At 45.1% G+C, this 71267-nt stretch overlaps 1 protein-coding gene and 1 long non-coding RNA gene across 9 annotated transcripts; one reads left to right on the top strand and one right to left on the bottom strand.

Annotated features, from left to right (window-relative positions):
• Nucleotides 1-29437: 29437 nt before the first annotated feature.
• On the bottom strand, nt 29438-44742 carry LOC140510313 (uncharacterized). Of its 7 annotated transcripts, XR_011969184.1 has the most exons (6): nt 44241-44742; nt 41432-44100; nt 40260-40339; nt 38454-40135; nt 35993-36134; nt 29438-35712 (listed from the first exon to the last, which is right to left on the bottom strand). It is a non-coding gene; the product is annotated as an uncharacterized lncRNA (long non-coding RNA). The 7 variants fall into 7 exon arrangements; XR_011969183.1 differs by lacking the exon at nt 29438-35712 and having other exon boundaries at nt 35744-36134; XR_011969185.1 differs by lacking the exon at nt 29438-35712 and having other exon boundaries at nt 35744-36134; nt 38454-38611.
• Nucleotides 44743-44844: 102 nt separating this feature from the next.
• Nucleotides 44845-68230, top strand: BCL6 (BCL6 transcription repressor). Of its 2 annotated transcripts, XM_072618827.1 has the most exons (11): nt 53282-54764; nt 56199-56321; nt 56515-56553; nt 57231-57402; nt 58565-58786; nt 59487-60455; nt 61163-61347; nt 62345-62512; nt 63804-63934; nt 64057-64194; nt 67004-68230. In XM_072618827.1, exons 4-11 carry the CDS (start codon nt 57242-57244, stop codon nt 67145-67147), a joined length of 2118 nt encoding a protein of 705 aa, XP_072474928.1. In that variant the 5' UTR covers nt 53282-54764; nt 56199-56321; nt 56515-56553; nt 57231-57241; the 3' UTR covers nt 67148-68230. The 2 variants fall into 2 exon arrangements, with proteins under 2 accessions (XP_072474927.1, XP_072474928.1); XM_072618826.1 differs by lacking the exons at nt 53282-54764; nt 56199-56321 and adding an exon at nt 44845-44930.
• The last annotated feature ends 3037 nt before the right edge of the window (nt 68231-71267 follow it).

Here is a 71267-nt window from a genome sequence, read left to right as displayed (position 1 = left end):
GATCAGCGTAGGTGCTTACTTTGACCTACTCTGTTTCAAAGTTGGGTTCATTTGTCCTTCCTTGAGCAACATGGTAGACCCCCATTCTATTACTAGTGATAATCACTCTAAGCCAGCCACTAAGTGGAGCTTAGGCAGGGACCTATTGTTGTCCAGCCCATGGGCTTCAGAGTGCATACTGGTCCCTCACTCAAAACAAGGTCAAGTGCAAGTCATGTCATCATTTCTCTGATGTCATGGTCTTCTTCAAACATGAAGGACGAACACAGACAGAGACCCCCATTCACAGGGGCTCACCAAATAGATGCTGAACTTCCATTGATGGCATGAGATACTGCAGTTTAGAAATCCTGAGTTCAAGCCTTTGTGGTAGCAGTTAAAGGAGGGGCCACCAAGACCAGGAGGGATTGCATCTTCTCCTTCTCTTTCTCTTACAACATCACCCAGAACAGGGAATGCAAGATAGCTCTTCTCCAAATACTAGGTGCCTTCTTGTTTTCACTATTGTTTTCATCAGTTAGACTTGGAATCAGAGAATTTTAGGACTGGTAGGAACTTGGAGCTCATCCAAGCCCAACTTTTTTTTTTTTTAATTTGGACTAGAAACTTCATTTCCCCTTTGGTTTGTGATAACTGATCATCCTGGAGACTCTGGGCAGCAGGATATGCTCATGTAAGAAAATATGAGTGCCATGAGTGCCAAGCCATACTCCCCTCCCTTGAAACAAACCGTAAAGAGATATCAAAGAAGGGGGAGAGATGTAGGATGTCAACCTGTTTGGGGATGTGCTAGGCAAGACCTTTCCAATCCACTAATAAAACCAGATCTAATCCAACATGCCTATTTTAAAGCATTCAGCACAGTGCTAGATACACAGTCAATATTCACCGAATCCTTGCTGATTGATTGAGGAGATGTCTAAGGTCCAGAAATTTAATGTAACTCACCTGGGTTCACATCCCTGAAGGTAGCCTGGTTGGAGCCCAAGTTTCATAGGTCACAATGGGGCTTCATTCTCTTCTGAATTTCAAATGTCTGATTCATTCTCATTCTCTCACCTATGATTTGGAAATCACATTTTCATAAAGCTAAAGAAGCCTTGTGCAGATTCTTTCTCTTTGGCTCTGAAAATCACCTTTTTCTCTGTAAATCAGGAAAAATATATATGGATTGATACCATAATGTGAGCTCAAAGTCACCCATTTAAACCTCAAAGCCAGAAAAAAGTAGCATTTTCATTATTGTTGCAGTAACTTAGCACATGTGTGATTTATTATGCATACTTGGGGATCTATCTTTTAAGAAATGTATTTCACATATGCAGATGAGGATAAGTTAGTGCTGGTGTGAATATTTTCATTTCTTTAAAGTTCCAGCATCATTCCAATATTCCAACATCATGTTATCTGTGATAAACATCCTCAAATTTGCCATTAACATTTGTGGGATCGTCACTTTGCTTTTCTATTTTTAACATCTTGAGATTGTCTAAAATATTCAGCTCAGCATACATTTAATTATCCACGTCATATCAAAACCAAAAGAGACTTAGGCTATTACTTCACTTCCAGTAAGAGATGGGGAAAGGATAATCATAGAGCCATCAAATGTTAGAACTGAAAGGGAAAATAGAATATAGAATGTTAAAACATGGAATGTTAGAATGATGCAGGATGATTCTTTGAAAATAGAATGGTTATAATGTGGAATTTTAGAACTTGAAAAGAAGAATGGTTATACCCTAGAATATTAGATCTTGAAAATAAAATGGTTACAACCTAGAATATTGGAGTTTGAAAAGAAAATGGCTACAACATAGAATTTTACAGGTTGAAAACAGAATGATTACAACATAGAATATTAGAGATAAATGGGTCATTAGAGTTACAAGAGTTATTCAAACATAGTAGCTGTGTGGCCCTGGGCAAGTCACTTAACCCTGTTTGCCTCAAATTCTCATCTGTAAAAGTGAGATGGAGGAGGAAATGGCAAACTACTCTAGTATCTTTACCAACAAATCCCCAAATGGGATCATGAAGGGTCAGACATGACTGAAACAATTAAACAACAACAAAGAATTTCAGAACTAAAAGAGACTTTATACTTCATGTAATCCAGCTCTTTTATTTTACAGGAAGGAAACTGAGGCCATGAAAAGTAATTCTTGAGTTCTTTATACCCCTGTATAAATCTGCTGTCCTGCATTGCAGTGCGAGAGCAGACCTGCCAAACATCAGACCATTCCTGTCTACCGTTTCCATCTCTGTCTGAATAGAAAGACCATTGGCTCAAGCCACTGAGTTTTTGACCCTCCAGTTCATTATCTGTGTTCCTATGGGATATGACCTGTTAGCCCATCAGTCGACCTTCATCCTAACTTGCTTCACATCTCTTAACATAATAGGCAATCTATAAAATATATCATATTTCATTAAATTAGAAAATATAGAAAAAGATACATAACTTAAAATTTAAACTTTGTAAAAACTGTGTATTACCATTTCCTCCAAAGAATGATTTTAACTCTGGTTCCTTTAAACCATATTTACCTTAAGTTTGGCTCCACATTATTCTTTATTGAGGCCGCATGGTACAATAGAAAGAATGCTAGATTTGACATAAGAGGCCCTGCATTAGAGTCTGAGTTCTACTACTTACTGCTTAGATGACCTCTGTCTAATCATCCGAGTCCTCTGAACCTCAGTTTCATCATTTATGAAATGAAAGTGTGGTACTTGAATGCTCTGTTCCCTTCCAGTCCTAAATCCATGATTGCAATATTTATATTTTCATAATATAAGTCTTTCCATATATTCCATGTAAAATAGACCCTAAAGATGTTGTAGATCTTTGTTAATGAGGTAGGAATGTTGTCTTTGATGAATTGACTCAATTATGGCAAAACAGATTTTCCTCAAACTTAGAAAGGAGTTACTTTGAGAAAATTGCTTGGCATAGTACATTTCCAACCATAGATGCATGGCCTCCTCTCAATGGAAACAGATTACAAATTACTAAAAATTTTAGAAGCTTGAAAAATCCCAGTTCAACCTTGCGTGGCCTTCTAGTTATCCCAATGACCTTATGGGATTTAGATCAGCATTCTCACCTTGTGGTGGTAGACTCCACTGAGGTTCTATGATTTTTAAACAAAACCAAGAGTGAGATCTGTGAATTGGTAGGGCCACTAATATTGCCTAAAGGAGGCGTTCCTGTCAGAAATTATGCCCCCTCCTTGCTCCCTAGAATGAAACATTCTATAAACAAGAAATTAAGCCTTTCGTTCTACAATTACAGTGTGAGTTTCTTGAGAATAGAGACTCACTTTTTTTTCGCTTTATTTCCCTTGAGTTTACCACAGTATTTGGTAAATAGTAAGCACTTAAAAATGTATTTTCATTATTCATTCATTGTTTGCAATCACCTACTAGGTTGGGGTAATGCCTTATGCCTACAAAATATTTAAAATAAAAGTATCCTTAGAAGGGATAACACATTGAAGTAACTTCACACATACTAAGTTGTAAATGACAGATTACTCCTTTTCAGAGGGTAGGTTTTGATGAAAAGATGATATGAAAGCTGCTCCCCAAAGGCTCAAAGGAAAGATAATGGTGATTGCCTCAAGGAGAGAAAAGGATACACAGAAAGGCCACCACAGAATAGCAAGTTTGTCTCCTTCACTGGGCTCTGATTGATGATGATGATGGTGTTGATGGCGATGATCATGGGAGTGGTAGTGATTATAACAATGATGGTGATGGTGATGGTGATCATGATGGTGATGATGGTGGTGGTGGTGGTAATGGTGGTGATCATGATGGTGATGATGGTGGTAGTGGTGTGGTGATGGTTGTGATAACTAGCATTTTGAAGGTTCTTTAATGGTTGCAAGTGCTTTCTATATGTCGTTTCACTGATTCTCACAACAGCTCTGTGAGGCAGGGGTTATATTGCCATAAAACAGATGAGAAAACTAAGTCTGGGAAATGTTAAGCCACTTGCTCAGAGTCAGACAGCCAGTAAATGTCTGAAGCAGGATTCAAACTCAGGTTTTCCTGACTCCAAGTCTAGTATTTTATTCATGACACCACACTTACAGCCTAGACTGAAGTCTAAGGATTCTTTGTGTAGACTCTTGATTAATTCCTTGGTCTCATTTTAAGGGATCACTTGGGGCCTCAATATCTTCTTTTCTAGTCCACAATGCAATCCTTTAATTATGAATGAATTTGCCACTCCCAAAAGATATGGACAGCTAGAATAACATGAAATGAGGGCATAGCTTAACTTGCCCCCCCAAGCAACAGTTCTCCTTGGAGGCTTCATCATGGCATGGAGGGAACCAGTGTTCTCTGAGATCACAGAAGCAAAGCACAAACTCTGGGAAATCATACCAAGATGGACAGACTTCCCAGACTTGTCATCTGATCAGTTCAGAGAGAGACTCATCACCAAGGATAATAATGTACCTCATCTTATGTGGTTCTTGGGAGGATAAGAGGTGATCAAGTAGATAAAATTCACTAGATAAATGCCAACTATTGTGATTCTTTCAATCAACCAACTAGAAGGAGCTCAGACAACTAGGTGGATGACATTGGAAGAAATCAGGGGTCTTGGGTTCAAATTCTGATTTTGCCACTACTTGTGTGACATACAAATCATATGACCTATTTTGACCTCAATTTATTTTATTTATATACGTATGTATGCATGTATGCATGTATATACACACATACATGCATACATACATATTTCCTGATTAAGTGAAGCAATCTCTAGACTGAAACCAGGAGAGCTGATTCTCAGCTAAATATCCTTTCATCTGTAGTAGTTTCAGGAAAGAAAGGATTCATGAGGCATATGACAATTTTGGGCAGTAGCTCTTGGAGAAGAAAAATGTAAGTTGCTTAGATTGGTCAAGATATAGGAACAGGAGATCTCTTCTGGGGCATTCTGAGGTCCTTGTAAAAATCTATTGTTCTTAAAGCTAAATAAAGCCATTGGAGACTCTGGGTCCCCGAGGTTCTGGTTAAGAGCATGATTGTGCTCTGGAGGCTGAGAAGAGAGATAGGTCAGGTTTCTATTATAAATAACCTCAAAGCTCAGTCAATATCAATTTTTACTGAAACCCTTTATGAGATAGAGGAAACAGCCAGCAGTGAAGATGATAGTTCAGCAGGCCACGTTGGCAGAGAGAATCAATGCCTCATTCCATTTTCTTAGCACACTAAGCCCCTCAGATAACTTGAGTTGGGGATTTCTGTGGACATTAGCAGTTCGTATGAAAATGCAAAGGAAGAGTGGGTGACTGGATGGGGCCAGGCCAGGCAAGAGGGAGGTACATTGAGGTCTTATTGTTTTTCTATTGCCATTCACCAAATGGCCCTTTGCCTTCGCCTGTCCTTGCTTACTCTGCCTCTCTGCCTATCTCTAAGTAGCAAAGTTCCCATGAAGCCCTTTGGTTGACTACAGAGGCTGCTCCCCAAAACCCAAACAGGATCTGCCCTTCCCCATCCCTTAAACAAAATGTATAATAGGTCGGTGTAACTATGTCAGGAACAGGTCATCTGCCAGGTGACATCTCCCTAACTCTGATAAACTAACCCTGATCTCTGTTGATCCTGGGGCTTCCTGGAGACAATGCTTTATCTAAAAGTATAGCACCCAACAGACAGGTCATCAGAGGATCATTGGATTTAGAGCAGGAAGAGATATTAAGGGTCAAAAACATCACTAGGGCTCAGAGTTGACATTCAAATGAAATCCCGTGACTCCAAATCTGGTGGTAGAAACATAGAGCACCATGGAAGATCAGTGGGTGACACACTGGAAAACAATTTTGACTGTGTGATAGGAGTGAGCCCCTGACTCCCCTTACAATTGGGATTGGCTCTGTTGACCAATCATCCTTCCTTCTAGGTATGAAAAATAGATTATATCTCTGATCAAGTATATCATTGCTATTTCCAAATAAACCCTTGACTAATGCCTAGCATTCTGCCTTGTACAAAGTAGAAACTTGTGGTCATCTCCAGTCATCCTGATCTATACCTGGCCTCTGGATCCAGATGGCTCTGGAGGAAAAAGTGAGGCTGGCAACTTTGCACAGTCCTGCCTCAATTAAACCCAATCCACTTGCATGTCATGGCATCATCTTCCTGACGTTGTGGTTCTCTTCAAGAACAAAGGAGAAACATCAATAATTAGTAGGAACTTAATAGACAGTTGATGAATTAATTAATGAACTAAAGCTTCATCACATTAGTACAGATAATAATAACAAAGTACAATGGAAGGAATACATCCTACCATGGCTGGGTGTCACTTGGATAGAGAGAGTTTAGAACAGAGGCTCCCTTTCCTTCAGTTATCTCATTCTTAGGTGACACAAGTCAAATTGTGGTGCGTGTTTACAAGACGAAATAAGCAGAAGCACTCTTAAATACATGGGAGCACTCCCCATTCATTTATACTTGGAAAGAACTCCAGAGGCCACTGGCTCCAACTCCCTCATTTACAGATAACATTTTTTTTTTCTTTCAAGATCTATGACAGAGAACCACCCCAAACTGACGACCACTAACCACTGCCACTGAGTCACTGGAGGACAAAGAATAAGAGATGTACAGAATAGCATGAGAGATGAGGAAGTCCTGAGCAAGACCTCAGAGACCTCAAAGAAACAGCAGAAGCAGCAGGTACAAGCTAGGAAGGAAGGGAGCAGAGAAGAGAGTGAGGCATTCATAAGAGAGGAGACCGGGGAAGAGAAGAGAACGAAATCCAGACTGACCTCGGTGGCCTCCCATTCCAAAATATACATGAAAGAAGGCCCAACACATACTGAAAAGGTCCCTCAGCCTCTGAGTAAAGACCTCTGACAAGGAAGAAACCCAGCACCTCTCAGTGCAGCCCAACCCTTTTGGGGACATTCCTCAGTAAGAAATTTTTCTCAACATTGAGCCTAAATTTTTCTTTGGAAGTTCCATGTGATTCTGTCTTCATGGGGTCCACTATTAGTAGCTGATTGCCTTTTCCATGTAACAATCCATCTGGAATTCAGTTAGCAAGCTATCCCTACCAAGCTCCAGTCTGTCAGGAGTATTCTCTTCCATCTAGCATTCTAGTCCTCCTTTGAAGCTTGGGGTCATCGCCAATCTGATGAGCATAATCTCTGTTCTTTTATTTAAAGGACTAATAGAACGTTAAAGAGCATAGGGCCAAGCACAGACCCTTGGGGTCTTCCATTGGAAAACTCCAGCCACATAGACACAGTCCTTGGAGAGGGCATTTTGAAATTCCAGATTCTTTCCAGGACCCTTGTATCTTAGTCTCATTTCCTCATGGCCCATGGTGTATTGGGAAACCTCTCCCCTTCTGCCAGAACCATAGAATCTGAGATTCGGGAGGGACTATTGAGTCCAACACATACAGGAAAACCATATCCACAGGAATGTACCTGACACGTGGTCATCCCCTGTGAATGAGAGGCCAGGAGAAGCTTGCAAACTAGAGCTGTGCTCATCTGAGGAAATCTAGGAATGACAGCAGAGGAACGGCGCAGGGAACATTTGGATGAGGACCAACCACCCGAAAAACAGAAGCACTGTTGTTGTGAGGCATGTACAAAAGATGATGGCAGCAGAAGGAGGAAATAAACAAGGAATTTAGGAACTAGACCACAGCCCCATCGTGGAGGCCTGACCTGGTGGTGAGGGAAGACAGGCTGCTGGAGCTTTCTTGGCACGCTTGGAGCTGCGGAGGAAACTCCCCACTAGCCTTCGTGCTAATTTCATTCTTCAAAAGGTGGAGAAAGCAATGAGGAAACTTCGATCTTAGATTAAATTCTGAGCAGTAAGAAGGAACTGAAGCAAAAACGATGAGAATTGAGAGGGCATGTGACTACTCTGTCTTAGAAAGTCGGGTTGGAGAGAAGGGAGTCAGGCATAGTTGGACACATATGACAGATTTAGGGAGATATGATTTCACGAGAGTTCAGAAAGAGAAGCAAATAGAAGGTAATTTGTGAAGGAAGCAAGCATTCACTGGGGAGATCAAGGAAAGCTCCAAAGAGGTGGCACCTTGAGCTCAGCTGTGGAACAGGACTAAGTGGATAGAGTGTTGGACTCAGAGTCAGGAATAAGTGAATTCAAATCCAGCCTCAGACTCTTATTAGCTATGTGACCCTTGGCAATCACTAAATCTGTCTGTGCCTCAGTTTCCTCATCTGTAAAGTGGGCATAATAATAGCACCTATCTCTCAGGGTCTTATGCAGATAACATTAGATAATCATTGTAATGACTCTATAAACCCTAACATGCCACATAAATACTAGATATCATAGCTGTCATTGCTGTTTCTCTGGCGAAACTTATGGACCCTTCTCAGAATAATATAGTTAAACATATAAAATAAAAGACATATGATTACAGATACAAAACAATTATACTGTCATATATTATAATATTATATTATGCTATACTATATTACTCTAGTATAACAAACAATATCTTTGAAACAAGTACAACTGTCTGCTTTAGAGTGATGAGAGAAGAATTTTGAGAAGTTGAGGTGATGAGGTGTGGGGAGCTTTGGACTAATGAATGAGGCTGTGCTAATCAGTTCATCAATAAACATTTATTAAGCACCTACTACATGCCATAAGTGCTAGAGAGAAAAGGAAAGGCAAAAGATAATCCCTGCTGTCAATAGGCCCCCAATCTAATGGGGAAATAACTGCATACAAATAAGCTACATATAGAATAAATTGGAATTGGGTTAGTGAAGGATGGAATGTCAATTTCCAGGAACACACACCCAAATGTTTTCAGTAAAGAAGAAGAGAGAAAGTATTGGAAGAGACTGGTCTAGATACTCAGGAAGATCGCTGAACAATGAAGATCTTGATACAGGTCTAGATGGTGAGATCAAGGCCCTGTTAACCAGAGGCCTGGCACGATTCTTGCAGAATTCTTTCTGCAGCACAAAAGGTCTGAACCAGGAGAAGTTGGTGAGCAAGGCAAATGACTACAAAAATGACTTTTTAAAGCCATCTTGAGAGGAAAGGGAAGATCAACGTGGAGCTAAATGATAAATCACAACAGATAATGGAGAGAAAGCAGGACTGCTCTTTGTCTTGTCAATTCTAGTTGAGCTTTTGTTTCCTCTGTTCAGGATCTCTGGCCTGGGCAGGATGGAACAAAAATGTTCAAAGGGGAATTAGAAATGATGAGAAATAAGGAGGTGGTTAGAAAGTTTCTAGCTGCCCTCTGTGAGTTCAGGTCTTCAGTTGGGTATGAACTGCCCTGCAAAATATTGGAAGAGGTGTGATGTGATTGCTGAGGCATCAATAATCTTGGAAAAGCAAAGCCAATGTGAGAAGTTCTATAGGACTGGAGAAAGGCAAATGACCCTATTAAAGAAAGGAAAAAGAATCTTCAAACTATAAGCTGGTCATTTAAAAAATATTATTAAAAAAATAAATGTAACAAGTAAAGCCAATATAATAAAATAATGCTACTAGTGGCATGCCAATCAAACTATGGAAAGATCTCTTTGTAGAAAATTAAAAAATAATGAAAAATATCTGAAGACAGAAGAGGTCAGGAATCTTGAGGGAAAAAAGGAAATAAAAAAATAAAAATAAATAACAGGGCCAATCCATACCCGATCTCAGACTATTCTACAAAGCAATCATTCTCAAAAGAATTTGGCACTAGTTGCCAAAACAGAGAGATCAACCAATGGTACAGATTAGGAATGAAACATAAAAGAAAACAAACCTAGTGGTCCAGTGTTCAATAAACCCAAAGACCTCAGCTACTGGAGGAAGGACTCAATATTTAATCAAAACTGCTGGGAAAACTGGACATCAAGATGGCAGAAATTAGATTTAGACCAGCATCTCACACCTTATACAAAGACAAGCTCTACATAGACATAAAACTTGTGTCCTTGACAAAAAACAAATTAAAGGAAAAAGGAAGAAATTATCTTTCAGATGTACGAAGAGGGGAAAAGTTCATGACCAAGTGGGGAATAGAAAGGTTCACAGAAGATAGAATGAACAATTTTAATTATGTAAAATTAATCAGGTTTGTAGGAAAAATTCAATATTCCTAAGATTAGAAGGAAAATAGTTAGCCAGGGTAGAGAAGTGGGAGAGAGAAGTCTTGCAGCAAATTTATCCAATAAAGATCTCGTTTGTAATTTTTTTAATTGATTAAAATTTATAAGAATAAGAGGCATTTCTCATTTGTTAAATGATCTAAAGATGTGAACAGGCAGTTCTTAAAGAAAGAAATGCAAGCTATTTATAGTATATTTTAAAAAAAATATTTCAAATCACTAATGATTAGAGAAATGCAGATTAATGCAGTTCTGAGGTTCTACTTCATATATATCAGAAAAGTGAAGCCAAAGTAAAAAAAAAAAAGGAAAATAAATGTCGGAGGGGCTGCTGGAAAACATGCACATAGATGCATTTGTTGGTAAAGCTTTATATCCACTGTCCAACCATATGGAAAGCAATGTAAAATTGTGCCTCCAGAGTTACTAGTTGTGCATGCCCTTTGATTTAGTGATACTACTACTAAGATTATAATGGAAATACACCAAAGAAAGAGGAAAGGGGCCTATATCTATGAAAATATTTATAGTATGTCTTTTTGTAGTGGCAAAGAACTGGAAACTAAGGGGTACCCATCAGTTGGGAAATGACTCAACAAGTTATGGTATCTGAAAGTAGTGAAATACTACTGTGCTGTAAGACATAATCAGGGCGGTGATTTCATATAGAGACCTAGGAAGACTTGTGAACTTGGAAAGTGAGCAAGAACCAGGAAAACACTTTATACTGTAACATCAATATTATAAAAGTAAACAATTCCAAAAACTTATGAACTCTGATCAATGCAATTATCATCCATGATGATAATTGCTGTTGAAGAAAATTACCCACCTGATAACAAAGAGATGATGGATTAATATTCAGAATGAAAAAAAAAGTTTTGAACATGGCTATTGTGGGAATTTGTTTTGGTTAATTATGGTTATGTAATAGAAGGATTCTTTATTTATTTTTCTTTCTTTTTTTCAGTGAGTGGAGGAAGGGGGCAGAAAAAAGTAAATGCTTGTTGAATGAAATTTTATTTCAAATAAGTTATAAATTGATGAACTCAATATCTGCCAAAATTCTAGTATGTCATGAAAAGCTTAGTTTGTGAACAGTTTGAAAAAGAAGCTGTGATCATTTTGTAAGCAGCTTGAAAAAGAAGCAGTGATCAAAAATCAAAGATAGTATGTCTTGGAAAGTGCTGGATTTGGAAAAAAGATGGCCAAGGTTTGAGTATAGATCTGCCATTGGCTACCTGGAAAGAGAAAGAGAAATATATCAATTTTTTTTTTCTAGCTTGTTAATTTATTTGATTCCTCTTTGTTATATGCTAAAGGTTTTATAAATGATATGTGGCAGGTCAAAGATGAAACGCTTGAGGAAAGAAATGTTCAAGTTTCCAAGCATTTCAATTTTTTAAGTAATGCATGGCAATTGATTAACAAATTGGGATCAAGTTCCTTCCTCAGCTTAGAGCTGGACCTCAAATAGAGGAGGGAAACAAATTTGTATGTATATTTGTTTATTTGTTTGTGTCAAACATCTGTTATAATGCCTTTTAATTTTCCTTCAAATCAGACTTTCTTTCCTTTTTCAACAATATTGCCATATTGAAAGATTAAAGGAATATTCTAGATACCATTTCCTGAGATATTACTAAAGCATTCAGTAGCATTTCTCATGCTAGTCTTATGGAAAAGAGAGACATGTAGGCTAGCACAAATATAATTGGATGCTTCTGGAACAATTGGAGGGCTTGACCCAAAGACATCCAAGATGAAGGGAACCATATCAACTTGGAGAGTTGGTCCTCTAGTGCAGGGCCACTGGGAACTGTCTTTGGATCTGGGTTGTTCAACTATTTTTTTTAAATCAGTGGGTTTGAAGAAGGCATAGATGGCACGGATATTGAATTTTTCACCAGTTTATGAAGCTAGGCAACCTTAACCCTAAACTTAAATAAGCTAGAAGAATGGAGCCAAGCAAACAGGATGAAATTTAGTAAAGAGAACTGTTTTATCCTGGGGTTCAAAATCCAAGGTCACAAGAAAAAAGATGAGGAGGATAGCAGTTTTGTGAAAGACATTTAATAATAGTTTTAGAATCCTGACATCTATCAACCAACAAGCATATCTTAAGTACCTACTATGTGTAAGTCATTGTGCTAAGCACTGGGAGGATACTGACAGAAGTGAAACCATCCCTGCCTTCAGGGGTGCACATTAACCTGTATATATGTAGGTAGATATAAAGTAGTTTGGAGAGGGAACACCCTAGCAGATGGGAGTGCTCAAGAAAGCCTTCAGGTAAAAGGCTGTGCTCCAGCTGAGTCTTCAAGGAAACCAGTGATTCCAAGAGACAGAAGGATTGCCTCCTAGGTATGGAAGTGGGGGACAACCATTAAAAGGTACAGACATTGGCAATTTGCCTGGCAGAATGTCAAGTAGGGCTAGACTGTAGGTGTGGGGTTGGGAGGAAGGAGAATAATGTGTAAGAAGATTGGGAGCTTAATATGAGACAACAGTGTGGACTAGCAACCAAGAAAGCCAAAGCCATCTTATGCCTTGAGAGGAGCAAAGCAACCAGAAAGAAGTTGATCCTCATCCCACTGGGCTCTGCCTTGACTGGAGCACATATAGAATATAGTATTTAGTTCTGGACACCAAATTTTAGAAAGGATGTTGAAAAATGAGAACATTTGGACAATAATGACCTAGATGGTAAGGATTCTGGAGACTGTGTCTTCTAGAGATCAATTTTAGGAAACTGGAAATGTTTAACCTAGAGAAGAGAAGGCATGGGGAGCTATCTTGAAGATATTTGAAAGGCCATCCCATGAAGAATGGTTGGACTTTGCTCCTTCGTACTCAGAGTGGAAGTTACAGTGAGGGAAATATAGACTGAACAGAAAGAACATGTTTCTAATAACCTAATTCCAACTCTCTCTGGGAGTGTAAGTGGCAACCTCAGTGAGACCATGGCATCTTCATTTGGTAACTCCACTTCTCAGATATGCTTTTTTTTTTTTAAATGAAGCATTCTTTTAGCCTGTTAAGGTCCAAGTTGGTTAGACTCACTGGCCTTTGAGATCCCTTCCCACTATAAGATTACATGATTTTGTGAGTTTGTGACACATGATATTCCTCGTTGGAAATGAGGTTTGTCTGCTTGTGTCCAGAAAGATTTTAAGGGAAAGGGGAAAATTTGCCTGTCTTTTTCAGAACCAGAAGGGCCAGATTTTGGTGGCATGAAGGCGGGAAACTACTCCAGTGTAGAATATGACCAAATCAAAGATTTTGGATTGATAGAGCAGGAGGAGAATTAGGAGCTTTGGCTGGCTGAGCAGAGGTGACCAACAAGATAAACCTGAAAGTACAAGATACAGGAAGCCACCCCTGGGAAGAGGAAATGAAGCTGATGATAATTAAGAGTGATTGGCTGACTCACTATTCAAATCAGGAAGCTTTGCCTGTTGGGGGAGATACTGTCATTGAGCTGATAAGAGCTACACGGATATCTTTTTCTATGTGCACACCACATGAAATCAGGTATATTTATTGTTTAAGCATCAGGAGAGAGGAGACAACTGGCACCAACCAGGGTCTCATTTGTGAGTCTGTGGCTAGACTTGATCATTTGTATGTTTAAACTGAAGAGAGCTTCAGTTGATTATGTTCCTTCCCACAATAGTGCTGCAGCTTGGTGTGGTGCAATGACGTATAAGGAGCACTGAACTCTGAGTCAGATGACTTCCAGTCCAATACTGCCTCTGTTCCTGAGAGTTTGATGTTGGCCAGGTCATTTCACTTTTCTGGAACTCAGTCTACTTGTATGCAAAGTGGGGAGATAGAGTGGACAAGATGATTTGTATGGTCCCTTCCAGCTTGAAAATTCTGTGCTCAGGGACCTCATCATGTGACCCTATGTGGGGTGAAAGAGGCCATTAGTGGCTAAGGACAAGGGGTGACATGAATGGAAGGAAAAGGGACATGAGAATAGGTGAGTGACAGCATGGAAATGGTGCCTGCTTCTGACTTTATTCCGGAGAACTGCGTATTAAACTTAAGCCATTGGCTAGAAGACTTTTTGTCACTGTTGCTGCTGTGAGTGAGTGGAATGAGATGCAGTAAGAAGAACCTACATTCCAAAGATGTGGGTTCAAAACCTAGTACTTTCTAGTTGCGCATTTGTAGAAAAGTGCCAACACCTCGCTGAGCCTCGGTGTCCCCATCTTTAAAATGAAGAAAGTGCCTACCTTACAGGAATATTGTGAGGAAGGTACTTTACTTTCAAACACTATAAAAATGGGAAATGGCACATGTGATCCAAAAATGGTTTTCACAGGGTATAGAAAACCCTTGTGAGTGAGAAAGTATGAATGTTGCTTGGTTCATTGATCAAATGAAAATGAGACTATATGGCTAGCCTACTTCACAGAGGAAATAAGTATGCCAAGAGAAGTGGTCACAATCCACTAGTCAACAAGTATTTCTAAGTGCCTACTGTGATCCAGACATTGTGCATGGCACTAGGAATGAAACAAAGGCAAAAATGAGATAGCTTCACGTGGACCTTACATTCTATTGGAGGAAAATACTTATACATATATAGGAATGTGCCAAATGTAAAAAAGTAGATGCTTGGAGAGAGGGGAGAAAGACTTGAGGTCAGGAAAGGTTTCATGCAGAGGGTGACACGTACTGAAGTCTGGAAGGTAACCAGGGATTCTAAGAGGTAGACACGAGGACAGAGTGCTTTCCAGGCTTATGAAACAGTCAATACAAAGGCAAAGAGAAGGAAAATGGAGTGTCAGCTATAAGGTATGACAAGGCCAGTATGGCTGGATGGTAGAGAGGACTGAAGGGAGTAATATCATCAGAACAAGCTATGGCCCAGTTATGAAAGGCCAGACAGGCCAGAGAGATGACTTTTTATTTTATCCTGAAGGTAATAGTGAGCCACTCTAATGTACTGAGTCAAGGTAGGGGAAAACATGATTAGACCATCACTTTAGGGAAACCACTTTGTCTCCTGATTAGAGAGTGGATTGGGCTGGGGAAAGACTTGAAGAAGGAGACCAATTAGGAGGTTATTACTGTAGTCTAGAGCAGAGTTTGACAAACCACAGCTGGTGGACCAAATATACCACAAAGCTAAGAAAGGTTGGAAAATCCTTTGTCTGTTTGTTTACATTTTAAACTAAAATTTTACTGTTATTTTAAAATGTAAAGCCTTTCTTAGATCATTGGCCATACAAAATTAGGCAGCAGGTGGGATTTGGCCTGACTCCTGGTCTAGAGAGGAATTGGGGAGGGTCTAAATTATCATGGTATTTGTGTGAGTGAAGGAAAAGGGCCAGAGGCAACCAGTGTTGTAGACAGAGAGATGATCAGGTGTGACAATATGTAGCATCCTATTGGAAACGTGAGATGAGTGAGAGGATGTCCTGGGTGCCTGAAACCACAGTGGTGCTCTCAAAAGAAGCAGAGAAAGTAAGAAGACAGGTGAATGTGGAGAAAAAAAAATCAGTTCTCCTTGGGACATGTTGATTTGGAGATGTCTATGAGCTATCATCTGTGTCAAAATGTTGAATAGGCAGCTGTTTGTAAAGTAGGAATGCAAATGGATGGAAAGGAATTATTGCACTTAGTATGTGCAAAGAAGGCAGTATAAGTACTCCAGACACACAAGTGCAGCTGGAGCTCAGGAGGAAGATTAAAGGCTGTTTATAGAAGTGTAGGAGTCATCAGTGTAGACATGACCATTGAAGCCATAGAAATAAGGGTGGATAACTCAACATGGGCAAAGTTGTGGAAGTAAGAGATGAACTGTTGTTTGCAGGGAACCACAAATAAGCTAGTTTTGCTAAAATGTAGTTTGTGAAGGAGTTTAATGGATAATAAGGCTGTGAAGATGGGCTACAGCAGGCTTGGAAAGGGTTTTAAATGCCAAACAGAGCTGCTTCTACTTTATCCTGGAGGCAATAGGGAGATTTTTGAGTGGGAATTTGTGGGGCTCACTCAGACCACAGGAGAATAAGTCAAAAAAATTGAGGACATTTAGTCTAGAGAAAAGAACACTTCATGAGGACACACTAGCAATATTCAAGGGCTTGAAGAGTTGTCATGGGGAATAGTACTAATGATGATAATAATATTTATACAGCACTTTTAGATTTTAAGATCTTCAGTGTTCTGAGAAGGCTGTGGATTTGTGTGTGCGTGTGTGTATGGGGCCATCGATTTCTCTATGACTTAAAATAGAGCTGCTCTTCTTGGCCCATTGCCTGCTCCAACGGAGAAGTTAAAAGGTTGCACTTCCTTAAAATAAAGTATTTCCCAACAGAACCTGCATCAATCGGATTAGTGTAATTATGCATGCAATGCTCAGGGCTCCCACACTGGGTAATAATAGTCCATGCTAATTTGAAGCAAGGTTGGGCTTTCCTGGATCTGGCTGAGAACAAACAACTGGAAAGGTGGCCCAGGTGGATCATGGATCTGTTCAATGTGACAGGCAGGACATCAAGGCAAGTGAAGATGCTCCACCCATAAGGAAACATTCAGGTTATCTGTCCACTTCAGGTAATGAAACTGAATTTTGGTTTGATCTGGGGAATTGCAGCATGTATATGGTGACTAAAGAGTCATGGAAGGGGATGGAAGAGAGCCCGCCTAACAGGCTTCTTGTATTGCTTCTAGTTTCTCCATTAATTTCTCCATTAAGTTCCCTTCATTGCCACACTCTTGCTTATGGGACTGTGATGGTGGTAGCGATCTACGTTTGTTGGTAGTGTCCAAGGCATATGTGCATTTAACATGAACAGAACTGTGACTCCCACGTAGTTGAGTGGGGGCAAATTAGGGCTTTGTAGGGCCCTTTGAGCTCCGGAATGGGTAGCAAGGATGCCGAACCCTACCAGGCTTGAGCTGGAGAATCCCAATGAATGTCTACAATTCACTCCTAGATCTAAGCTTTTCCTGCAATGCCAGAAAATGCCTGGGAAGACTACATTACTGGGAACTTGGGCAGTCTTCCTAGGTCACTATGACCTTCCTTAATGGCAGAAAACAGAAATTTCCAACTTGGCTAAGTATTGAGATTTATATCTCATTAAAATTAATCAAAAAAATCACAAAATATAATCAAAAGATCCTAGGATTATGACTTTTGATTGTGTAATGTGTAGAAAGTGTTCTTGTTGAGTTGTAGGAGGAAGGAATTTAAGTCTTTCTTCCATCACTTGGGAAACCCAAATGTAAGTCTTTTGAGTCTGTGTGGGAGGAAAGGGAAGTGATACTGACCAATGCAGTCTGAGTGAGCACTTAAAATGAAAAGAAAGGATACTATGCCACCCCTTGTCTGTATGACCCTCTTGGTCATTCCAAGAATAACACCACCAGAGCTTTCCAGGAAAAGGCCAGTGGTTTGTACCTTCAAGTTCTTCAGGCTTTCTTTCCCTGATGGTCTGATAGGGACTTTTGATGATGAGTGAAGAAAGTAGAGAAAGTAAACCTCCACCACTTGCCTCCTGAGAACTAAACTCACTTCTAACACTGGAAAGAAAGGCTGGATCAGATCTTGGATGCTCACAAGTTGAGGAAATGGAAAACCTAAATAAGGAAGGCTTATTTTTTTAAAGTTGAAATTCTCCATATTTCTCATTTTATACTTTTTAGGTACACTTATAGCAAAGAAATCCTTTCTAAGACATCCTTCAAATAAGTACCCCCCAAATAAGTGTCTACCTATTAAAAAAAAAGAAAATCTAACCCAAGTAGTTAGTAAGCCAGATGTGCAACTCTCTGCACTCACTTGGCATACATTGGCAAAACTTTTCTTCAGTGCATGAAGGGGAATTTCCAGCCTACCCAATGCTCATCCTAGGATGAAGAGCTTTGGAGAGAAGTACTTAACAAGAATATAGAAGGGAATAGGTGGGCAGCACTGCATTAGACACAGTGATGGGAACAGAAAAGTTCTCACTATGTGCTAGGAGTTGGGAGAGATGCAAAGATCAGTAAGGCACAGGTACTGCTTTTAAGGAGCTGTATTCCACTTGTTCAGAGATAAGTCAGTGTATTTTATGGGCAAATAAATACAAAGTGATGGGGAGATAACTCCAACTGAAAGAATCAGGAAAGGCCTTTAAGGAGTTGGAAGTCAATTGGGAGGATATTCCAGGCATGAAGGACAACTAGTGCAAGTCATAGAAATGGGAGATAAGATATCATGTCCAGGGAGCAGCCAATCTGCTCATTTGGCTGGCAGAGGGGACATGTGATGACTAATAATGTGTAAATAGCCTGGAAAGATAGACTGAAGTTGCATTGACAAGGTCTTTGAATATTAAATAAACGCATTTGTATTTTATCCTAAAAGCTAGGAGAAACCACTGAAGGAATCTTGTTGTAGTACAGGGGAATGGCCAGGTCAGACTGTACTATAGGAATTGCAATGAGGCAGCTGTGTGGAGATGGACATTGAGAAGTAGAAAGAATGGATTCAGGGAAACCAATTAGGAAGAAACTATAGTCAGTGGTCTAGGTGATAGGTCCTGGTGTTGGATGGGTGTGCCACAAACAAATAGAAATGAGTGGATTTCAGAGATGTTGAAGAGGTGAAATGGGAGCACATGACAACTGATTGGACATGGAGGGGAGAAGGGAGTAAGAGGGAAAAATCCAAAATGACTTCCAGCTGCCAAGGTAGGAAGAATGATGGTGCCCTTGAAAGTAATAGAGAAGCTAGAAGGAGGGTAAATTTAGAGTGAAAAGGAGTGAGTTCTGTTTGGATATGTTGTTTGAGATATCTATAGGAGTTTCAGGTGGCAATATCCAATTGGCATTTAGAAATGTACACCTGGAGCTCAGAAGAAAGATGAGGAAATCTAGTTTTGGGAGTTGTCTGCACAAATGTGATGACTGAATCTATGGGGTCTCATGAGTTTACCAAGAGAGAGTATGTAGAGAGAGAAGAAAAGAGTGCCTAGGACTCAGGTACACCTTCACATGGGGTGGTGGGACACACATGATAAGCCCCTAAAGGAAACTGAGGAAAATGTCCATCATGTAGGAATGGAATTTTAACATAGCTGGGTCACAAAGAGAGAGAATTCAAAGAAGGGAGTGATCAGCAACGTCCAACACTCCAGATGGGTCAAGAAGGATAAGGACTGTGAAAAGACCATTGTACTTAGTTATAAATAAATCACTGGAGACAATGGAAAGAGCAGTAGCAGAGATGGAGACCAGATTGTAAGATTGACAAGGGAGTAGGAGGTGAGACGGGAAGCAAGAAAGGAAGATAATATTTTCCTGGAATTTGGTAGTGAAAGGGAGAAGAGATAAAGAACTATAGCTGGAGGTGATAGGGGAGTGTTCATCCAGGAATTTTTTTTTGACAAGATAATGGGGGTTAAATGAGTGGCCCAGAATGACACAGCTAGTAAGCATTAAGTGACTGAGACCAGATTTGAACTCACATTTACCTGACTTCACTGACAGTACTCTATCCACTGTGCTGATAGCTGCCCTAAGGAACTTTTTTTTATGTATGGACATATTTATTTTATTTTATTGTATTTATTTATTTATTTAAGTTATCAACATTCATTTCCACAAAATTTTGAGTTCCAAATTTTCTCCTCATTTCTCCACTCCCCCCATCCCAAAACGCTGAGCATTCTAATTATCCCTATCACCAATTTGCCCTCCCTTCTAACATCCCTCCCTTCCCTCATCCCCATCTTCTCTTTTGTCCTATAGGGCAAGATAAATGTCTGTATTCCATTATCTATATTTCTTATTTCCTAGTTATATGCAAGAATACTTAACAGTTGTTCCTAAAACTTTGAGTTCCAACTTTTCTTTCTCCCTCCCTCCGCACCCATCCCCTTTGGAAAGGCAAGCAATTCAATATAGGCCATATCTGTGTAGTTTTGCAAATGACTTCCATAATAGTCATGTTGTGTAAGACTAACTATATTTCCCTCCATCCTATCCTGCCCCCCATTTCTTCTATTTTCTCTTCTGACCCTGTCCTTCCCCAAGAGTGTTGAATTCTAATTGCTCCCTCCTCCCATTGCCCTCCCTTCCATCATCCCCCCACCCTACTTATCCCCTTCTCCCCCACTTTCCTGTATTGTAAGATAGGTTTTCATACCAATATGAGTGTGTATTTTATTCCTTCCTTTAGTTGAATGTGATGAGAGTAAGCTTCATGTTTTTTCTCTCACCTCCCCCTTTTTCCCTCCACTGAACAGTCTTTAACTTGCCTCTTTTATGAGAGATAATTTGCCCCATTCCATTTCTCCCTCTCTTCTCCCAATATATTTCTCTCTCTCCCCTTAATTTCATTTTTTTAAGATATGATCCCATCCTATTCACCTCACCCTGTGCTGTGTGTGTGTGTGTGTGTGTGTGTGTGTGTGTGTGTGTGTAATCCCACCAACTATCCAGATACTGATAAAAGTTTCAAGAATTACAAATATTGTCTTTCCATGTAGGAATGTAAACAGTTCAACTTTAGTAAGTCCCTTATGATTTCTCTTTGCTGTTTACCTTTTCATGCTTCTATTGATTCTTGGGTTTGACAGTCAAATTTTCTTTTCAGCTCTGGCCTTTTCATGAAGAATGCTTGAAAGGCCTCTATTTCATTGAAAAACCATTATTTCCCCTGAAGTATTATACTCAATTTTGCTGGGTAGGTGATTCTTGGTTTTAGTCCTAGTTTTTTTGACTTCTGGAATATCCTATTCCATGCCCTTAGATCCCTTAATGTAGAAGCTGCTAGATCTTGTGTTATACTGATTGTATTTCCACAATACTCAAATTGTTTCTATCTAGCTGCTTGCAATATTTTCTCCTTGACCTGGGAACTCTCGAATTTGGCCACAATGTTCCTAGGAGTTTCTTTTTTTGGATCTCTTTCAGGAGGTGATCAGTGGATTCTTTCAATATTTATTTTGCCCCCTGGTTCTAGAATATCAGGGCAGTTTTCCTTGATAATATCATGAAAGATGATGTCTAGGCTCTTTTTTGATCATGGCTTTCAGGCAGTCCCATAATTTTTAAATTGTCTCTCCTGGATCTATTTTCCAAGTCAGTTGTTTTTCCAATGAGATATTTCACATTATCTTCCATTTTTTCATTCTTTTGGTTTTGTTTTGTGATTTCTTGGTTTCTTATAAAGTCATTAGCCTCCATTCTAATTTTGAAAGAACTATTTTCTTCAGTGAGCTTTTGAACCTCCTTTTCCATTTGGTTAATTCTGCTTTTGAAAGCATTCTTCTCCTCATTGGCTTTTTGAACCTCTTTTGCCAATTGAGTTAGCCTATTTTTAAAGGTGTCATTTTCTTCAGCATTTTTTTGGGTCTCCTTTAGCAAGGTGTTGACCCACTTTTCATGCTTTTCTTGCATCTCTCTCATTCTCTTCCCAATTTTTCCTCTACCTCTCTTACTTGATTTTCAAAATCCTTTTTGAGCTCTTCCATGGCCTGAGACTATTGAATATTTATTTTGGATGTTTGGGATACAGAAGCCTTGACTTTTATGTCTTTCCTTGATGGTAAGCATTGTTCTTCCTCATCTGAAAGGATGGGAGAAGATATCTGTTCACCAAGAAAGTAACCTTCTATAGTCTTATTTTTTTTCCCTTTTTGGGGCATTTTCCCAACCAGTTACTGGACTTTTGGGTCCTTTGTCAAGAGTAGGGTATACTCTGGGAATCTGTAGGATTTCAGTTTCTCCAAGGTGGCACAATCAAGCGTGTACACTGGTCTGGGAACAGGAAGAGATTTTTGTGCCCAGATTCTTAAGAGTTTCCTCTCCACAGCCACCTGGCCTCCAGTTCTACCAAGCCAGAACTGGCGGCTGAGATTCAGATAAGCTGCATGGGCAGGGCCATCATTCAGTGTGAAATAAAGATCAGCTGCCTCAGGGCCTCTACACAGGGCTGAGATAAGAACTGGCTGCTCAGTGCCCCCAGGGGTTTTACGATCCAACAATGGATACAGGCTGCTTTAGGGGCTGCTGTGGGAACTGCTGCTGCCTGCTCAATGTGGCCTCTGCGGCTGCTGCCTAAGGCCAAAGCTATGGGAAGGGCCTTCTCCCTTCCCAGCCAGCTGAAAACACCCTGTCACTGGCCTTTGGTGCCTGTGGGTTGAGGGATCTGCAAACTGCTGCTACTGCGACTGCGGATTCACTGCTACTGTGACTGGAGATTCTGCCCCTGAGGTGTCCTCCTCCCAGAGCTGCACTGCACCTCACAGCCAAGGCTGGGTTAGACCTGCGTCAGGTGCAGCAGACGTTTCCCATGGGCCTTTCAGGTCACCCTGGGCTGGAAATCTCCTCCACTCTTTTGTTCTCCACTTCTGCTGTTGCAGAATTTGTTGAGAGTTGCTTTCTACAGGTATTTTATGGACTGTGTGGGGAGAGCCCGCACATGTGCATCTTTCTACTCTGCCATCTTGGCTCTGCTCCCCTCCAAGGAACTTTTTAAACATGAAAATGATCTGGACAAATCTGAAGAAACCTGGTCCTGGTTCTGGATGGGTGTGCCAGTGAAGGAACCAAATGAATAAAAAAAGGAAATTAGAGAGAGAACAAGAAGAGTGAATCCAGCTTTCCTGTAGCTTACAGAAGGTAATATATAATCTAAGGAAAGGTAAGACTGGTAGAGTAGTATCCAGTCAGGGAATTACCTGTAGCAGCAAGCATTTTAGACTTTATTCCGCAGATAATGAGAGCCTTTGAAGGACTGTGAATGATTGAGATCCAGTGATCATTTCTATACTGTTGACCTGCAAATCTGTATATCCAGATCCAAGCTATCTCCTGAGCTTGAGTTCCCTCTCTCTAACTGTCTACTAGGCATTCCCACCTAGATATCCCACTTATATATAACACTTAGCATGTTGCAGGGGAAGTTAGAGGGAGAGATTGTGGATCTAAAATTAAATTCAACTACAAAATAAAACTCATTTCTTCCACAAAATGATTAATATGGAAATGTTTTATGTGATCGTACACGTATAATCTTTATCAGATCTCTTACCCTCTCAGGGCAGGGGAAGGGGAGACAGGGAAAGGGAGAATTTGGAGCTCAATTTTTTAAAAATGAATGATAAAAATATTTTTACATGCAATTGGGGGAGGAATAAAATAGTATTAAAAATAAAATTAAACTCAGCATGTCTAAAACCAAACTCATCCTTTTGCCCCTAAGCCCCACCCTTCCTCTCAACTTCCCTGTCTCTGTTGATGGCAACATCTTAGTCCCAGTTACCTTGACACCAGAGTCTGACTCCTACCTGTCCATCAGTCCCCACATCTTCAGTTGCTAAGTCCTTTTGCTAACATACACAACATCTCTCTCATCTGTCTCCTTTCTGCTTATTGCCATCACCTTAGTTCAAGCCCTCCTCACCTCCTGCCTGAACTATTTTAACAGTCTTTGGAGCAAGGGAAGGGAGTATAGTACTGAACTGGGGGTCACAGAATCCCAGCTCAAATCCTGACTCTGATACCTGTGTGACCTTGGGCAAGTCACTGAAGTTCTCTGGGCCTCAGTTTCTTCCTCATTGCCTCTGAATTCCCATCTAGTTTCAAATCTATGATCCCTAATCCATTTCTAGTCAGTCTTTCATCACCTCAGAAATCTTTGATTTTCTTCGGTATAAGTACACTCTCTGCCATTGCAAGGTGCCACCCTTCTAAGCCTTAGAAGTTGACCTCTAGGAGTTGGTAAAAGTCATCTTCACAAAGCAGAAAAAAATAATTTTCTCAATGTTCTGATCATGGCCTTCCCTACTAAAAACCTGTCAGTGCCTCTGTTGTGAAATACAAATTCCTTCTGTTGGCATTTGAGGTTCTTCTAGCCTGGGCTCAGGCCTCTCTTTTCAATATTGTTACACATCAATCTCCTTCATAAATGGCAGTCTATGCTCTAGCCAGACTGGGCTAGCTGCTGCTCTCTGAACCAGAGCCATCAATGTGGATTTGGGCAGGCAGTTCCCATGATGGGGTATACTCCCTCCTCAGGTCCATTGTGTAAAATTACTCCTATCTATTAAGGTTCAGCTCCATGATTATTCCCTCCACAGAGCTTTCTCTTATGCCCCATTTTCCCTAAAGCACTTTGTCTGGGGCTCACCTTAGCCTCTGTCACCCAACCTCATCTGTGGCAAGCTGTATCTCCACTAGCAATCAACAACTATTTATTACCAACACTGGTAGGTAACAAACTCTTCAGGGATAGTGACTGTGTTGTTTTTTCATCTCTGTATCCCCAACAGTCCCTTGGATACAGTAGACATTTAATCAATGTTTGAGAATGATCAAGGTCATATGTATGCAAAGAAGGCTTCATCTAACAGGAATGTGTTGGATGGATTGCAGAGACTGAAAGCAAATAGACCAGTGAAAAGTTTTTGCAATAGTCCAAGGGAGAAGTGATGAATTTTAGTCATGGAAGAGGGAATGAAACAAGATGGAAAAGATCAGACATCATAGTTGCCTTCAAGGAACTTGCCATCTAATTTGAACCCATGAAACTGATCATCATGAGAAAGTGCATAAACCTCCAGAGAGGATAACAACAGAAAAGCAATTGAGCATTTGAGGGATGGAGGAGAGAACCATGGACAACAGACTTTGAGGGAGGCCTTCCTTGCAAAAGCTGAGGCATGCAAACATGACCTTGAAAGACTGATAGGATTTGGAGAGAGGGAGAAGAAAGGAAGAGGAGTCCAGTGATGGAGAACAGAATGATTAAAGTTCCCAGAGCCAAAATGAGTGTGTTGTGAGGGCAATAAGGCCTGGCTAATGAAGCTTACTCTAATTACCCCTGTTTTGAATTGACTCGAGGGTTTACTTTTCTTTTGTTGGAATGCTTATTTCCATTACTTTTCTTAAAATGTTTGTTGTCTTACTTTTATTTTATTATCTTTTTATTGTCTTAAACTCCTATGCATTAGCTTGGTGAAAAATACATTATGCCTCATAACCTCATAGAATCCAGTCCAACATCCAATCCATTTTTCAGGTTGGGGAACTGAGGACTCCTGGGGATGCTAAGTGACTTAGCCTAGGCCACAACATATTTATTACCTAAATTGTCACCAAGAGGCACATATCCATTATCCATAACAAATAAGGGAACTATGAACAATTCAAAAATCATTGATTTGTTGAATTTCAGAGAGGATTTCTTCATTCCACTCTTGTTTTGAGAGGTAGAGGTTGTGATAAGGGATGGAATACAATCTTAACCGGGTTTTCCATAGCTAATATTAAAATAAGATTGCTTCCTTTTCCTCATTTTTTTTGTAAAGAAATGATGGTAGATGAATATAAACGGTTATGTGTACTGTTAGATGTAGCCACCACTGGTTTTGTTTTTGGAGAGTTCTATGGTGAAGGCCTATTGAGGAATCTCTGACTATATGGGTCTTTGTGCATAACTAGGAACTGTAGATTTCAAAGAAGAGACAACTGTTCTGTTGCAGACACTGGCAACTCAACTAGCCTGATAGTGTGGAAAGAGCCTTGCATTGATTCTGTGTTGGATCTCCTCCATCCCAGTGGCTAACACCAGCTGTACCTTTAGTGAATACTCAGATCCTTGTTGCATTTCTCACCTGATGTATATTATCAGAGAGTCATTTAAAAGGGATGTTTTTATTGTTATGTCTTCCAGGCAACCTTGCCTCATTTTGATTGATGGATTGATATGAGGCACATTCTGGTAAGAGCCTATAAGACAGTCCTTTGTTTGACTGAATCAAATGCTTTTTTGTGATAAACAAAGGAGAAGCACAAAAGAATGTTATGTTCTCTAAGTTTTTTCAGTTAATTGTGAAATAGTAAAGATGTGACTCTTTTGGTTCATAATACGTGAAACTTTAAGACACTGTAAATTTATTACTGCAATTTTCTCTTCTCCAGCTAATTATGAAGTCAGTGAAAATGGGTAACAAATAGTAAGCATTCAGTGAAGTTTGTAGGATAAATAAATTAATGAAGGAAAGAATTAATGAATGCAGTACTTTCTTCCTTTCCCTAGTTAGACATGCAAACATGTTAATAATGATGATGATAATAATTGCTTATAGAGCTTTAGTGGTTCCATCCTTCATTTTTGTTTCTTCTTTTAAAATATGACCCTCCTGGCCCCAGGTTGTAATGCTCTGGTAGACAAAGGTTGACCCATGCCATCCTGAATGACTGAGCATAGTGGTGAGTTGACCTAGTTCCCAGATTGACAAGCACCAATAGAACCTGCTGTTTGGGAAGCCAGAGGTTGACTGCCAAGGGCTGGAGGGCGCAATGGGAAATCTGAACGGGTCTCTTCTCTACTCATCTGATCTTGTCGTTAGAATTGTTTGCTTCTGCCAGGGCAGCAGCGTTGCTCTGTGGGTTTGAGCTGCTGATTGATTGAACTGGACTGGAGAAGGACAATGGGACTAAGGGAGCAGTGGAGGGGCCAAGATGATGAGACAAGCCAGGGTCAGGAGAACAGAGTCACTCCCTACTCCCTAGGAATCAGCCCTTCCCAACAAGCTCTGGGGTAATGAACAGGTGCCAAATGGAGAATACGCCACTGAAGGGGAAAGGCTGGGGATGGAGAGGAGAGTTGGCCAAGCAATTGAGTGAGTTTTCTCTAATTGGGAAATAAGAAGAGAAAAATGGTAGAGAGCAGGGGTCATGCAGTACCTTGGGACCCACAAAACCGTAAAGAATATCCACACCAAGAAAGCAGGAAGACAGAAACTCCTGCTTCCTTTGAGATTCTGCTCCCTTGACACACTCCCCCTCCATGCTGGACTGTTCTGGGCCTTCACCTCTACTTCTTGGCTTCCCCGGCTTTTCTCAAGACTCAGACCAAATACAGTTTCTACAAGAAGCCTTTCTTTATCCCCTAACAAGACTAATGCCTTCCTCTGAAATTGCCTTCCTAGGGTGGGTCAGTGGATAGAATGCTAGATCTGGAGTCAGGAAGACCTGAGCCTCAAACACCTACTAGTTGTGTGACCCTAGGAAAGTCACTTAACCTCTGTTTGCCTCAGTTTCCTCATTTGTAAAATCAAGTAACAATAGCATTTACCGCTCAGAGCTGTTGTGAAGATCAAATGGGACATTTGTAAAAGTGCCTAGCACAGAGAAAGCACTAGATAAACATTCACCAATATTGTAAGAGCACGATACCCACAGTAAGCCCTGTGGAAATGCTCACTGTTGGTCCTGTTCTCTACGCTGTATATATTTTATATGTATAGCAGTGTTTGCACATTGACTCCCTCAATGAGAATGGGAGCCCCTCAGGGGCCCTGGAACTTGTTTCTGCCCTTTACAGCCTCCCTGGGACTTAGCAGAGTGCCTGCCTAACCTATAAGAAGCAGTTGATAAATTCAAGTTGACCGACTGACTGATTAGGGCTCTAACTCTAGCTTAATCCCTTTTCACTGTGTTAGGGGTGGGGCAGAGAGGGATTTCCCAGAGATATGACTGCTGGGGAGGCAGCCATGGAACAGGCCATGGTGGGGTAATACAAAGCCTCCCTGGTAGGTAGCCAGCAGAAGTGTGGGTGGGAAGACAGCATTTCCATTTCCATCCGGGAGTTTCATGTTTTAATTCATTTTTCTTCCTAAGAATAATGGAAGACAGTGCAGCTGGTGCATCAAATCAAGTAGCATTTCTCAAGCATGTGTCAGACCCTGTGCTAAGCCCTGGTGATACAAGTACAATCAGAGACAAAGCTGATACTTCAAGGAGTTCATATCCTAATGGGGGAAGACACCATAGAAAGGGAAACTGGAAGAGGGGAGAGAGAAAAGGTGCCCATGGATGAGTGGTAGAAAAGTCCAGAGAGTCAGGAGGAGACCCTGCAGAGGAAGATGTGACTAGTCTGGACATTATTGATTAAATGGAAATTCTGGGAACAGCCATCCAATCAGAGGAAGGGGCTATAGGGTGGTGCTACTTCTAGAGTGAGAAGACCAAGGGCAGAAGGAACTAGTGGGGTGAGGAGGCTTCTGTGGCATGGTAGAGAAAGTCCCAAGAGTCAGAAGAGGAGTCAGGAGAGGAAATAGAACTCTTACATTCTGGTGAGTCGAAAGCCAACCCAAGGTGACATGGCTTCCCACTTCTAATACATGCTGGCTAAGTGATCCTGGACAGCTCACTTAACCCCTCAATGTCTCAGATACTTCCTAATACTATAAGAAGTAGAAGTCATATATCAGCATGGATAACAGGATTCTTCACCAAGTAGCTCCATACACCAAAAAAGTTGCAGGCCCAGAGCCCCTCTTCTAAGCCCCACTCCAAAAAATCTTGTTGATTAGGTGCTAAATCCACTTGGCTGTATTTACGTTGAAAATTGCAAATTCAGTCAGCACCCTCTAAAACAAAGGCCTGATCAACCGACCCAAGTTACCATTCTGCATACTGCTAAAAGAGACCCCCTACTTATACTGTAAAATGATGTGCAGAGATGCAAGTTTACAGGTATTAGTTCACCAGAATATATTGGAGTCATTTATCAACAAATCCCCCCCACACACACACACACACAAAGACTCACTTTTTAATATGAAACTACTTTTCAAAGTCTGCCCTCAGCTATCACTTCTGCTGCATCTCTCCACTGCCCCCAGAAATCCATGCCAGAAAAAGCTGAGCGCATGCATGGTTGGCGCATCCTCTCCAGGCCCTGAGGAGGTACACTTTTTTCTTCAATTGGAAAGAAAGCAGGAAGGGGTGTCACAAGATTGCTCTATAGGAAGCGAGGGAGACATGAACCCAGTCACACCCAAGAGACAAACCACTGAATTCCAGGGTTTCAGAAAACCTAAGGAAGATTTCCTCAAGTGTATTTGTGTAGAAATAGCCACTGATGGGATCTAAGAAAAGTCATGGGAATGCTCTGGGCCTCAGTTTCCTCAACGATAAAATGTGGGACTTAGACTAAAGGACCTTCCAGGGCTCCTGCAAGTCCACAGCCATGACCCTATGAGTTGACCTGAGGGGTCCTTTCTCCCTCTAAATCTTATCATCTCCCAAGGCCAGATGACAACATTTATGCCAATCCACCTTTTCATAGGGTTCCCAAGCTGGCAGATCAGGGATACATTACAGCTACAGGTAGCCTGTCATTGAGCAAAGTTTTGTGATAAAGTCCCTTATACTGTTCTACGATGGAAAGGACATAGGCTGAGAGAGAACGCAATTAGGTAGATTCAGATGGAACAAATGAAACCCATGGCCACTGAGAGCCCCTTATCAACTTAGAAGGTGTCTCTAGGAATCGGTGCTGCTGCTGAGCATTCCTATTGAGGACCTGAACATAAGCAAAATAGAATTCTCTTTAAATTTGCCAGGGGTACAAAGGTGGAATGGAGAGCTGATGTGTCAGAAGACTAAGCAATGCTTCCAAAAGGCTAAAACCTTGGGTTGAATTTGGTAGAATCAAATTTGATAAAGCTAACATTGAAGTCTGACACTTCCACTCACACGATTAACTTCCCAAGTACAAAATTGGGGAGGCATGACTAGAAAGCAGTTTATCTGAAAATGGTCTGGGGATTTCAGTGGACCACAAACTCACTATGAGTCAACAATGTGGTAAGAAGGCTTTGGAAGACCAAGAGGATGATCTTGGATTCCATTAAGATGGGGGTAGGGCAGCCTTCAGTTTGCCTTCAAGAGGCCTTTTCCCAGTTGTTAGTCCAACCCCCCCAATCACCTTCTTATTCATTTTGTATCTAGCATTTACTTATCTGCAAGCATGTTGACCCCTCCCAGATAGAATGTAAACTCTTGAAGAAAGACTATTATACTTTTATATTTGTATTACTAGTATCTAGCCCAGTTCCTGAAGCCTATATGGTTGGCACTTAAGAGATGTTTGATGACTGATTGTCTGATTGAATAAGGAGGTGATGGTCTTACTGTACTCTGCTCTAGTTAAACTTTTTAGGAAAGGCATTGATAATCTAGAGGGTGACAGTTATCAATGCCTTCAGTGTCTATTGGAGAACAACCAGAAAGGTTAATTAAGGACATAGCAGAACTGAAGGAACTGGGAATGGAACTGTTTGGACCAAAGAAGAGTGGAAGGTGGGGAGAGAGCCTGACAGTTGGACCCCAAATAGTTGAACAATCAATAGTGAATTGTGGCTTGCTTCACTCAGTTCCAGAGTAGAAGCAATGAATGAATGGAAGTTGCAAAAAAAAAAAAACCAGCTTCCAGCCCAAGGTCAGAAAAACCTTCCCAACAATGAGAACTCTCTCTAGGTGGTACAGACTGCCTCTGGAGGTGGGGGACCCCTCTACTCTAGAGGAGGTCTTCAGGGAGAAGCTGGGGGACTCCTTGCTGGGATGCTGGAGAGAGATGCTTATCGAGGTCCAGATGGGACTCGATGGTCTCTTCCAACTCAGATAATTGGATCCTGCAAGGTGCTGAATTCTTGGCTTTGCATGCTCAGCTCCTTTTGGTTTATTTTCTAAGAGTTCAGGGAGCCCAAAGTAACATTTTTTCCCATTTGGCTGCTGCAGAGGGGACCTGGGTGGGGCCAAGGTGGGAGTACATGGAAGGAAAGAGGAAGGAGGAATCTAAAAGAAGGACCTAAAACTGAATTTCGGTTCCTCTTACCGGGAAATGGGCTGCTTCCAATTCTGCATTTCAAGAATCCCAAGGCTGGTTATTTGCTGGCATATTTTTTCTTCTTCTTTGATCACACTGAATCCACACAATGAGTTACATTTTCCTGGACTCACTTCAATGATTGGGAACATCTGTAATTCCTATTCTAGGGAGGTGCTCTCTCTCCCCACCTATCTCATCACCTCTTGCCCATGGTAGGAAAGAATCACACATGGCTGCAACCAATCTTGTGTCTTGCCCTTCCACACCCAGAAGGTCAAATGATCCCTAGCACAGAGTTGGTGCTTACTAGATGGTGGCTGAATGATCGAGCTCCTAGAGGGCAAAGATTGCTTTCATTTTGTCTTTCCATCCCCAGTGACTGGCACATAGTCAGCTCTTTACTAAATACTTGTGTGCTGATTGATTAGAATACAAGCACCTTGAGGACAAGAATGGTATCACTTTTGTCTTAGATTAGGGCCTGGCACATGCGGACACTTTATGATGGACTATTATCTGATCGATTGATTGCCGACTGGTCTTCAGATAAAAGAGAGCCCAACTCTTTCCAGTTTGGTCAGGCTTGCTTGGGCTTATGCTCCACTGGCCAAGGGTCTTAGGACCCAGGTTCACCTCCCTGCCATGAGGAGACACTGAAAGAGGATTGTAATAGATGTCTCCTCGCTTTAGGAAACCCCAACACTGGAGAAAGCTCTAAATGGTCAGGCTAAAGCTAGTGACCTAATAATGACTCATCCATCCTCCATGCTTCCAAATCCCACAGATGCTAGGAAAGTTCTTTCACTTTCTTGTGCCTCTGTTTATCCTTCTGAAAAATGATGAAATTGGACTCAATGACTTCTCAAATCTCTGCCGACTCTGGATCCTCTGACCTCTGACCGTGACTTGCCCAAATATCACCCATATTTACAGCATCATCAATAATCTCTTCTTTATCTTTTTGCTCCTGGATTCAGGTATTTTGCTGAGGTTATAACACAAACCCCCTCAAAGTAGTGCCTTTAAAAATAGTTCATTCAATGAAAGCCCCTGGGATTCCAGGTAATTGGAGACTGATAACATATTGACTAAGAGTACACATGATTTCATTCAGTGTGGGTACTCCCTCCCACTGAGGCAGATTCATCAACATACGCTTATTAAGTTCCTCCAGTGCAACAGGTACCATTCCAGGAGACAAAAAGGAAACAATCCCCTCCCCCACCTCGTTGTTGTTCACTTATGTCCAACTCTTCCTGACTCCATTTGGGGTTTTCTTGGCAAAGATACTGGGGTGGTTTGCCATTTCCTTCCCCAGTCCATTTTACAGATGAGGAAACTGAGGCAAACAAAATGAAGTGACTTGCTCAGGGTCACACAGCTAGGGAGTGTTTGAGTCTTCCTGACTCCAGGGCCTGCACTGACCCATTCTCAAAGCACATTCTATTAGAAAAAAATAACAGATACATTTACACACATTTATGGTTTACATTTTCTATTTACATATGTATGTAAATAGAAAATGTAAACTGAGTCAACATAAAGTAAGTTGGATGGAGAGAGAGAGTCTCAGGAAAGGCCTCAGGTAGAATGTGATGCTTCATTTTGAAAAACGCTAGGTATTGTAAGAAGAGGAGGGATGGCTTGCCAGGGTCAGGACCAGTTTGGGCAAAGGTGTGAAGGCTGGAGGTAAAATGTCAAAGGCAAGGCTGATTTGATGTGAATAAGCCTGAAAAGATACAATGTACCTATTTCATTTCTCAAGGTCTTAGAATGCTGATCAGGGGCATTTGGGTTTGAACTTAGAGGCCCTAGGGAGGCAGTGGGGCTTTGGGAGCAGGGCACAAAAGGGTCACAGTGGTGCCAGCCCTTTTCGTATCTTAGCTAAAAGTAGCTATCAGTTGCTATGAGAAAACAATAATGAAAATAATCAGGTGGTGGTCAAAATTTTGCAGACCAGCCTCTGGAAATTAGAATTCCTATGCCCCTAGATCCAGAGCCAGGAGCCTTCAGAGGCCCAAGGCCCCCATCTTCCATATGAAGGAACAGAAGCCCAGGGATCACAGTGACTTTTCCAAAGTCACCTGGACAGTGTTAGGTCCTTGGGATCCAGAGCGCATAGGCATACAGTCCGTGGCCAGGCTCACCCCTCTCCAGCTCCCAGCTGCCCAAACTTCTGCAATCCAGTAGAGCCCTGGAAAACCTAAAGATCCCCTCACCCCATTATGAGACAGTAAAGAAAGAGAGGAAAGTGATGCATGGAAGCTGGAAACCTAGGACCTGGATCCCCATCCTAACCCTGCTGCTAACTGCTGGGGTGACATTAGGCAAGTCTCTCTGACTCAGTTTCCTCACCTGTAAAATGAGGGGGCCAGAATAGATGACTTTTATGATCTTTTCCTACTTCAAGTTTCTGCCCCCACGACCAAGTCCCCTATCAAATTTTCATGTTCTTAAGGAAAAAAAGAAAACTCATTGAAAGGAATGGTTGAAATGGTTCACTTTGCTTCCTCTTTTTCTTGGTATCAGTCAAACCATTTTATCAACAGCCAATGACATCTAGTTTCAGCACCAGACCCCAAGGACCCCACACACACTCCTTCTAGTGGTCTCAAGTTCAGGCTCCCAAGTACAGCTCAGGAAGCAAGAAGCGCTTTGTGTTTGGCAGCCCTGTGCGAGCAACATGAAGGTGGGAGAGCACCAACATCAAACAAGAACTGCAACTAGAAACCTAAAAACAGAAAAGAAAAGAAACCAAAGAGGCTTCTTCTGGCCACTTGCTTCAGCTTAGTCAGGCTGCGATCCAGGAATCTGGCATCCAGAAGAGACAGGACGTGGTCCTAGCGAAGGGAGGGATTCCCCACATGAAAGCACTAAACTAGCAAGGGGCCAACAGACCTTTGTCCCAGGGTCCTGATATTCAGCAGAGCAGGTTTTCTCCCTTGGTGCCACCCTCCTGGAGCCCAGGATGCATGAACCCTCTAGAGAACCAGGTTACTCCCCTTCCCTGACATGACTGCTCTCTGACCTCATCCCCTCCAGCAACACATTTGCTCCATGGAAAAGAAGTCCTATTTAGCCTATAGTTCAGGAGAGTCAGTGTAGATGGAGAGAGAACACAGAGCCTGAGCAGATCAAAAGCTCACCAGATCATGCCATATGAGGGTGTTTTGAAGGAATTAAGGACCTTTGATCTGGACAACAGAGGGGCCCGAGTGGTAGCTGAGAATATGGAGCTACTGGTGTGGTCATCAATGGAGGAGGGTTTAGATTTGACCTCAGAGGAATGAACATAGCTTCCAAGGAGGCAGACTTGGGGTTGATGCCAGAAAAATGCTTCCTGAAATTAAAGTGATATGAGGGGAGAATGAGTAGCCTCTCCGGCTATATCTGAGCAAGCTCTAGATCTAGGACCAGCCCTACTTGCTGAGCCCTGGTTGGGCTGAGTGACCACTTAAGTCACCTTCAGCTAGGCTTCTGGAATGCTAACCCATTGTCTCAGTGAAAGATGGCCTTTTTATGGGCTCAGAGACTCACAGTAGGGCTGAGAGACCTTGAGGTCACCTACTGTAACATCTTCATTTTACGAAGGATGAACCCGAGACTCAAAGAGATTGTGATTTTTCCAAGGTCACCTAGGTTGTAAGAAGAGGTAGGATTTGTGGTCATATCCTTTGACCTCCAATCAAGTCCTCTTTTGTCTGTACAGAGGTTATCTATCTATCTATCTATCTATCTATCTATCTATCTATCTATCTATCTGTGTTTGAGTGTATTCAATCATTAAAAATCTACCTTCTCACCCTCCCAACCTAGCCTCATTCCCAATTGAGAATTTAACAAAACCTGCTACAAATGTGCAGCAAGGCAAGCAAAGTCATCATTGGCCATGGCCAAAGCACCATGTGTCTCATTGTGCTTCTGAGCTCTCACCTTCTCCATTAATCAGGAGATTGAGAGTAGGTTTCCTCATGAATTCTCTTACCATTCATTCTTTCAGTCGGATTGCACAACAGTCTGGTTTTTACCATGTGCAAAATTTTGAATCAACAAAACAGAGCTGTAATGGGAGGATTGTTTCCCTTATAATAAAATTTATTCTGGGTAATTGTTCATGTTAAGCTCTGGGAAACCTAAGTGTATGAACACATTTATTAAGATCTCCTTAACTCCCTTGACAGCAAGGTACTGTTGACCAAGATTGAAACCAGACTTTTGCTAAAGTAGCCCCTTCTCGTGCTGTCCTCCTAGATAATACAAAGACATGTGCGTTCAATGATAATGAGAGCTCGATTCAGATCTGGTTGGATGATGGGACTTAACGAGTTATGGTTCTGGTTCAATATCAAAATAGCAGGGAGTGCCCTAGGTCTCTGTGTTTGGTTCTGTACTGGGTCACTACTTTAGCAATGACTCGTACAAAGGCATAGATGGCATGCTCATCCAATTTGCAAGCTGACACAAAGCTGGGGATATAGGGACACCAGACATCCGAGTCAGAATCCAAAAGGATCTCAACAGGGTGGAGCACTGGACTGAATCTAACAAGATGCAGTTCAATAGGGCTGAATGTAATGTCTTTAATTTGGGTCCCAAAAACCAACATGGCAAATCCAAAATGTATTAGGGAGAGTTAGACAGTGAGTTTGGTTGAAAAAGATCTGAGGACTTTCAGAGAAATGCAAGCAAACACTAGTATGTTACAGCAGTCACAAAATCTGGTGCCATCTTGGCTTGCATCAATAGAGGCAGAGTTTCCAGGAGTAAGGGGATAAAAGTCCCTCTGTGTACTGTCCCTGTCAAATATTATCTAGAGTATGGTGTTTAGTTCTGGGCATGGTTTGGTTTTGATAAAGTGTATGTCTAATGGAGGACAACCAGGAAGAGCCCTGAATCCTCTCCATGTCCTCTGAAGAGCAATCCAAAGGACACGGACTGTTCAGCCTGGAGAAGGAAAGACAAAGGAGGCATATGATAATTTTGTTCAAGTATTTTAAAGGTTGTCACATGGTGATAGAATTACATTTCTTCTGTTTGGCCCTAGAAGGCAGAACCAAGAGTGGTAGATGGAAGTTGGAAAGAAGTTAGTCTACAATACGGAAAAAGGAACAAAACAACTCCCTATTAATTGGAGCTACCCCTAAATAATAGAATGGGCTGCCTTGATAGGGAGTGGTTTCCCCTTCCTTGGAGGTTTTCAAGAAGAGGGGTGATGACCACTTGCCTGGCATTTGGTGGAGGCAGGGATTCCTCTTGTGTGGGCATTGATTGGTGGATCTGGTGCTTCCTTGAGTATAGATCTGAGGGGAGATGTGTTAGTTTCCCCTGACTAATGATGAACGATCAGAAAGGAATCGAGAACACCTCTGGAATGAGAAGCAGAATTGGGGTAGTGAGAGCAGGTCTTATGGAAATGTAAGTTATTATTACTGCGTAATTCAATGAAAAATTAGGACTCAGTTTTTAGAGTACTTTGTTTCCCATATTTCTCTTTCCTACCCATCTTGCTTAGTGTTATGGATTTACTTATGGTTCTCCCAATTAAGTGATTTGTTAACTTGTTGGGAGAAAAAACCCAGCATCCTGATTGTGGGGTTGGCTGTCAGTCTAAATGAACTGTGCCAGGCCCATAGGGCAAGAGAGCCTGTACTATTTGACATCATCAGTGCCTTGGATGAAAGCATAGATGACAGGCTTATTGACCTTGCAAAGCTAGTTGGGATGGCTATCTTACTGGCTGACAGAGCAGGACTCAAAAAGATCTAGACAAGTTAGAATAATAGTAGGCCAAATGTAACACAAAAATGATGAGGACAAAATGTCAAGTCTGCACTCAACAGAAACAACTTTCTAAGGACATGATGGAGGAAGTTTGTTTGCCTGAAGAAGGGCATTTGGGGGGTGAGGAGGTAGGGAGGACAAGCTCAAAATGAGCCAGCAACTGAAAGACTTAATGGGATCTTCAGCAACGTCAAGAAGCCAAGCAGCTAGGACTAGGGAGATGGGGGCGCCATGGATTCCTAACCAGTCAGATGACATTCAGAGCATCATGCTTCTCTATGGCTCAGGGGGTCACATTTTAGGAAGGACATTGATAAACTGGACAATGTCCAGAGGAGGACAACCAATCAACACCTATCCATCCCTGGGCATTCATTAAGTACCTACTGTGTTTGAGGTCCTGCTGGCGATACAGAAAACAAAAATAGTGGTCCGTAGCCTCAAGGAACTTGAGTTCTGGCCATCGCTACATCACGCTACCCATACTCTATCATCACTCTTGGTCCCTACCAAAAGCAGCACTTCACATAGTGCCCTGCACAAAGCAGGACCTTAATAAAACTGTCTCACTGTTGACTCTCTGTGGGCCCTGGGCTTTGGTAAATGCATCTTCTGCCCCTCTCTTGCCCAAATCAGATCTCTGTACTACTTCTGAGCTCTCTTCACATGCACCCCAAACAGGCTTCCACTCTTTCTCTCTCCTTTGAAGTTTTCTTTTACGTACTATGTTTCTCTAAGCAGAATTTAAGAGCCCGGAGGGCAAGGCCTCTGGCTTGTTTGTATTTCCAGCACTGAAGACAGTACCTGGAACACAATAAATGGGTAGTAAATGCACTATGCACCATCTATCTATTAATTACATGGTGAAGGCTTTTGGTTGATGCCACGTGAGGAAGAGCTGAAGGAACTAGGTATGTTTATCCTGGAGAGAAGATTTGAGAAAGCGTCCTCATGTGAAAATGATCAGACCAATTTCATTTGGTTCCAGAAGACAGAATTAGGACCAATGGGTGAGTGTTGTCTGGATAGATTAAGGCCCTATGAGAGAGACAGAGAGAGAGAGAGAGAGAGAGAGAGAGAGAGAGAGAGAGAGAGAGAGAGAGAGAGAGAGAGAGTGTGTGTGTGTGTGTGTGTGTGTGTGTGTGTGTGTGTGTGTGTGTGTGTGATGTGGACGTCTTTAAGCCAAAACTGGATAAGCTTTTGTTGAAATGGAGGACAGATGATTCTTATTCAGGTGTGTGACTCTGTGGTAATGGGAGGTGATGATCACTGTAACCTACCTACTCATGGGATCCACAGCTACAAAGGATGTTAGACTCCTATAATCCCCTTTTACAGATGAGAAAATTGAGGCCCAAGAGGCTGGGTTATTTGGCTCCTCTGAGTCCCTAACCCCTCAGAAGGGGCCTCTTACTTGCTATGTGAAGGGCTCAGGAAAGACATCTTGGGGCTTTGTCAGACTCTCAATTAAAAAGAATGAATGCCTAAATGAATGAACATTTTGGAACCCGTGCCAATTACATGAGCTTGACAGGGGTTTGGCCTCATCTTGCCCTAGTCCTGTGCTTCTCAAAGCAATGCCAAGCCAATCAGAAAAAAACAATGCTTTTACTATGCCTCCAGAGCCCAAGAGAGAAAATGCAGCTTCTACCAACCTTCTCTTTAACTTTAATGCAAGGGGGCAGTTTAAAAACCTGAGGAGTCAGGCTCTGTCTCCTCTTCCTTATGCAGTTTTTATAGGAGCCATATTTTTCACAGGGTTGCAAAGAAACTGTTGGAAAAATTGGAAGGGACTCCTTCTGTTTTACATGTAACACACCCAGATGAAACTGGGGCAGGGGATGCAACTAGGGTATGGTGACTAGAACTTTGGCCCGGGGCTGCGAAATGTGGAGGACTCATACCTCTAGCATTCCTTCTTCCCTCAGAGACCTCTGAGATTTGTTCTTGGCTTTGTTGTTGTTTTGGGTCAGACAATGATTTCATTGGTGCAGCATCTTTCAGTGCCTTCTGCCCAGTTCAGGTTGGTACTTGCTGGACAACTTATAGCCTTATGGACTGCCTAGGGCAATAAGAGTCACTCAGTGACTTGACTAAGGTCATCTAGTCAGTATGTGTCAGAAGCAGGTCTAGGTCCCAAGGCTTCCTGACTCAGAGGCTGCCTTTTTATCCACTCCAAGAAGAATCAGTGAAAACAGAGAAAACTATCAGATGGAGCTTTCTCTCTCTGTCTCTTTCTCTCTCTGTCTCTCTCAATACTCCCTCACTCCATGCCAGATGAGGCCCTTTTTCCCTGGCCAGGTACCTGCTTCCCTATCAGGAGTCTTTCAGTCTCTCTGGGTGCTCTTCACTCCCACCCTAGCAGAATTTTCCCTAAATTTTGATTCAAGGGCACAGGTTTTTGTATTTCCTTTCTGGTTTTCCTCCCCACCCCCTCCCATATTCTATCTCTGCTATGGGATTGGGTCAGTTTGGATGAGACAATTAAGTGAGAGTTTCAGCCTTTGTTTTTAGAAAGAAGTTTAAGAAGCAGTATAGGAAACACTGACATGAATTTCTTTGCTCTCGGAGTTGGCGCTGGCAGATGAAGGCATTTTTTTTTTCTTTTGAGGGAAGGAAGGTATGCTCCTGATCTGCTGTTTCCTCTGACATCGAATAATCACCCTGAATGCAGCCAGGCTGAGCCATCTCTAAGTTTCTTACTAGGAATTTCTCTCTAGGTTTTTTTTTTTTTCAAATAAGCCACGTGACAGTTGTGACTTGCTCCCAATGCCCACACCCAGGGCCTGGGAGCTCCTGCTGAGGCTGCTGCCCTTACCCCTCTTCTGTATCCTCAATCCTTTCCTGGGCTGTTTGCAAAGACCAGGCTCTGGGGCAGGAAAACCAATCCAACTGTCACTTTTGTTTGAGGCAGCTGCAGGAGATCAAAGGTACAAGGTCTCCCGACCTGCCTCTGCCACCCTGGGGTTCATTTTATCTTCCAGCAGCTTTTTGACCCCCTCAGCACAATCCCAGACTTTGGTCTGCAATTGGTTAAAAATTGATAGAGGGGAGGCCAGCTTTGACTTGACTTTGCCTGATTAAATTTTAACACCCTCCCCTCCAGCCCCAATGACCCCCCTCTCCTTCCCCCTTTTCAGGTCCTAGGTCTGGAGTTCTTTACCCAGGCCCCAAGAACGTGGGTCCCAGCCTGGGGAAAAGCAGAGCTGCGTCCATCTCCTGGTGTCTGGGCAACCCCACAACTAGGGTTTCAGGCCCCTGAACAGCTCCTTACAGGAGGGCGAAATAAACAAGTCACTGTGGGTTTGAGTGGAAAAATACCAACGCCGTCCCTGGGCACATTCTTCAGCCCTCCGCGCAATCGGCTTCTCCTTCCCATAGGCTTCTGCACGGTCAGGTGTACAGAAGGCGTGTGCGAGGAGGAAAGCAGAGGAAAGGAAAAAAAAAAAGAGGCAGGCCCGACACGCAAATCCAGTTTTTCCACTCCCAGTCTCTGCGTAGAGAGCCGGGCAGGCCAGGCCCCAGCCCAGCGTGCTTGGTTTGCAAACAGCCGAGGTGCGTCCCTGCGCTGTGGCCTGGTCTCATACTAGGGTTTCATGGGAAGCGAAAGATAACCCTGTTGTTATCCAAAGAGGCAGAGCCCCAACGCCATAAACAAGAGATCCCCTCTCCCTCCCTTTCCTAATTATTTCTCTATTTTAAGCACTCACCATGCATTTCCTTTTCATAAATAAGTCCTGGGAAGTTTTGGAAAATGAATGCACTGGGGAAAACTGGGTTGGGAGGGTTTCTGAAAAACAAAACCACGTACACATGCTCACAAGGGACACACCACTAGTTCCAAGAAATCTAGCTCAAGGCCGCAGGCGAAATGTGTGAAATGAAATCAAGTCCAATCCTCTTTTCAGGAGGTCAGAAATAGTCCCTCCAGCCCCACTGTGTCCTGGTGTCCGCCGAGCTCTGTCTAAAGCCTATTTTAAACAAACCATTGACTTCCAAGGGGCTGCAGGGCAATGCTCAAGTTTGCTTATGATAATGGAAAAGAGGGGTGGGGGGAAGGGGAAGGAAATGTGATTTCATGCAAATCGAGGGGATGAATGGGCAAAACCTGAAGCCAGGAACGTGACAGCTTGTCCACATCTTAAGCAGTGGTACAGCCCCCAAGTCCTAACTCCCATCAGAAGGCAGATACCAGCTGCAGCCCTCGTCCCCAAATAAGTACACAACACAAAACATGGAAACCCAGATGATCTAGTGGCAGACTGACTTATTGCTATAAGAATATGGGTCTTCTTCCTCGAAAATTCTGCCCACGCATATAGTCTTACTTTAATGCCTACCGGAGGGTGCAATTCACCATGAGAAGGGAGCCCGAAAGATGAAAAGACAAGGCCTGACTATTGGCAGGCAGGAGGAGAGAAAGTCTGAAGTGGCAGTGTTATGAGAGAACTGCACTTCTATCTGCTGGGAATTCCCACTTGTATTTGTTTTGGTGAAGGGGTGGAGGTGGAGGGGACTGCAGTTAGGACAGGGGTGGATTTCTTTTACAAAGGTGACTATCTCCAGTAGCTGAGCTGGAAAAAAGAAACTGAATGTGAAAATCTGTCCTTTTCTTTAAATAGATGTAATATTAGGAGTAGTCCATTGGCATTTGTATTAAAGTTTATATTTACCCGGCAGCTGTGAGCAGGACCCAGTAGAACTCTCTTTCCTCCCTTCTCCTCCCCTCCCCACCCTCCCCAGGAACTGCTCTCTGCCGTTCTATTTTGAGTGGCAGTGCTAAGCAACTATTAATTCATGACACTGGAGCCCACATTCCTCCCTGCTCCCAATCTGAGCAGGTGACCCCCACCCATTGATGTCCAGATACTTTCTGTCTCACCTCTAGCCTTTCCTCAAGTGTTATGGCCTGACCACTCCTCAGGTGTCAGGGGTAGCCCTGGTCTGCTACTGATGGTATCCCCTTTCTGGTTTCTAGTAGGGAGAAAATGGAGGAAATTCCGGAAAGAATTTGCACAGAACAGAATGGCCAATGTCTGCATTTAAGCCTGGCAAGGGCTGGGAGGCAGATCACCTTGGTCAAAGGCCTTTAACAGGATTCAGGAGAATCTGTGTTAGTGTGGGTGTTTAAAATGGGAGTGTTTACTCCAGAGCCCACAGGGCTCTTGATCCAGTTCCTAGGGTAAAGAGAAGTCAGCTCACTTCATAAGCTGGGCAGGTACCTTGAATTATTTTCTAAATTTTAAAAGGTCTTTTTCTTTCTTCTCCTTTTTAAAAAAATAACCCACCTTCCCTGCCAATCCTCACATGCCCCCCAACAAGAGATTTAATAAATGGAAACAAAAAGCAGCCCCTTGGATCCTGCAGATGTTGGCATTGACCAGTCTAACCTGACCACTGCTGTCACTCCAAGGGCCCAGACCTATGACTAACACAGGGGATGGAATCGGGAATTTTATTCTCCCCAACCTCCCCCCCTCCCTGTCTCCCTCAGCTTGAGGAGGTGGGAGCTGCAGTAGAAGAACATGCATCCAGGCTCTCACTCTGCTCTGCAGTGCCCCCATGGGGCTGAGCCCAGAGTGGCAAGAGGAAAAAGGTCCGTATGAGGCCTGCAGGGAGTTTTAGGAGGGATTTCCCAGCAAAATCAGTACAACGGTGGGAAAATGCTGAGGACTGACCAGGTACAGCTACAGCCAAAGGCCTGTCTTCACCTGCTTAGTAAAGAATCTCCAAATATATACACTGCAGATAAAAGATGCAAGGGAAAAAATGCAAAAAAAAAATTAAACTACTGAAAAGCAGAAAAGAAAAATGTCCTGTTTCTGGCATAGAAAAAAATGCTGGAGGACCAACTAGGAAAAGCTGATTAGGGCTGGGGGGGGGCCAAGACAGGGGGAGATGGCCTGAATTTTTTGTCTAACACGGGTGGGTGGATTAGGCCTGTGCATTTCCCAAAGAACACTCTACAAAGCATTGCTTTCTGCAGAGATCCATCTGTCAATAAGTATTACTCTTCGGATTTCACATGGTCACACCCCAGGCGATGTATTTGTTTGTCTTTGGCCCTTGTGGAAAACACCACAGTCTTCCCAGAAGTGGTTCTGGTCCCTTCTAAAACCCAGGCCTGGCACACTCTGCAGCGTGTTGGGGTGCAGTATCCAGAGAATGTCCTATGCCTTCTCTGAAGCCTAACTTCTAGTGGGAGGGAGGGAAGGAGAGGGAGACAGGGAGGGAGGGAAAGAGGGAGGGAAAGAGGGAGAGAGAGAGAGAGAGAGAGAGAGAGAGAGAGAGAGAGAGAGAGAGAGAGAGAGAGAGAGAGAGAGAGAGAGAGAGAGAGAGAGAGAGAGATACAGATACATGCCAGGAAAAAAAAAAGTCCGGAGCTTTCACTTTCGTAGCCCTGCCCCCTCTTACAAAGCGAATATAAAGGGATTTTTTTTCCCCTAACTTATCGGGGGTGGAAAAGCTAAATGGGCATAACTTTGCCTTTTACAACCCTTCAGAGATTTCTGTCTTTCAATGAGCTGTCTGAAGGAACAGGACTTGGGATCAGCTGAAGGGGAGCACACCTCGGCCTCCTATGGGGACTTCTGGTCTGAACATTTGGAATTAAGTGTTGAGGAATGTGAAATATTACATTAGTTGCCATATGTAGAAAGAAACAGAGACAGAAATCAAGGAAGAATCTCCTTCATCTAGGGATGAGTAGGTGGGGAAAAACCCCAACCACATTTAAATAGAGAAACTGTCAGCTCAGAACAAAAACAAGGCAGGCCCCACAGTGCACTTGGGCAGCGAGTTGGCTTAAAAAAAAAACCTGGTAGCCGAAAGCCCCCCTCCCAGAAATCCTGCGGGGCTGAGCTGGGCCAGCCAGGGCTAGGCCAGCCTGGGCTAGGCCAGCCAGGGCTAGGCCAGCCTGGGCTAGGCCAGCCTGGGCTGGGCGGCCCACGAGCACGGTCTGTTCCCAGTCCAGGCTCAGCCTTCTTGATCCCGGCCAAGCAGGCTTGGAGAATTCCCTCTCACTGTTCTCTGTTCTCTCCCAAGTGATTTTTTCCTTTTCCTTTTTTTTTTTTTTTTTTACAATGCCCTTGATTCACAGGAAAACCAAGAGAAACCAAAAATAGAGATGAATTTATTTGTTCCCGTGATTTGTCGTCCCCCTCCCCCTTCATTACAACATGAAATCTATTTCACAAGAGTCAACACAAACAGTCTAGGAGCAAACCTACCACTTACAGTCCCGAAAAGGAACCAGAGAACAGGACCCTAATCCTCAGTCTGGGATCCTAGAGCAGAACGTCCCCCCCCTTTGAAAGAGAGCCGGGGGAGCGGCGGGAACCTACCCTGCGTCTGCCCGCGGGAGGGGGCCACGGGCACAGGGAGGGGGCAGAAGGATCGCCATCTACGAGCCCAAGGGACGCCCGGCAGAAGCGGGGAGCAGTCTATCTCTAAAATAACAGATAAAGAACACCCACCCACAGCGCCGCCAAGAATCCAGAGGCCCCCGGGGCTCACGGGCTTTTTCATAGAAGAGCAGAAACTTGCAAGGGGCTGTTAAAAGCCAAAAAAATAAAATGAACCCCCCCAAACAAACAAAACCCACCAGCGCGAACAGCCCCAAGCTCCCCCCACGCCTCCGACCCAAGAAGCCCAGCCCGGCACCCCCCTCGGACCAGACCACGGAGACCCACCAGCTCGGCTTGGCCAGTGTGCTGAGAGTCTAGCTGGAAAGCTCCCCTCTCTGCTGTGTCCTCTCTCTCCCCGTGCCCTGGCGTGTGTTATTGTTGGGCTGGAGCTGCCTAACCTACATCTGGGCAGGCGGGCTTCGTCCGGGGGCCCGGGGCCCCTGCCCCCCGTGGGTGCCCTGAGCTCGTGGACGTGGTGGTGGTGTTTATGGGCGCGAGACAGGGAAGGAGCCCCGGACCCCGGGCAGGCGGCGCACGCTCCCCCCTCTTATGTCACCGAATAGCAAATTAGTTCTCAGAATTCCAGAGGCCGAGCTTTGCTACATTGAAGCAACCGACGTCACAGAGGAGGCGCCCACGTGACCGCGGCCGAGCGGGACGCACCATCCTGCCCTTCACGGGGGGGGGAGCGCCTCCCGAGCCCCTCGGAGATCCGGCCGGACCCTCGGAGTGGGGGGCTCCTGGGCCCCCGAGACCCCGAGGCGCGCCTTCGGCTGGCAGAATGCGGGGGCCCGAGGGGCGTGCGGCGGCGAGACGGGGCCCCCGGGCTGCGGCGGTGACAAGGGGTCCTCCCCTGCCGCGCGGCGGTGGTAGAGTCGGCAGCTCAAATTCCGAGAATTGAGCTCTGTTGATTCTTAGAACTGGGGTTCTTAGAAGTGGTGATGCAAGGAGTTTCTAGGAAAGCCCGGAGACCAGGTGATTATTGCTGCCGCTGCCGCTGCTACTTCTGCTGCTGCCGCCGCCGCCGCCGCCGCTGCCGCTGCCGCTGCCGGTGCCGCCGCCGGTGCCGCCGCTGCCGCCGCCGCCGCCGCCGCTGCCGCTCATGACCGTTCTGATTTCCCCTTAACGAATGCCTTTGTTTTTTGTTTTGTTTTGTTTTCTCCGTTGTTTTTTGCTTTGGCCAAATGCTTTGGCTCCAAGTTTCCGATGTATATTTATTGGTATATAAATATATATTGATTGATTTTTCTTTGTCAGGTGTTAAAATAAATGCAGAAGATTTAGTCCCATTTCTCTCCCGCTCTAGGGCGCAGATTATCGGTTTATCTATTATATCTATTTATATATCTATTTATATATTTAATATTTCTGTTTTCTCTCGCTCTTGGAGTGGATCGGGTGGCTTTTCCTCTCCCCCCTCCCCCTGTTGTTTTGGTCTTCGCAGAAGCGGCGGGGGATAGGCCAGGACAGGCGAGAGGGGAGGGGGGCTGGCGGGGAGGTGAGAGGAGAGAGGACGAGGTGTTGTTTTGGGGGTGACTTGTGAATGTCTGTCTGTAGGGTGTCTGCCACGAGCCGGGCAGAGAGTACACGCTGGGCTGCCGCTGCCGCCGCCGCCGCTGCTTGCTGCCGCTGCTTGGGGTGTTACTGGATTTGTGTGGCTCTCTGCACGGGGCTGGGATCTCCCCTTCATTCCTCCCTTTCCCCCTTTGATTCTGGTCTGCCGCAAACTGCCCCCTTTCTCCCTGGCTCCCTCTCCCTAACGCAGGCTCCCGGGCCGCCTTCCTCGCCTCTCTGGCCCGCGCGGCTCCCTGCCCCCTTTCCTGGTCCCTCCTTCCCTCCTCTCTTTCTCTCTCTCTCTCTCCTCTTCCTGCCTTCTCTGTCTTCTCCTCCGTAACTCAGGAAGGAGAGCTGCTGGCTGGGTCTGCCTGCCTGCCTGCTCCCTCCTCCCTCACTGCCTGCCCAGGCTGCCTGGCTCTGGGCCACCAGCCTCAGCCGTGGCGATTAGATTAAGTGACACCGGGCAGAACAGAGATTTGGGGGAAAAATTTGGTTTTGTCATGCACCCAGATGAAGTGTCGTGTCGATTTCCTTTCATGGCCGGGTTCTTTTTAAAGAGAAACGAATGTGTGTGTGTGTGTGTCTGTGTGTGTGTGTGTGTGTGTGTGTGTGTCTGTGTGTGTGTGTGTGTGTGCGCGCGCGTGTGTGTGTTTGTTTTTGTTTTTTTAACTTGGGTGTTTTCCCCATTTCTATTGGGGCTTTTCTTGCATAAAAAAAAATGTATTCCAGACATTTTAAAAGTTTTTGTTCGGCTGCATTCAGAGAGACCCGACGACCTCCCCCCAGCTCCTTTTTCCTGTACCCTAACCTTCGGGAGAGGGCTGGATGAGGGACTGACGCTTGGGGGGTAGGGAGAAGAAAGGGGGGTGAGCCTTTGCACCTGCGGTGGAATTGACTTGTGTGTGTGTGTATGGGGGGGGGGGGTGTCCTGGAGCCTTGGCAGCACCTCTGCGGGCGTTGGGGCTCCAGAGAGGACTTATCCCTCCCGCAGCCCGTGGTGCGGGGTCTGGGGCTCTGCGAGACTCGAACTTGGCTACTCCATGGCTGTTTTTTTGGGGGAGGGAGCCATTGCACTTTTTTATTTTTTTGTACGATGCAAAATCCCACTGGAAAAACCTCGGCGCAGCCGAGCCCATCCTCAGAATGTCCAGACCAACTGTTCTGAGCTGTAGGGGGAGGGAGGGGAAACTGTTTCTAGCACCCCTGGACAGAGGGAAGGCAAAGCTGCTCGGAGGTCTTCTGGGGGACCGGAGCGATTGGTGTCTGACAATGCAAGGGATTTTGTCAAAACTAGCGACAAGGCTGGTGGTAGTTGCAACCTGTGGATAGACATATAGATACCCCGGGGTACTCAACGTCTGGAGAGGCAGCGACGAGGAGGGATTTGCAGACAACAGTCTAGAAATCGAGGTGTCTTCTCTCGCCGCGTTTGGTCTCCTTTTTTTTGGATCCCCGACCCCCCCCCCCCCCGCCCGCCCTTCTCTATGGTCTCTCCGTCTTTGCCTTTTTCTAAATGTGTCTCACTTGTCTCTTTCTCGTCACTCTTCCTCTTCCTCGGTCCCTGTCCCTACTATCTGTCTATTTTCTCTCTGTCCCTGTCTGTGTCTCTCTCTGTCTCTGTCTGTGTGTCTCTGTCTGTGTGTCTCTCTCTGTCTGTCTCTGTCTCTGTCTATCTCTCTGTGTCTCTGTGTCTCTCTCTTCTCTCTGTCTCTCTGTCTCTCTCTCTCTCTCTCTCCCTCTCTCTCCCTCTCCCCCCCCCCCCCCCATTTCCCTCTCTCCCTACCTCCTCTATGTCTGCTTGTCGGTCTTTCTGGACCTGAATAAGGCTAACTCTCCCAGTCTCTAGTCTGAGAAATGTGGGGGAAGCTGGCTTGTGGTGTGCAGGATTCACGCGTCGTTATCCAAGCAGCTGCTGGAAAATGGAATTAGGATTTCGAAAAGTAGATTGTCGGTAGTGCCTCTGTACTCTCTTAAGCACTTAAGAAAATCTCGGGGCTCTTCCCCTCCTGTTGAAAAGAAGGGAGGGATTGGGGGAGAGGCTCGGAGCTGGGGCCGACCCCCTCCGTCCCCCCCATGGCGCTCGCTGTCTGTGTTTGGGCGGCGGCGGCGCGTGTGAGAGCGAGCAGCTCTCAGCCTTCTCCCATCAGTTTCTCTCACCCTCCTCCTCCTCCACCCCCCCCCCCCCATCCCGAGGAAACAGATTTAATCTTTTATGGATTTTTCAATTAGTTTATGGTCCCGGGTAGGGAAACTCCCTGCAGATTCCTAATAATGAGGAGAGAGAGAGAGAGAGAGAGAGAGAGAGAAAACCTTTTGCTTTTATTTGGGGTGCGGGGGGGGGGAGAATGTAAACAAGCTCTCTAGGCCGCCTGAAAAGTGGGGCTGGCAGGCCGGCGAGAGGCAGGGAGAGGGAAGGAGGAAAAGGCCAGCTCAGACGTAGGTTTCAGAGCGGCGAAGGAGAGACATCCCTGGCTCCCCCTAACTTCCCATAACCAAGCGGGTTGGAAGAAAGCCCTTTTCCCAGATGTGAAGCGGGAGGCTGAGCGCAGGACGGGCTCGCGGTCCGGGTCTGGCCTGCACCAGCCTGGCCGCCTTCTTTGCGTTACTCGGGGTTTCGGAGCAGGGCCCCGGGAACCGAGAGCTATGCTCGTGTGGATCCGCAGCCACACTTGCGGCGCTCCTGGCGGCGGCCCCGGGCTTTGGGGAGGGGCGACCCCAGCCTGCCAGCTCCCCGAAGGGATTGGAGGAGGAGGAAAGGGAGAGGGGCGGAGAAATGCTAGGGATCGACCCCCTTAACCAAAGGCCCCCGCCTCTGAGGCCTCGGGCCAAAATAGCCAGAGGCTCTGTGCAGACGTGAAAGGTTCGCTCCCCTCCCCTACCCTCCCGAGCCACTTATAAATAGAAGTTTCCGACATCCCATTTGGAAGACTTTGGCCTTTGCAAAGCGAGGCTGGCAGATCTGCCTCGGCTCACACCCGAGCCGCCGCGAGGGGTGGTAGGAATGTGAGATCCGAGTGCGTAAAACTGCCCCAGCCTGCGAACTGGGCCATCGAGGGCTCTCCTTCGCCTTCAGCAGCCACTCCCCCTCCACGTGCAGGTTACCCCATTCCCCAAAGCGGACTAGAGAGCGCCTCAAGAGGGCTCTGAAAATCCCCGGGGGCGCTAGTGGCCAGGTCAAGCTTGTGACCCCCAGGCTGATCCCCCTTGGACAGTTCCAGTTACATAGTTGAGTAAGTGATTGCCGAGACTCGATGTCAAAATCCTTCCTTCCTTCTCTCGCTTTCCACCTCATCTGACACACACACACACACACACACACACACACACACACACACACACACACACACACACACGCACGCACAACTTTGTTGTGAAAACTTAGCGGTTTGGGTCCGGGTAACTGGGGCAGCGGCGCCCTCCTCTGGTTAGATTATGCAACTTTGCCCTCAGTCCTGGGAACTCGAGTAAAGAAAGTTTTTTTTGGAGCAACTGTGAAATAAATAAGCCTTGTGAGTTGTTTTAAAGGGGAATGAGGAGTAATACTGATTTAAAAAAAACAAAAAACAACTTCCTGCCATGGATCTGCCGAGATGGAAGCCCAAGGCTGTAGGAGGAGAGGAGGAGATGGTAGGAAAGCTCCAGGGGGGAGGGGATCGAGTGTGTGAGCTTGGCAGGGCTCCCCTTTTCCCTTCCCCCAATGGATCTCCTCGTTTGTAGTCTGTCTCTTGGACCGAGATACTGCTGTAGGTTTTCTGGTTGAACTGTAATTACGTTTGGTGGGAAAAGGAGTGGCTACACACACACACACACGCACACACACACCCCTACACACACACAACACACCCCTACACACACACACACCCCTATACACACACACACACACACACACACACACCCCTATACACACACACACACACACACACACACACACACACACACACACCCCTACCCTTTTTTCTCTCTTAAATAGCTGGCAGGACTGGACAGGTAGAGTGGTTGGTTGCTCTGTTGGGGCCATGCTTTTGTGAAAGGAACCGGGACCAAAGTTGTTGTTGGTGTGTCTGTTTTCTGGTTTTGAGTAACAGGTGGGAATGAAGGTGCAGGAGCCGGGAGGATATTGCCTTGGAGATCTTGTGAAAGGAAGGTCGGTCTAGATGAAGCAGCCCCACTGCCCACACCCTGAACACCTTGCTCCTTGAGTCTGGGGACTCTCGAATCCCCTACCCAGCTCCTTACCAATGAGCTGCCTCCTTCTGATGGGCAGCCTGCCCTTCTCTTTCTGGGGGCCAGGACAGAATGTGAAGAAAGACAGTGGGGGGTGGAGGTGCTGTGTTTGGATTCTCTGTTTTTATCCAGGACGTCAGCCGTCTAGCCTTGCTTTTAAAATAAAACATCCTCTCCACCTCCCACCTCACCCCCAATACACCCAGCTAACTAGACAGAGATGTTATAGAGACAGCCCACCTCTCCTCCAGTCTTTAAACCTCAGTATGGTTCAAGTCCTTTAAAGGAGGATTCGGTGTAGTATCTGGACCTGGATTTCCCCTCACCCACCCTGCCTCCCTCGAGACACTTTAGGCTTGTCTCCGCCTGCCATCTAGTGGTTACTAAGAGTTGATGTCCCACTAACTCATCTCTGGGAACTCGGGAATCGGATTCAGCGAGATATTGAGCTGAAAGGAGAAAAAGCCCTTGAGAATTAGGGGATCCTAATTAATAAAATCTTACACTTCCATTAGAGGTCCAAAAGTAGAGGAGTAACCTAAACCAGAAAATATGATAGGATCATGGTTAAAATAATCAGTTACACACTGCCCAATGAGACACATGGCCCCCTCCTTCCTCAGCTCCATGGAGCTGCCAAAAGACTTGAGATGACCATCACTTTATTGCCAGCGGCATTCTAAATTTTAGAGTTGAAAGAGGCCTGGTATAGTTTCCCTCTGTTTTGCAGAGGAAGAAACTGAGGCCCAGAGAGGAAATTATCTTGTCCAAGGTCACACAAATAGGGATAGGGTTAGTATTTATGGCCTCGAATGTAGTGCACTTTATTACTATTGAAGCTCTCCGTTACCCCTAAAAGGGGCAGTGGAGGTGTGGGGGCGTTGTCAAGGGTTTCAATACTCTTTTTAAAATGAGATTGGTAATGTGGGGAAACTGTGTCAGGGAGGTGGCAGTAATGAAATAAGTGAACACTTTGAGGACTTGACCAACCCCTCCACTTGTATGGGAGAGGGAGGATAAAGGAATAGTATTTATATAGCACCTACTGTATGCTAGACACAGAGCTTAGCTTGATGAGTATTATCCCTTTTGACCCCTGCTTTTAGGAGCAAAATCCTGCCTTTCATCTAAGGGAAGAAATTTTTCCCTTTTAATTTTGGGGGAAAGGAAGATCACTTCTCTAAGATGTCTGATCATCTCTTGTTTTGTTTAATTATTTGTTCTGGGCACCTGGTCCACTGTCTGGGTTCTGAACTAACACACATACATTGTACTTCGATGGAGTGTGTGTGTTTAGGGCCTACTAAGGGGGGAAGGTTTATGTGTCTTTATGGAAACTGCTTCTAGCTTTAGCTAAATGTCTCATCAACAGTCTTTCCAACCTTGTTGACTATTTTAGATGTTGCATGCTAGGTATCAGCTATGTCTAGATGGGGAGTGTCTCATCCTAGGAGCTAGAGACCAGTCCATTCAGCATGACTCTCTGGCCTGGCCTGAGTGCCCAGACAACTAGAGTTCCAGTTCATCTCCAAAGCCACTGGGCTGGGAGAGCACCGGATTGATGTCACAGGCGAATCCAGTGAGCAGCTATCTTGTTGGAGGAGAAATACTCATGTATTCTATTTGGAAATTCATCCATGGACACTTTTAAAATCCTGGCAAGGTCGACTCATCACTTTCCTAGCACAGTTACTGATTTCCATCTTCATTCATATGAATAATAAAAAACGTTGGCAAGCTTCTGTTCAAACAGAATTTAAAAGGCACTCTAATGGGGCGGGGGTTACAATTCGTGCGCCTCACCTTTTTATACTGTAGGCAGAACGACTGGAGAGAAGCTTGCCCTGCCGGCGCCGGCCAAGTCCAAGCCTGCCTGGGCAGGGTTGCCTAAAAAGGGTTACCTCCTTCGGGCGTCTGAGAGTGGGATTGCGGCTACTCCACTTACTAAGCTCCGGAGGCTGCTTCTGAAACCCATTTCTCTTTTATTATATTTTCTAGAAGCTCCCTGTAAGCGCTCAGAGCCCCACTAAGACGGCAGGGAATGTGAGTTCAAAGCCGAGAGGCAGGCCGTGGGTGCGAGGAGCCTTTCAGAGTGGCTGGCATTCCGCGATTTTCTCCCCATTTCTTGGAACTCCCGGCTCCTGATGGCACCGAGAGCGCTCGTCACCTCCCTCTCCCCAACCAAAGCAGGAGGGCGATTTAACAGTCCCTGGGAATATCTGAGCCTGCTAGGAAAGCGAGAAGCTGCCCTGGGGACGAGTCAGGGTCTGCAGACTCTCCCCTCCTGCAGGTGGGATCTCGGCTCCTGACGGAGCTGGCCTGTGCGCAGCCCGGTCCCCCATCTCCAGTCTGGTTCGGCCAATGCGGGATTCTTTCCAGAAAATGCCCAAGCTATTTCGGGACAAAAGATGCCCGATTTGAGGCTGGCGGTGCCCGTCCCCTCTCCAAACTAGGGTGATAAGAAAAGTAGAAAGGGGTCAATGCCTGGTGAAGAGCGGCCCTTTGTGGACAGCAAGGGAAGCTACCCTTAAACTCCTCCTCCTCTGCCCCCCACTCCCCGAGCCCTCGAACCCTCGGCTTCTACTCTTTGCCCACCCCAGTTTTATCTTAGAAATTTCCCAGCTCCCTTAATCCTACTCCATCCCAAGGCACTCCGCATTTCTAGCTCTCACTCCTGGCCTGCGGCAGAGGAGATCCCATGGAGGAAAAGCCCCGCGCAGACCCTCTTCCCGGATTGGCCTTGACAGCTGAATGGCTCCCTGGGCCGACTCCGGGTCCCAGGTGGGGAGTCTGGGGCAATCGGTTAAGGCGTTGTCGCCGCGTTCCGCACCTCGAAGTCCTGGCTCAGTCCCGAAAACACCGGGTGGCCAGCTGGTTGGCCATGGCTTTGCAAGACTTGCAGTGGACAGGCTGCAGTCTGTTGTGTGTTGGTGCAAGCCGGAGGTGGGGTAGGGGTGTGGAGAAGGGGAGAGGAGGTGGGGAGAGTGTGTAGACCGCAGGTGAAAGGTCAGTGCCAGAGTAGAGAGGAAAGATCTGAGATAGTCGGACGCCTGAAGGCGGCGCTGGAAAGAGCCTTGGGTTTAGTGACTTCGAATCCCGGCCCTGCGGTTTTCTAACGGCGCTGAAGGGTCAACCCAGCCAGGAAGCCTTTCTGGGCCTCAGTTGCCTGTCTGTAAAATGGGGGTGATGATCTCATTCGCTCCACACTCTGTAACCCTGAAAGCTATGGAGACGTGAATGCCTCTGGCCCTGAGCACGGCAGGACGCCAGCCCCTCCGCTGGCCCGCTGTAGATTGAGGGGGAGGGCCAGGATTTCGGGGAAATCAGCCTCGGAGATCCCGAAGTCCCTCCGGGGTAGGCCGTGGTAATTCTTGGTTTAGGCGATCTCCAGTCTTCTTGCAAACGTAGGCGGGAGGGGACTTTGGCACAGGTTCCCTCCAGGCTGCCATTAGCAGGTCCCGCCAGCCTTGGTTCGCGTTGCCTTTTGCAACTCAATCCCATGGGGGCTATGGGGCCGCCAGATCCGCCCCTGCTCCCGACTCTCTCCCAATACATTGTCCTCCCCTTATCCCCAACCCCCACACACTCCCAGACCGAATATGGGGAAGCCTTAGGTCTGATCCCAGCTCTGGCTAGGAGCAAAACCGTTAGGAAGCTCTTGCATTTCCTTTGGGAAAGATCGTCCATCCTCTGCAGTCGGCGGGGCCCGCCTCGTCCTCCCTGGGGGCTAGTCTGGGAGGCGAGAGAAAGAGACAGACAGAAAGAGAGACGGAGACAGAGAGAGACACAGAATCAGACAGAGACAGAGAGACGAAGAGAGACAGAGACACAGAGAGAGACAGAGACACAGAATCAGACAGAGAGACACAAAGACGCACAGAGACAGACAGACACAGGCACACACACACACACACACACACACACACACACACACACACACACACAGAGAGAGAGAGAGAGAGAGAGAGAGAGAGAGAGAGAGAGAGAGAGAGACAGACAGAGAGACAGAGAGAGACAGAGAGACAGAGAGAGACAGAGAGAGACAGAGAGACAGAGACTGAGAGAGCAGGGAATCACAAGGCCAGTAGTGGGGGCAGCAGCTTTACCACGCTGCTCCCGGGCTCGCGTTATCTGCTGCCCGCTGCCGAGAGGCTTAGCCTGCTTAACGACTTAACCTCTACTACTTCCTGGAAAGTTACTTCTGGTTGGAGCTAGAGATAGGCGGGGAGGGTTCCCTGAAATCCGCCTAGTTTCAATCAACTCCATTCCGGGAATGGGACGGCTGTGACATTCCCCTCGCTGCCCCCCACCACTCCCGGCTTGACGCGGTAAAATAGGGAGGAAAAAAATGCAAGAAAAGTTTGATTTGAGGCTGAGCGAATTATGTCACACTAGCCCTGCTCCTTCCGCGGATCTGCTGCCGCTGCCAAGCCAGCGGCTGCGGGACCGAGCCGGCAGAGCCCCGGGGGTGGGAGGTGACTGGCAGCCAGGTACTGTGGCGTGGGAAGGATACGGAGGGGAGAGCTAGGGAAGTGTTGACATCCTCCATTTGCTTAGAAAAGGGGTTGTACGGGGAATTTGGGGTCCAAGGCTCTGAGATTTGGACCTTGGTTTCGTGCTGCAGGGTGCAGCTTACCTTACCGAAAAATAAGGGGGTGGAGATACTCTGTGGGACTGAAGTTCAGGGAGAGGCTTTGAGTACCAAAGGGAATTGACGAAAGAGAATCCCTAAAAACCCCTTATTTGGTGCCCTGGAAAAGCTGGAGAGCAAGAAGGAGGTGCTGAGGGGGGAGGGGGACAGGGAGAGGATGGAATAGATGTGTTGGACTCTTTGTCTATGACCTTCTCCCTCTTTGCCCTATTGTTGGGGAAGTCATTTCTGTCAGGCAGCGCCCCCCACCCCCACCCCACCTGCTTTGGAAGCTCTGGCTCAGGAAAGCTGAACCTCTAAGCAAAACCCACCAATTCCTGAACTGTCTGACCTCTAAAGCCTGAGCTGCCCTGAGACTGGCAACCCCTAACAATTATGTGAGTGGTCATTGCAGAACCTTGGGTTGGGAGTGTTTTCCAGTCTGGAAAATCCCTTTGATGAGTTGCTTCTTAGGGAGAAGGGAGAGAGGGACAAAAAAATAAAGACCTCACCCAGGGAAACCGGGCTTTGCCATTTCATATAAACAGAGCCTAACCTGCTGCTTTGGGGTTTCCTACAGTTGGGACAGAAATCATATAAATAGATTCAATGAATAAGCAGAGTCCTGAATTTAGTACTTGCTTGATGTGTGTAGGAAATTGCTATATGTCAGTCCAGACCTAGCTGTTGCCACCCAGAGAGGAGATGGTGAGGGTAGGCAGTGGACATATAGTGCTGGGCAGATAGCTAAATGTTAGCTTTTCTTTGGTGCCTTTCTAGCCTCCCTTTTTCTATCCTCAGCCCCCTTCACCCACACTTTGACACTGGGAGAGAGCACAGAGCTTTCTTGGGGGGATACTGAGAGATACACCAGGGGCAAGGTGCAAGGAAAACACCTTATTCTCCACCTTTCCCTTCAGGTCACTGGGGAAGATGCCAGATCATTTGGGTTTTCTATCACTAATTTAAAAAGCCTTCTAATCCTGATTCTGCCATTCATTAACTTTCTTTAGGCAAAAAAAGAAAGATATTTGGATGTCAGCATCTTTATCTATAACATGAGGGTGTGTGTCACTTTGGGCAAGTCACTTAACTTCCTTAGAACTCAGTTTTCTCATCTGGAATGATGGAGTTGGATAGTATGGTCTCTGAGGTCCCTTCTAGTACGGGTTCTGTGTGTCCACGGTCCCTTCCAGTTCTACCGTTTTGTGACATTTCGAAGAGGAATTTAATTAAATTGGCATGTGGAATATAACGCATGAGCTGACTTTATTAATCTAGAAGGTTCGAGTGCTCAGCTGAGGCACAGTAAGAATACACTTGCTAGTTCCTTCTTTCTTTCCTGCAGTCTCCTCTCTCTTTTATTTTTAAGCCATCCTTTGAAAAGGACCAATTCTGTACCTAGCAGGCAAAGGAGGAAGCTTCCCTCAAGCAGAGGGCTCTCTTTTCTCCCCTAGTCTAACCCAGAGTTGAAGTTGTAGATGGCAACAGTTTACAAGACCACAACCTAATGCTTTGTATGTAACTGGTAGGCCAGAATAGGAAGGGAAGAAATAATTTATATCATGGGACTGGAGAGGCTGTAACTGTCCTGGAAACTTGAGAGGATAGAGACTCTTTTCTTTTTTTTTTTTTAAAAAGCATTTAATACCGTGGTTCCTATCAACGTCCATCTGGTTAAAAGAGAGTGCTAGAGAATGAGTACAGACTTTCAAGTTTAGGTGGTGGTCACCTCTAGCTTTCTGACTGTGCTCTTCTGGGCCTCTGTTGCCTCATCTGCAAAATGGACATAATCAAGTGTGCCCTGCTTTACCTCACTTTGTTGTCCTAAGGACCAGATGATGTTAGGACTGTGATTGTGCTTTCAAGCTGGACTGCCTGCTTTTGGTTTGTAAGTCACTACTGGATGGATGCTGCCCAGTTCTTAGACTTGAGAGAGACTCTCATTCAGTGGGGTAAGGCATACTTACTGGTATTGTTTCAGAAAATAAATAGCTGGAGAATATGCCCAGCTTTAATGTGGAAAGCTCCCCACTCCAGAATCCGCTTGACCAGAATCTGCTTGTCCGTCTAAGCCTAATGTCTTACATAAGACTATACTGGATCATGAGCAGGCTTGAATCAATTTTCCTTTTCTCTTTCCTGTAGGTTTTAAAAGAAATCTTGAACTGTGAATTGAGGCTTTGGGTATGTAAATTGAATTTCTTACAGTTAATACTTTACGGACAAAAGGTTTCCCTTAGACTTGATCCATATGTGGATTCACACCAGCCTACCGTGGGCTAGTGGGATTTTGGCTAAATATGTGTTGTCCTGATGAGTAAAATGCCCTTCATGAAGTGAGCAGAGTCCTTCCCTCTCCCTTCTGGACTTTGGGTTATCCCACCAATTAGAGGTTGCATGTGAAATGTTATATTCGCTAGTCCGGGACAATCATGTCTTAAATGACTCTCAGGATATCTGGGCATTAGTCCAGTTAGTCTGCAGAAGTTCAAGAGGAATACAGGAAGGACAGAGGCATGTTGGGTAGATCGTAGAGGATTTCTGGGAAGACATGGGCAAAAATCCCATGGGACACACAGTCCTGGATAGAGAGTCATCAGCAGTACTGGAGACAGTGTCCACATTTAGGAAATTAGAGTTCCAGTATAACTAAACCTAACTCAGGAACACCTCAGAAAAAGTGACAAAAGAAAAGTGATAGAGAAACCTCCAGCCTCAAGGAGGGATAGAATGACCCTAGGTCAAAACTCCAAACCCTTGAGTCTTTCTTTAGTGAACTGTGCCCCCTGGTGGCAGCTGTGGTAGTGACGTCTGGACACTTCTGGGAACCAGTCGTCATCACCTGTGCCCTTCTTTTTCAGGTGAAGACGAGATGGCTTCGCCGGCAGATAGCTGTATCCAGTTCACCCGCCATGCCAGTGATGTCCTCCTCAACCTGAATCGTCTGCGGAGCCGAGACATCCTGACGGATGTTGTCATCGTGGTGAACCGGGAACAGTTCCGGGCCCACAAGACTGTTCTCATGGCCTGCAGGTGAGATGGAGCAAGGGCAGCAGGGCTTGGGCAAGGCTGGCCTTGCAATTGTAGAAGCCCCATGGCTGATGAGCATGCATATGGGGGCTGGGAACTAGAATAGCATGTTTGGGGCTGGCATAAACCTTCAATTGAGTGAACTAATTAGCCCCCAATAAATACTGCACCAGGGCATAGCAGGTCTTCCAAAACTATTCCAGTCAGTGGGTCCTACGCTCTTTAGAGTCCTAGGCTGGGGCTGACAAGGGACAGCAATAGACCATCTGTCTACAAGACAACCCAGATAAGCTTGGAGAGGCCCTTCTGAAGGCTGGATCCTTGTGCTCCGGGGGTGGAGGAGATATTGGAGTCAGACAGGTATTCTGGCAGAGGTGGGATTTAAATCCAGTTCCTCTGACCCAGATTCCATTGCTCATTCCCCTGTACTATATGACTCTGGATATCCATCTACACATTTCGAAAAGTAGGGACCTGATGGATGAGCTATCCAAGTCCAGGATGTTAAAATCGGGGGCTTGTTCACAAGGTGAAGGGATCTCTTTAGTTAACCAGTCTCCTTGCCTATGTTTACATTTGACTCAGTTCACAAGTCTGTTGCCCTTTCTGATTCAGTAGATAAGAGACTAAGAGAAACAGTGGAGTCTGGACAGGTCTGGATCCTGAAGGTGCCTGGATGTGTGTGTGTGGGTGGGGGGGCATTCTAGGCATATGGCACAGAATAGGAATGAAGCTGAGATGAGCTCCAAAAAATGCCCATGCACACACACACACACACACACACAGAATGATGATCTCACTAATGTGTCTGCCCAATGTAGTGTGTGTGTGTGTGTGTGTGTGTGTGTGTGTGTGTGTGTGTGTGTGTGTCTTACAGAGCATAGCTTGGCTGGCCAAATATGTTCATGTATACTGAAATGTTATGTATTCTACAACATAATGTCCTATTATATTTCATAATGTAGCAACATAGTATATTGTTACATTTTACATAACATAGTATACTGTTACATTTTTATACAATATAGTACAGTGTTACCTAGAATGTGGCTTACCACCTTATAGCATAGTGCTATGTTATAATCCAGCAGAATCCTGGTGGCAGGCCACCTTACTGCCACCCCAGAGTTCAGAGCATCACATTTGTCTGTCTCTGTCTTGGCAGTGGCCTGTTCTATAGCATCTTTACTGACCAGATGAAATGCAACCTGAATGTGATCAACCTTGACCCTGAAATCAACCCCGAGGGCTTCTGTATCCTTCTGGACTTCATGTACACATCCCGCCTGAACCTCCGTGAGGGGAATATCATGGCAGTGATGGCCACTGCCATGTATCTGCAGATGGAACATGTTGTGGACACATGCCGAAAGTTCATCAAGGCCAGGTGAGTCTCCCCTGTCTCCACTCTGCAGTTGGAACATTGCACAGTTTACTTAAGAGAAGGGCCCCTTCCCCTGGGACTCTTGGGTGGTTAGTCTACTGTTTGGCCCCAGGGCTTTCTGCAGAACACTGGGGAACTTGTGGAATCAAGGCATTGATGGACAGAGGGTGAGGTCAGTGTTGGTTCCTCCTGGCTAGTCTCCCAGGCTTGATATGGAAGCATCTGCTTGAAGCTAGTGCCCCATTCCCTGGGGAGACCAGTCATTCATACTCAGGGTTCAGCACGCTGGGTAGGGAGGGATGGGAGCCTTCCAAAGGAACCAGAATTAGGACCCCTTCCACATGTGCTTGGAACAGACCGTATCATCTGGTTGGCTAGACCAGACTAGCATATGTACAAGTGTTTTAGAAACCCTTCAGTTGGCATAGAAGGCAATGTGCCAGCAATTACTATCTCCTCACAGTCAGTCCCACAGCCTGCCAGAGGGGGAGGGGGGCCAGAGCTAGAAGGGACCACAGAGATCAGCTATGCAGATAAAGCACATTTAAATGACCTGCCAAAATTCACACAGCTAGTTAGTGAAAGCACTAAGACAAGAATCAATCTACTTGGTTTAATTATAAAAATGTGATTTTGAAGAAAAAATCCATGTGACCATTTTCTCCTGGGGGATGGATGGTCTCCCTTCCTTTCTCTTAAACAGCGAAGCAGAGATGGTGTCTGCTGTCAAGCCTCCTCGGGATGAGTATCTGGCTAGCCGGATGCTGCTGCCCCAAGAAGTCATGGCATATCGGAGCCGTGAAGTGGCTGACAACAGTGGTCCCCTGCGAAACGGTCCCATCTGTGATGGACGAGCCTTTGCTCCCGGCCTGTACAATGGCCTGACTGCGTCACCAGCTTCCTATCCGGTGTATGGCCACCTCCCGGTGAACAGCTTCTTTGATGAAGAACTGAGGGATGTCAGGATGCCCATGGCCAACCCATACCCCAAAGAGCGAATCCCCTCTTGTGATAACACCCGGCCCCTTCCTACAGATTACAACCGGGCTGTCATGGAGGTCTCTGCTAACATGTGCCATGCTAGCATCTACTCCCCGAAAGAGGCTACTCCAGAGGAGGTACGGAGTGAGGTACACTACAGTGTGACTGAGACAGGCCCCAAACCGGCTGCCCCATCTGCCCGAAACAACTCCTACTTTGCCTGTGACAAGCCTGGCAAGGAGGAGGAGAGGACCTCCTCCGAGGATGAGATCAGCCTGCACTTTGAGACCCCCAGTGCACCACTTAACCGCAAGGGCCTGGTGAGCCCCCAGAGTCCCCAGAAGTCCGATTGTCAGCCCAACTCGCCCACGGAGTCCAGCAGCAGCAAGAATGCCTGCATCCTACAAGGGGCTGGCTCACCCCCAGCCAAGAGTCCTACTGACCCCAAGGCTTGCAACTGGAAGAAGTACAAATTCATTGTCCTCAACTCGCTCAACCAGAACACCAAGCCGGATGGGGCTGAGCAGACTGAGCTGGGCCGCCTCTCACCTCGAGCTTATGTTCCAACATCTACCTGCCAGCAACCCTTGGAACCAGAAAATCTCAACATCCGATCTCCAACCAAGCTGGGTGTGAGTGGGGAGGACTCTGCCATATCACAGGCCAGCAGACTCAACACCATCGTCACCAGGTGAGCTCCCAGGGTGCTCTCTGGGAAGGAAGGACAGGCTCTCATGATGTCTGCTGGTACCACATCTTGAATATTTTGCAATTGATGCTGCCATGTTGGAATCAAGTTCAGGACCCGGAGCTCATTCAGCCATGCCAGCAGTCAGGGTTGGAGAATGTAGACTTTAGTGTCCATACCAGTCCTCTGGGCAGCTCTGAGCTCTCTAGAGGGCAAGGAATTTGGGTCACTGAAATATCTCCAGTCACTGGACGTTAACCATCTCAGGGGATGGCCAACCTGCAGTGAAAGAACTATCCACCTCTGATTAGATTAAATGTAGCAAGGGTTTATTAAGCATCTACTCTGTGCCAGGCGCTAGGCTAGGTGCTGGGGACTGAGGACAAGGACAAAATGAACAGCCGTCTTCTCTCAAGGATCTCCTGGAGAATAGAAATACCCAGATAAATTAATTCAAAGTAGATATAAAGTATCTCCAGTAAAGGGGGGTAGGTGGGAGGGTGGTGCTAACCAACAGCACCAGAAAAGACCTTGTGTAGAAAGGGGAGCCTGGGGAATCTGGGAAGAGAAAGGAAAGGAAGGGAAGGAGAGTGGGAACTGTACAGCCAAGAGGAGCCAGTCTCCCTAGCATCAGGGAAAGGAGATGGGGGCCGAGGGCTTCTCTGCTTTTAGCTTGCCACGATTGAGCCTCCTGTCCCTCTCGCCCTCAGGTCCCTGGCTGGTTCTCCCCGTAGCAGCACAGAAGGACATTCTCCTCTGTATCTGCCCTCGTCCAAATGTCGCTCCTGTGGATCCCAATCCCCACAGCATTCGGAGATGTGCCTTCATGCCACAGGCACCACCTTCCCAGAGGAGATGGGAGAGACCCAGTCTGAGTACTCGGACTCCAGCTGTGGTGAGTTCCCAGGTCCTGCGCCCTTCCCCACTCTCCTCTGCTTCCATCCCCAGAAAAACTAGCCACCTTCTTCCTCCTCCTCCTAAGTAACATTTGTCTTACAACTCCAGTTTGGGGCTGCTGCTTAATGTGAGCTTGTCTAGCTTTTCTGAAGACAAGGGCAGGTCTCGGAGACTGTGAAGGTCCCTTTGGTTGCTCTAAGCAGCCCACCTTCTACCTTCATGTAAAGTACGTTGTCACAAGACAGAATTAGTGTGCAGCATTCAGACCATCATTCATGTACCTGCTCTAGGCAGTACAGATATGAGACAATGCTTGGGAGCTGAGCCTCTGAGCCCAGTCCAGACCATGAGGATAGTCCATAGTTTTCTAGGCAATAGACCACTCATTTACCCATGATTAGTAATAGAAAGATGGTCTTTGCACCATTTCTAATTAAAAAAATAAAAGTCCCCTCACCTGTGCCCAATAGGGCTTGGAGGAACCAGTAAACTCTTGGCTTCAAAGATATGGGCTGTTCCTCCCCTCTTCCCCTTCTTTCTTGCTCTACTTCTACTGTGTAATATTGGAACAAGTCCATCCTTCCTGGGCCTCAGTAGAGGTCTTGTTTAGAAACTATGTGCCATGGTGGATAGGGAGGGGCCCTTGAAGCCCTCTGACACATACTGGCTGTGTGATCCTGGGCAAGTCCCAGATATCCAACTGAGAAGGTGCTGAGCTGCACTGGTGAAGGGAGTTTCCTCATGAAGGAAGTCCTGACAAGAACAACTTCCCTCCTCTCTTTCTGTCTCCTTTCATTCTCACCTTTTCTCTCAAGGTTTCTAAACCCAGTTCAAGCCTCTGGATTCTCTAACAATGCTTAGAGTAGGGTGGAGGGGGCCGAGAGACCGCATCTCAGGATTGTAACAGGGAGTGGGGAGCCCAGCTAGGCCTCTGGGGCCCCCATGCCCTTCCTTCTCCTGCTCATTCTGGTCCTTCCATTTCCTACCCTTGACAGAAAATGGAGCTTTCTTCTGTAATGAGTGCGATTGCCGCTTCTCGGAGGAGGCATCCCTCAAGAGACACACCCTGCAGACGCACAGCGACAAGCCTTACAAATGTGACCGCTGCCAGGCCTCCTTTCGCTACAAGGGCAACCTCGCCAGCCACAAGACCGTCCACACGGGTATGGCTTTGTCCAATCAGATCACCATGCCAGCTCGCCAGGGTGGGCAGATGGCCTGTGTTCCTAAGAAGCCCAAGCCCCAGCAGTACCTGGAGGGTGCCTTTCCTCTATGGCCTTTTCCAAGTTAGACCCTCTCTCTTTTGAATGGGAAAGGGTGCTCCTTACCACAAGCCAGTGAAGTAGGCAGGGTTGGTATTTGACAGGCAGCTGAGACACAGAGGACCTGTATCTTATGGTCACATTGCTAGCTGGAAACAATTCCAAGGTTAAAGCCCAGGGATCCAGAGTGCTATTGTGCCCTGTTGGGTTAGCCTCTAAATCGTCATTTCTCTCTGTGGGTCACTTTAACACACTTTATCTCAGGGGGCATAAAATCCTTTTATTGAAGCCAAGAATAGATGGCTAACCAGTAAACTTCCTGAAACTGCCTTCTGTCTCTAAGACTCAGTGGCTCTCTGTCTGAAGTGAGCAGGCCCATGGGGAAGTATCTGGTATATAGGCAGCTTAGAGGGAGAGAAGATACCCCACCTACCCACCCAAATGCCCAATCTTCATTTCTTTATCTGCTCCAAAACATGCATCTTGATGAAGGCAAAAACCAAACCCAAGGATGCAGATGGATTTAGTGGATAGATCACTGCCCAGGAGGATTCCTGGGGTCAAATCTTGCTGCTGAAGTTTATTGCCTTGGTGACCCTGGGCAAATGACTCACCCTTCACAGACCTCAGTTTACTTCTCTGTCCATTGAAAGGGGGGTGATTCTGATGTCCTTTAGCTTGTTTGTACTCCTATGTTGCTATGATCTCTCGGGCCTCAATGTCATCACTTAGAACATCAAGGGTTTGGACTATACAGCCTCTTCTAGTTCAAGATCCAAGACCTTCTGATCCTTCGAATGGAAGTGTCTGCTCAATATCCTTCCATCCCTTCCTTAGAGGTGGGATCCTACTGGAAGGGGGCAGAAGGAAGCATCTATAGAAAAGGGGATACTTGTTTAGAGTTTGTCACCCACCCAGATGAGTGCATCTGTTATACAGACTCGGTATCTTTGGAAGGGATGACCTAGGGTCTGAAGGAGAGGCTGGTCTTCCCAGAGCAGCAGGCTATGAATCAGGACTCGCAACCTTTCAGGTTTACTGCCTTTCCCTTGGGGTGTCAGAAATCCTGGCTTTCCCATCTCACCCTCATCAGCCTAACCTCCAGTGAATATTCTGTCTGCTGTCACGTCTGCCTGTTAGTAGTATGCATAGACCTTACCATGTGGTCTCCCTTCCCTCCTTCTGGCAACAGGGGAAAAACCCTATCGCTGCAACATTTGTGGAGCCCAGTTCAACAGGCCAGCCAACCTAAAGACTCACACTCGCATTCACTCCGGAGAGAAGCCGTACAAGTGTGAGACCTGTGGAGCGAGATTCGTCCAGGTTAGTGGAGTACTGTCCGTGTGTCTGGGGATCTCTTTGTCTGTCCGTCTCTCTGTCTCTGTGTTTCTGTTTGGGACATCTTTGTTGGCCTGTTGCTGATATCCCTCCTTCTTCCCTGACAGGTGGCCCACCTGCGTGCTCACGTGCTCATCCACACCGGGGAGAAGCCCTACCCGTGTGAAATCTGTGGCACCCGTTTTCGGCACCTGCAGACTCTTAAAAGCCACTTGCGCATTCACACAGGAGAAAAACCCTACCATGTACGTGAGCCCTGTTCTTTCTGTTGCACAAGATTTCTGGCGATGGGGTTTGTGGTGGTAGCGGGGGAAATGACCCAGGAGTTTTGCCTCATCTTGAAGCATATTCTGGAAAGAACCTTGGATTTGGAGGCAGCAGATCCTGGGCAAAGTGTTTTTGTTTGTTTCGTTTTGTTTTGTTTTGATGGGTTTCATGTTCCTCATCCACAAAATGGAAGGGTTCCAATGGTGTGTGATCTCTAAGGGCCTGTCCAGCTCTAAAGAGGCTTGTAGGAATCTGTGAAAGGGCTTTCTCATCTGAGAGTCCCAAGTAGGCAGTCTGGTGATGAGACAAGCAAATCATTCAATGAACTGTAACCTCCTTGAAGGCAGGGCCTATTGCCTTTTGGGTTCGTGCCCTTGGTTCCTTGAATAGGACTTAGTACAGGAGTCCTTACATTTTCTTTGAACAGACTGGTAACAGCTGTGGAGCCCTGCTCAGAATGGTCTTAAATGCAGAAAATGAATACACAGGATTACAAAGAAAACAAAGGGTTAGAGAAAATAATGATATTTTTTCCATCCAAGTTCATAAACCCCTAAAATCTATGCAAAGAACCCTTGGGAGTCTATGGACTCCAGTTTAAAAACTCCTGACCTAGGAGGTACTTAATAAATGCTTATTGATTAGTTGACTTGGAAGGTAACAGGGAAGTTGGCCTTCTCTGGACACGGTCCACCCCAACGCCTCAGAAACGCCTTCTGTGTCCTGATTTGTCTTCATCCAGCTCCTCCTGGAGTTGACAATGGAGGAGATCCTGGGCCTCAGAGGCTATGACAGACAAACAGAAGCACTTATACACTCTAGCCAGATGGATAACCTTGGAGTATGGACCACCAGGGGACAAACTGTTACCAAGAACTCACCTGACTAAGTTCAGAGATAGTCATTATCAAGATGACCACAGCAGCCCATTTGCTAAATCATAGGAAATTCACAGCCCACATTTATTTGTCTGGCAGGGAAGATCTCACAGTCAAGAAATCAAGTATGCAAATGGTCTTGTGACAGACGTCAAGGGACTCTGCGGAGTTTTGAAGAGTATATAAGTCTAAATTGACATCCCCCTTAGAGACTGATGCTGCCTAGACTAAAAGAAAGTGGTTAGGAGTCAATCAGTCAATCAAGAAAGAAGGATTTATTAAATACCTACTGTGTGCAAGGCACTCTGCTAGACCCTAGTGGCACAAAGAGAATGTGTCACTCTAACCATGAGCAACATATGTTCTATCAGAATTTGTTCTTGCTGCAGATTCATACATATGTAAGCAAAGAGACGTGCCTTGATATCAGTGAGTGAATTCACTTACTTCTCCACCCCTGACAAATGTTTTATTGATGCTTTTGAAAAATGTCAGTGTGTATTTCCTTGTAACATGTGCCCCTTTCCCTACTAGCCAATACAGCATCCTTGTGCAATAAAATACAATTAGGTAAAAAAGCAAATAAACCTGACACTGATCACATGTGGTAGTGTGGCCCTTCTTCTATACCTGCCCACTACCTTCTTCCTGAGTTAGTCATTAAACTCTTAACAGGCGCTGTCAGACCTTTAGAGTCAAGGTTGGATTTGTACATTATTCTGAGAAGTCACATCTTTTCATTTTCCTTTGCCTTATTGTGGTCATTGTATAAATTGTTTTGTTTCTGCTTACTTGGATCTGCAAGTTTTCCCTCTTTCTCTAAGCCCTTTCTTCCATCATTCCTTACGGCACAATATGATTCCATTACATCCATGTGCCATGATTTTTTCAGCCACCTCTCTCCAATCCATGGGCACCCATATCGATACTACAAAATGAAACACTTAATCTTAAAAATATATTTATTTATTTGTTCAATAAACATTTACTAAACATCCATATTGGAGGGCTACGTCATGAGTTCTCAAATGGATATTTTGCTTATGGCTTAGTATAATGACTTGCTGTAAGGAATCATGGTTTATCAAGCATTCAAACTGGCCACACCAAGTTGGGAAATACCAGCTGCCCACCTGCCCAGTGCACTCAGTAGACTCAGTTCTTGAAATGAAAAAGACAAACAGCACAGAGTGTGGCATGTAGCAGGTGCTGAATAAAGGCTTGTTGGTTGACTGATTAATCCATCCCCCAGTGCTTTGCCTTCAGACAGCTAATGTATTTTTCCCCATCATTCAGAGGACCCAATCCCAAACTAATTGAGTAAATATTATAGGCGAGCAAGTTAGACCAGAGGGTTTGTGTCCTACCTTAGATCATAGCACAAGTGATAGATGAGCTTGTAGGAAGAGGGACTACTCGACCACAGATCTCTTCAGTTTAACAGCTCTTCTTCCTCATCTTGACCTAGGTTATGACTTAAAATAAAGGACTTCTTTGCCTTTTTTTCTTTAAGAAATACATTGAAAGGTTTCCCCCCTCAGCAGATAGCAGGGGTTACAAAATTGTTAGGTAACAAACCCCTCAGGGAATGACCCTCACCTGCCTGCTGCCTCTTCCTTGTTCAAATCTTACCGGAAAATTGGACTGAGGCTTATCTTCAGGATAGCCCCATCTTTCTTCAAGCCTCCTAGAAGGGACAAGTCCATGGGAAATATCTCCCAAGATACGGGTAAGAAAGAAAATGAAAGTGTCCACAAGAATTGACCTTTGGAGAGACTGATGCAGGCATTCAAAGGATCCAAGACTTAGAGCTGGCAGGGACATTTTTCAGATGAGGAAACTGAAACCCAGGGAGGTGACAAACTAAAACCAAGTCTTTTGACTCCTTTGCTTCTACTCTCCCCTCCAGTGTGAGAAGTGTAACCTGCATTTCCGCCACAAAAGCCAACTTCGGCTTCACCTGCGGCAGAAGCATGGCGCCATCACCAACACCAAGGTTCAGTACCGCGTCTCTGCTGGCGACCTGCCCCCGGAGCTACCCAAGACTTGCTGAAAGCCTTGCGAAGGGGTCCCTTTCTGGAAGTTATCCAAAGGATACTGTAACACTTTACAAATGTTCATCCCATGATGTAGTGCCTCTTCTCATCCATTTGTGCAGATCATAAAGGGGATTGTTGGGGGGGCGGGGTGGGACAGGGAAAGAAAAATGGGGAAGAAACATGTAAATCTTCCCATTCACCCAGTGACGTAACTTAAGAACAAACATAAAAAAACTCAATCTCCTATGTGTTAGGGAATCTATATCAGTGACAAATGAAAAGAAAGGTCATTTTACCCATCACCCCATGGGGGAGTGCACAGAAGCTTTGGAATTTGACTTGACTTGTTCTGAAAAATGAGGAATGTATATGTTTTGTGGGAACAGATGTTTCTTTTGTATGTAAATGTGCATTCTTTTAAAAGAAGAGAATTCAGTATGTTATAAAAGAGAGGGCTTTAATTTTTTTAACCAAAGGTGAAGGAATATATGGCAGTTGTAAATATATATAAATATATATAATAAATATATATAAACCTCAAAAAAGATATATTAAAAATAAAACTGCATTAAAGGCTCGATTTTGTATCTGCGGGCAGACACGGATCTGAGAATCTTTATTGAGATAGAGCCCTTACAAAATATTTTAAGTATTGCATCTGTGTAAGTAAGAAGATATTTTGTCTAAAACGCCTCAGTGTATTTGTATTTTTTTGCAAGTGAAGGTTTACAATTTACAAAAGTGTGTATTAAAACAAAACACAAAAAAGCTGCAGAAGGAAAAAAAATGCATAATTTTGTTCTAGTTTTGAGTTTGTATATATCCGTACAACGTGTACTCACGGTGCCTTTTTTCCATGGAAGTTTTCAATGTATGGACTAGATGAGCCCCCTTCCTTTTCGAGGCGCAGACAGACACAAGGACTTGAAGCTGGCACTCACTAAGCTCTCTCTTTGGGAATGTTTGTCTTATTACATGCTGCGTCACGCTTGCATTATATAGGTCCTCCGGAGACAGGGTTGGGCTGTGTCTAAACCGCATCACTGCATTGTAAAATATAGCTGTATAAAACCAAGAATAAAACGATGAAACGTGAACCCTGTTAGTTTGGCAGTGTCATCCTTTCTTCATTCATGATAGGACTGGACGATATGTGCCATTTCTGGTTCCTTTCCATTCTGTGGATCATGGTACCTTGACACTTAATGGCAAAGTATGGGGAAGTGGCCACCACACCTGCTGGGTAGAACATGGTGTTAATGAGACCACGGTCAAGGGCTAAATCCCCTCCCCCCAGATCTTCACAGGGAACAGTTTTGATGTCTTAGTCTTTGATGTTTAACATGTGAACAGCTTGGCACATCCCATCCTAGTGGTTCCAAGGGAGGGGGATTTTCTTTTCTCTCTCTCCTGCTAATCCTTCTGGATTTACTTTTCCACAGGATTTTTCTTTATTCAGGATTAAGCCAAGATGTCGACCTGAGCTGGGTAGTGTAGATGGAGTCACAAGGGATGAATTGAGGAGAGGACGGAGGGATGGAGGGATGCTTGATGCAGCAAGTTTAGCTTAGAGGTAAATGGCCACATTCCAAACCTGGAGTTCTGCTAGGCCTGAAGAAGCAAAAAAGGGATTAGGCTGTCATTAATCCAGGTTATTAATCCAATAGACACTTATTTATTATTTTCTTTCTGTACATGCAAGTTAACATGGCACATGCTGGGCATGCAAATGTGAACAACGAAAAGCAGTTCTGGCCTTCAAAGAGCTTGCTTCTTTTTGAGGGACCTAACAGGGAGACATTCTTGCTACCTAATTTGAGGAAGAGGAGAATACCTAGAACAAGAGAAGAGTAGGAAAGGTTTGTGGTGGGTGGGGGAGCCAAGCCAAGAAGGAGGAAGCTCAGGTTTTCTAAAACCAACAGAACAAGTGAGTGGTCGGAGGCCTTTGACTGCAGATTCCAGGCTGCCCACCTCCTGAGATCAGGTGTGAGAATCCTGGGGCCCCTCGTTGGCCAGGTCTATCTGGAAAGACCAGAAGTCTTCCATGCTGTTGGGAGGAAGGGTGGGATGGATTATAGCCCATTGGACTAAAGCAAAGCTCAAAAAGCCTTCTCCTACTTGCCTTCCATCCTCTGGTACCCTATCTCAGCTGTCTTCTTTCCTTGAAACTAGCCTTAAATGGAGGTGGAGTAGATGAATGGCAGTAGGGTATGATTTCAGGGACCTAGGGAAGGCCTATCTGCCCCCAGTCAAGGATTAAATGAGACAGTCCTTGTTATTATGCAACCTATATTATGCAACAAGGGTTCTGAACCTCTTTTTGTGTCTTAGGCCCCTTGGCAAGTCTGATAAAACCTATGGAACTCCTTTCAGAATGTTTTTAAATAGGTGAAGGAAATGCCAGGTTTCAATTAGAGGCTAGTGGAAAGAAATAATTTATACACATCTAAGTTCATGAACTCCTTGAAATCTCTTCATGGACCTCTTGGGGGTCAATTAAAAAATCTCCCCTTCTATAGATAAACATCTTCCCAAGCAAAGGATTTGAAATCAGAGAACCTGGGTTCAAATGTTGCTTTTGTTGACATTCCCTGTATGACTTTGGACAGGTGACAATCCTTTTACGGGCCTCAATTTTTTCCTCTGTACAACATATGGGATGTCCTACATGGCCTCTAAGTATCCTTCTAGTTCATAACCTATGATGCCAGGGATGATAGCTCACATTCTCTGTTGTCCTTTGCCCCCACATCCCCAAGAGGGAGGTAGAACAAGTGTTATTGTCTCTGAGCTGGTATGAATTGCCCATGGCCATACATCAAGTAAAGAGCAGAGCTGGACATCAGACCCAGTTTCCCTGGCTCCCTGTTCTGTTCTTTCTGCAGCTAACAGGCAATCCAGAGTGGTAGAAAGAACTCTAGCCTGGAAGCCAGTAAAACTGACTGATTGTTCTGGATCTGTCACTGATGTGCTGGGTGACCTCTGGCCCCTTCTCCTTTCTGGGCTTTGATTTTCTTACCTGACACATGAAGGGGTTGGATTAGAATTTCTCAAGGTCTCTTCCAGCTCCCACTATCCAGGATTCAGAGATTATAGCTCTCTTGAAGCTGACTTTTGTATAGCTTTAAATCAAGAGCTCATCTTTCATCGCAATGGGTCAAGACAGCTTGAACAATTGGAGTCGTTGGCCCAAGGGGAAGAAGTCCTCAGTGAGCCTTGCTCTCTTCCTCTGGGATCACATCCAAAGGAAACCTTCCATGGATCCTGCCAGGGCAGGACTGGAATCTGCTTAGCTGGTGACTTTGGAATAGCCTCTGGGCACTGCTGTAAGTTACTGCCCACCCAAGCCCACAGCCCAGGAAACATTCTCTACAAGCCCCAGCACATCACAGCTGGCCTTACCCAGCACGAAGCTTTGCAGATAGAATTTCATTTGGAAATGACTTCCAAAGGACCGACTTTGCTTGTGACCTACTTAACCCCAATTCACTTTGAAAAGGGAGAAAATGATCTCTTTGGTCCTTTTAGAAACCTGGCATGACCAAAGAGAGACATTAAGGGATCATTATTCTCTGGCCAATGTACTCCCTCAGCTCATTGAAGTTCTGTGGTTTGTTTGTATACCATTTTTTAGAGATGCAGCCTGGCATGATGAAGAGAGAGCAGGTCTCCAAGCCAGGAAAACCTAACTTCAAGTACACCTACTGACATTTGTACAGGATGTGTGACCCTGGGAAAATCATGTAACTTCTCAGGACCTCAGACAATTGACATTATAAGTTTCAGAGAAGGGTCATTCCTATATTAGTAGAGGGAATTTCCTAATGTGGGAGTACTCTGCGCTATTAAATCACAGGTCCACTCCTTGTCCCAAAAAGACTAGGGCAAGAAGAGCTGATACACAGACTGCTTGACTAAAATTGCAATCCAGTATGTTCCATCTTCAGGGAGGCATCCTAGAACCCCCTCCTTTCCTTCTGTACTGACTGTTCCACCTTTGGACCTCACATCGCACCATGCCTGACCCTCTCTGACAGACTGAACATGCATTATTGTATATTTTTATGGCTCAGTCATTTCTCAGTGGTGTCTAACTTTTCATGACCCCATTTGGGGTTTTCTTGGCAAAGATAC

This window comes from Notamacropus eugenii, chromosome 6, assembly GCF_028372415.1.
Source record: "Notamacropus eugenii isolate mMacEug1 chromosome 6, mMacEug1.pri_v2, whole genome shotgun sequence".
NCBI lineage: Eukaryota > Metazoa > Chordata > Mammalia > Diprotodontia > Macropodidae > Notamacropus > Notamacropus eugenii.
This window is presented reverse-complemented; position numbering and strand designations above follow the sequence as displayed.

Excerpts from the sequence above, each read along its gene's own strand:
- BCL6 (XM_072618826.1), top strand. The coding sequence starts at position 57,242 with ATGGCTTCGCCGGCAGATAGCTGTATCCAGTTCACCCGCCATGCCAGT. Across the intron at positions 60,456-61,162 it reads CTCAACACCATCGTCACCAG|GTCCCTGGCTGGTTCTCCCC; the intron begins GTGAGCTCCCAG and ends TCTCGCCCTCAG. Across the intron at positions 62,513-63,803 it reads CCACAAGACCGTCCACACGG|GGGAAAAACCCTATCGCTGC; the intron begins GTATGGCTTTGT and ends TTCTGGCAACAG.